The sequence below is a fragment of the Diadema antillarum genome, unplaced genomic scaffold (assembly GCF_040938485.1).
Source record: "Diadema antillarum isolate AM-2024a unplaced genomic scaffold, OU_Dant_1.0 seq00000106_RagTag, whole genome shotgun sequence".
Classification (NCBI taxonomy): Eukaryota; Metazoa; Echinodermata; class Echinoidea; order Diadematoida; family Diadematidae; genus Diadema; species Diadema antillarum.
Genome location: NW_027271192.1, coordinates 94,130 through 158,029, shown reverse-complemented (window position 1 = coordinate 158,029; position 63,900 = coordinate 94,130). Strand labels below are relative to the sequence as shown.

The 63,900-nt window shown below is 39.7% G+C and overlaps 1 protein-coding gene across 1 annotated transcript; it reads right to left on the bottom strand.

The window, feature by feature from the left end:
- Positions 1–5,655: 5,655 nt before the first annotated feature.
- On the bottom strand, positions 5,656–19,983 carry LOC139726959 (monocarboxylate transporter 13-like). Its single transcript, XM_071637946.1, has 7 exons — positions 19,731–19,983; positions 17,010–17,306; positions 12,499–12,619; positions 10,029–10,284; positions 9,111–9,336; positions 7,117–7,260; positions 5,656–5,936 (listed from the first exon to the last, which is right to left on the bottom strand). The coding sequence occupies exons 1-7, from the start codon at positions 19,981–19,983 to the stop codon at positions 5,656–5,658; spliced, it is 1,578 nt and encodes a 525-aa protein (XP_071494047.1).
- Between the last annotated feature and the right edge of the window lie 43,917 nt (positions 19,984–63,900).

The following is a 63,900-nucleotide window of genomic DNA, read 5'->3' as shown; positions in this document are numbered from 1 at the left end:
GGGGCTGGTGAGCACAGTATCATAGATCTACTCGTGTTTACGACCCCACCAAACGGCGTTTGCGCGCTGTTACCACATTGGTGGGGCTGATATCCACCGTGCATCTTTTATATAACCCTAAACCTAACCTATCAATATGTCGCGATTTCCTTAACCCTCGGCCTTGAATCAGTCTCCTACATGTATATCAGGATTTCCCCAACCCTACCTAGGCCGTGAGTCTGCCTCCTTATCGCGATCTTCCTAACCCTAGGCCGTGAATCTGTCTCTTATATCGCGATGATCGATTCAAGTAATGGGGCCGGAAACACGATTTTGCCTCTCTAACGTTAGAATCTAGAAATATTACCTAACGCTAGATCTAGATTTTACACAAAATAATGAATGGGGCTGTGCGAGTGACGTGACAATGTAGGACTTAAGTTCGAAGCCGATATCGACCCTACCCGTGATCCGATCTCGCTCAAAATTTGGAAGACTGACTTGATGTTTGAGAACATTTCCTGCGAGTGTAACTTATTTAGATCTAGATCTAACCACTAGTGTTAGGTCTATCTAGAGTCGAGCCTCTAAATGTTAGGTCTAGAAATTTCGTGAAATTCTACTCGGGAGAACATATATTATGAGCATGGATACGAAACTACATTAGCGCCCAAACTAACATCTAGATCTAGGGTCTATACATATCTATACATATCTATATTCTATAATATTAAAATTATAGACCAGATCTAACTTTAGTCTCAGACTAGATTATAGTCTAGGTCTATCTAACTACTTACTAACTTAGATCTAGAGTTTCTAGATCGAGGTCCAGCAAATCTAAATTGTAAGTAATCCTATGAGAATCATGCTGCTAATTCTACAAAAAAAAAAAAAAACCAACAGCAATTAAAATAGTGTTAACATAAAGTCGTCTAACTTAATTAGATCGGCATTATCGTGAAATAAGTCCCCAGTCCATTCACTGCCGTTTATTTCGTCAGTGCTGTTGCCCGTTACCCTCTCCCATCGACTTTGTATACGGAGCGAGCGCACGAGCGAGGTGAGTGGTGGCTGATTTCACGATTTGGCCCTTAGATCGATCTAGATCTACTAAGGTTTATCCTTACCATTTTTCCGATTCGTCTGAACTCTGACGTTCGTCGTCGATCACGGGTAGATCTACGGAGTATGAGATAGTTGACGTCCTTCAATTCAGCAGTCCAATGCAATTAATGATATCATATTGAAGTCAATTTTAATACCGGTAGACTCTGCGTACTAACCGTACCCATTATGCATACTGTACATGTACATGGCATATTGAGCATGCAGCCGATGCGCTAGCTCATCTCAGGCGGCGCGCGCGCGCGCGTCAGTACAGTTAGAACGACGATAACGCCTTTTCACTTGTCAGGACGCATTGCAAGCGAAATTACGAGAAAGCGTTATGTGGTTGTGCATGAACGATAACCCCTTTATGCTTCTCGTACCATGCTTTAGGCAAGAGAAGCGAAAGAGCGCATTCACGTTAACCCCTTTTTGCTACCACAAAGACGTGCATACGGCACGTTATCGCCTTTTTCTTTTGGGATTTTTTACAAAATTAGATCGAATTTGACATATCTGTTGATATGAAAATGTAGCTCATGCCATCTGCTTTCGAATGACAAATTTTTATTTTCTTGGAAAATTTGAGCCCGAAGGTGCGCTAACCCCTTTTTCCATTGAGCCGACGAAATGCTGAAAGAAATTATTCAGAGGGGTGAAGGTTCAGGTGCACGCAAGTTTCTTCACTTCACAGTTGCGAGTGTCGCTGACGGGAAAGCAGTAGATGACAAGTTCGAGTCCCATTGGTTCCTCTTTTCCGACATGTTAGTTAATTGTTACAGATCAGCAGTTGCGATCTTAACAAATTTAATTTGTAGAGGGAGACAAAGTGAAGAAACTCGCACCATGCAGAATCAAATGCTTTTTCAAAATAATAATAATAATAATGATAATAACAATAATAATAATAATAATAATAATAATTATTATTATTATTATTATTATCATTATTATTATTTTTATTGTTATTACTGTTGTTATCATAATTACTATTATTATTATTATTAATATTGTTATTATTCTAAATGTTATTATGTGAATGATGATGATTATTATTAGTAGAAGTATGTATATCGCGTCAAATCCACTCTGTAAAAGAGCCTAAAGCGCATAATTATACAATCTTTAATCGACATGCCAATTTTACCACCCTGCTCTATATCAATGTAATTGCTATGCATGCTTTTTGGATATGGATACTATACCCCTCCCCCCATCGTATGCCTGGTTTGATGTCTTCACTAAAAATATCCCCCAAATTGACCAAAAAGTGCTATAAAACTTCACTTCGTATTGAAATCCATTATTCCCCGGAGATTTATCACATTACTCTGTAACGTTCATCTTTTTAATTTCTTTTCCTTTACAAAAAAAATTCTTTCTTCAACTGATACAAAAAAATTACATAAAGAAGGATTTTTATCTAACGCACATCATAATCCCAAAAATATTTTTCCATGAAATCATCTAATGTTTTGATATCGTCTTTGTATCTGTATGCCGATTCCTTACTTTCAGTTATTCTTCTTAACACCACTTTGCTCTCGGTAGTTTTCAACAACTGTTCAAATGAATATTTTCCTTCCTCAAACCATTTCGCTCTTGACCCGACTCTCTTGACGAGAATAACTATGTTAACTGTTCGACGTTACTTTTATTTTCTTCAATTTCATCCAACATGGATTTTGATATGAATTCAGCAGCCAAGACTCTGATGAAAAAATACCAATTCTTCACACAGCAACACACGCTCACATAACCTCACATCGATTTATGATTCAGTAATCTTTTTACTCCAGTCAAATTATAGAACAAACAAAACATGTAACGCTGCTTGAACTGACAGCGTATTCTCCAAAGTTCTTATGCTAATCACAAAACTGGAAAGGAAAGTTACGTCGTGCGACGTTTCGCCAAATCAGCTTCTTCTGGCATCCTTCCAGTGGGAGGATGACCCTAATACATGAGGGAAGCAGGAATGCAAGAATTTCACGCACTGATGCGCCCACGAGTGCGTGAAAGACGGTTCGGTATCTCTTGTATCGCCAGGTCCCATTATGTCCCATGCAAGTATCGTATAGTCTTTTTCTTACGAAATGCAGTCATTTCGTCGACGAAATGGCCGTTTCGTAACAAAATGACCACTTCGTTGACGAAATGGCCATTACGTAACGAAATTAAGTCATTTTAGTACTCCACGAAATGACCACACAACACTTAGCAGGTTGAAACGGAATCCCCCCCCCCCCCCTTGACTATTGACTATGGAGGCTGGATTTCTCCACTCGTTTTCAAATCCATTTTTTTTTTCAGCAAGTCCAGTGGAAGGACCCTAGAAGAAGCTGATTGATAATCGGCAAAACGTCGCACAACGTTAATTTCAATTCCAGTTTTTGTGATTCATAAGAATTTTGGAGTCCAATTACACGTCGGCTGGATGAATAGTAATCTACATGAGAGCATATTGTTAGTAATCAAACGTGAATTGCTTTATTTCAACACAATTGTTCCACTGCAAATTGCACGAAGAACATCCCCATTTATTGCAAATAGGAATTACAAAACTTTTTTTTTAGAGACTCTCTTTGTCATTACAATTTCAATGTGTATGCGTTATACATGTATAGAAACACTGCATTTTATACCTTAATTGATGCGCATAACTTTTTAGACCTGATAATATGTATAAAAGTATGTATCTATCACTACTACCTTTATTGCGATAATGATAATAAAGTTATAGGAATACGGCAGAACGAAGTAGATTCACACTGCCATTACTCCCTACCCGTCACCTCACTTGTATAAAATCAATAGAAATCTCAAGACACGTGTTATGTTCCATTTTAGCAACCTTCTTCCATTCTCTCTCTCTCTCTCTCTCTCTCACACACACACACACACACACACACACACACACACACACACATATGTACATATACAAAATATATATATACTCTCTATATGCATCTATCTTTCTTGACAGTGGAAATCCCTTATTCATATTTCAAAGGAAGGATATTAGTCATTACTAAGGTAATCATGAGTGCCCGTCACTGTCAAGAATGGATGAATAGAAAAATCTTGCCAAAGACCTTCACCTGAGGTTCATCTCGCTGTCATTCACATGTAAACATCACATAGGATTCAAACCACGAGACCCTCGAATACAGTATACAGCAAGCACTACTGACGATAATAGAGCATGTCCGTAGTTGACTTAAAATAATTATGAAAATACGTAAAATTCCGAATTCGATCGTATTTTATATAGACTAACATTGGTTGCTCAGGAGTACCCTCTTTTTTATAATCAATATTATTAAGCTATAGTTGCATGTGCGAGGAGTTACAGCTGTTACTGTAACTAATATAGAGAAGCAATGAAAACTCTTGATCCAAGAGAGAAATATTGAGATGAGCCATGGTCAAGTATACCTCAACTTTCTCGTAACACGCAGCACGTCACGTAACCATGGTAATCATACACAAGCACATAGATCTTTTTGATAAGACCGTCATCTATGGCAGAATTTTTTTTTTAACTTTCTATCATGTTCTACGGCCATCTTGAACTATATTTGGCGTTCTTAACAATATGTGTATTTGTATGGCCCATATCTATCGCCAAAGTGTCATTCGCATGTTGATGAGAAAATCGGGGAATACTGTCCGCATTCACTGTTGATACTGTACGTAAAACTCGTAGGGTTCCCGTACTACCGACACACTTCTACTTAGAGGTGTTACCATAAAGAAGTAGATTTGCAATATCGTACCCATAGTAACACATTCTAAACACTTTCATGAATGTAGATTATCACTGAATTCACCACCGACCTTTTTGCTTAATTCTATGATGAAACTAGAGAAGCACTCTGAGAGCGCAGACCTCCGCCAAGCACGCAAATCATTTTCACCACTGATCTTGTTCTTCCATAGAGATATCAGTGATTTCCACCCATACGGACAATACTTATAGCATTGTGTGCTGAAAGTTGCCTGATTTCCCAATATAGAAGCCTTTGTTACGTCATAAACCCTCAGCTGCACGGCGCGCCTCACCCCGGCAGAAACTAGAGCACGTACCAAAGACGCTCTACTATCTTTGGCACGTACGCAAGCACTTGAGTGCGCGCAGGCAAACCTCAAATACAGTACGCGCAGCCTGAACTCCCAAGTTCATTGACCCTACCTGCCAAAATATCAAAAATCCTTCATAAATTCCCCCAAAATTCTCGGATCAATACCAAAAGTTAATCGTTTGTTACTTGTGTCATTCTCAACCTTTCCTGCAAGTTTCATCCCAATTCGTTTACTACTTTTTGAGGTATTTCGCACACGGACAAACTAACAAAATATAACTAACGAACGAACGAACGAACGAACACACAAACCAATGGTAACGAAAACATAACCTCTACATCTAAACGATATTCAGAAGCAAAGAATTGAGATTGTTTGAAGCATTATTTGGCATGTTTGGCACGTGTTTGGATTTTGTCTAGTTTTTGTGAACATTTATTTTTGTCGGCGTCCTAGTATGTCAAACTTTCAACATTCTCAAACAGTTGTCAGCCAATCTGTCACTAGTAACACTTCCTTAGTCGACGCGTCGTTTTCATCGTCAACGCCAACCGTGTTCGCGGTGGTACGGAGGTCTTGTTTGGTCAGCGACTTCGTCTCTACGTCCTCGTTGTTTAGTGACCCTCTTCCATCAACCCGTCTAGTGCTCCGCCGATGAACGAGGAACGTAATGCCGTAGAAGACCGCAGAGCAGCCCCAGAAGATGGCACAGGTGAGCACAGATACTCTATAGGAGCCAGTGGTGTCGTACGTGATCCCTAGAACAGAGTATAAAGAGGAATTTGTTTTCCGTTTGCTGTACAGTGCGTTCTCGTTATAGCGAACAGTCTCCGAACACGGTTATAACGAAACTTCGGTTACAACGAAGTAAAAATTACGGCCGCAACGTTTTCCTCTCTATGTATTTTTTTTTTTTTTTTGGTTCGGTTATAACGAAATTTCGATATAAAGAAAGAAAATGGCCGGTCCAGAGGACTTCGTTATGACGGGAGTTCACTGTACTTGTAAGTTATCCTTTAAAGGGGTGGTATAGTTTTGGTTGAGATAAAGATTCAGGTTTTAGCTTTTTGCAAGATACAGGTGTACTTAAAAACCACTTATATGGCATTTCAAAGAGCGTACAATTTTAAAAGGGATCCAGAGTTGCAACTGATTGACAAATTGCCCTACATCAACGTAAATAAGCACTATGATCAGTTTTTTAGTAGAAGCCATGATAAAAAATCATGGGCGTATACTCGAGCAGGATTCGAACCTACGACCTCCTGATCACCGGACAGGCGTCATCTCCACTAGACCACCGAGCTTTCGCCCGACAGCAAGTGTTGGTTCTAATCCTTATAGCATGCAGCGGGTACTGCTTAATTATTCAAATTCATGAAATTCTTCCGTCGAGATGTTTTCATTGCAACTGATTCGACAAATTGCCCTACATCGACGTAAATAAGCACTGAATTGATCAGTGTTTTAGTAGTAGCCATGATAAAAAACCATGGGCGTATACCCGTTTGTTCATGCTGTAAGGAATAGAACCAACATTTGCTGTCGGGCGAAAGTTCGGTGGTCTAGTGGAGATGACGCCTGTCCGGTGATCAGGAAGTCATAGGTTCGAATCCTGCTCGAGTATACGCCCATGATTTTTTATCATGGCTACTACTAAAACACTGATCAATTCAGTGCTTATTTACGTCGATGTAGGGCAATTTGTCAATCAGTTGCAATGAAAACGTCTCGACGGAAGAAATCCATGAATTTGAATCCATGAATTTGAATCCAAAGTTTATTTGATGAAAATTGGTTTTTGAATGGCAGTGACAACTACAGAAACAAAGAGATCGCGATAAAAGATGGGACCCACCTTTTTAATTGGACCACTTTGTTCTGCTTTATCTACCTTTTTGTTTTCTCTCAACTGACTTGCCGTATATAGTCACATACCTGGGATTATTGCTGCCAAAATGCTTGCAATGCCCCATGTACAGAAGACTCCGTTGTAAGCTTCCGCCGCAAAGTCTCTTCCAAAGAGTTCAACAGCCATACCCATGGCAAGAGAGAGGAACAAGGCCCTGAGAAATCCCACAGCTGAAAAAAAGAAGAAAATAATGATGATAAAATAGATAAAAAACATAAGCGAGACAACATGAACGGAGGGAGCACTATATAATCACCGTGGTCAATAACTGGATGCTGACTATAATGTGAATAATATGAGCTAATTATCTAGTTGTATGTAAAATCATTAGTCTCTATACTTTTTTTTCCGCATTTTCTGTACCCTGTCGTTCAAGCTGCTCACTCTCATCATAACGTTATACCCGAGAGTCAGACTATTGTGTAACAGCTGAACGAGATTTTCAGGCAATAGAATTGAGAGGATTAAATGGTACCTCCCTTTGGTCCAGGACATGGATGTTTAGACCGGACAACGCCAAGGAAGATGACTGGCAGGAACATCTACAATCTAAGCTACCTCCCCACCCCCATCCCTCCCACGTTTGCCACATCTGATAATATTATACATGGACCCTTCTTGAGGAAGGGGCCATGGTTATAATAATGATCATGATGTTAACTATCGACTCCGGAGGCCTCTTCAGTGTTAACACTGCTCTACCCAGAGGGCCCTGCCATTATTATCACCCCAGCATCGCCAGGTACCAATTTATACATCTTGGTCAAGAGGGACACTATAGGTAAAACATCTTGCCCAGAAGGAGGAACGCGCCGGGCAGGATTCGAACCCAAACCGTTCTTTGTCTACATGTAGAAGTTATTGGCCATGTCCACTAGGCGTATAGACCATAAATTATACACGATACTCCCACAGACATCGACATTAGGGTACAACTACCGGGTGATGATCAAGGTTCGTTAACATCCGAAAATGAACTAAGGCTCGGTACTCCGAAGGTTCGTTATTTCGAAACACACAAGTTCCCTTTACCAAGAGGTACGTTAATCCGAAAATGAAAAAGGGTTCGTTATAATCAATTATTATCCCAACATTCACGACGTTATTCTGAATGTTCGTTATTCTGAAGGTTCGTTAATTTGAAATTGAATAAGATTTGTTAATCCGAAAATCTAAAGACGGTGCGTAGTAGTGAACTTTAGGGATTGGAAACCTTATTTCATTTTCGGATTAACGAACCCTCGATATAACGAACCTTCGGAATAACGAACCTTATTTCATTTTCGGATTAACGAACCTTCGGAATAATGAACTGGCTCAGAAAACAACTACCAACTCGTGCAAGACTCCCAGGAAAAGGGTCTAATTGACTGACGCTAATGACGCTTTCTTGTCGACTGAACTGCTAATCAAAACGATGGCTTCGCTTCATGTCAAACTTGAATGTTTTCAACAAGAAATACCAAAAGGAACCACGAAAGCTTCATCATAGTCGAGTAACAAAAAGAGGAAAAGCATTACATTCAATAAATTTTAAAACAAGTTTTCGGTGACGATGGTCATTTTTAAATGTATGCAATTCAAATGAAGTGATGATTGCTGAATCATAACAATGCTTAAAAATTTGAAGCCAAATATCTCACTAACTAGCAAACTAACTAACTGAATAAATAAATTACTGCATTCTCCTATAATTGCATATTACTAGCTCGATCATGACGACGTCCCTGTTCAAGTATCAAGCTGTACTTACAACATAGATTTTTGTCTATGCATTAAGAAATGATAACGTATACATGCAGCTGATTGAAGCTGTTCAGAATTCAAGCCCTGGCCTTATATAGAGCTTTAGGAGGAATAGGATATCATTCTGTCAAATACAACAACTACAAGGAAGGTGAGGGGAAAATGGAAGATATGATTTTTTATTTATTCATCAAACTAGAAAACTGACATGGGAGTAGGTGGTTATTCATTTCATACATTTTCTTAAAGCATACGTAGCCTGATGCACAATCACCTGTAGCGTAGAGGTAGAGAACGCCGTGGACTGCCGTGACGAGTATGAGTACAGTGAGGATACAGTTGGCCATGGCGATGAACGGGTAAAGACTGGTGATGGGAACGGGGAGCTTGTGGGTAAAGAGCATGACACTGGCACGGCCCACCAGCGCTCCGCCCGCCAGAAAGGAGTGCAGTGTCGCTGTCAGCTGGCTCGAGATGCCGATCGACTTGAGGTAGCTTCCCTGAGGAGGGCATGACGTCATTGGAACCGACAGATAAAGTAACGTCATCGGAACGGGTAGATAAAGTTGGTAGTTTTACAGACATTAATTATGACACTTGACAACGAGCAGTGATAATAAGATTTACTTTCAAAAGAAGGTATAGAGACAGACCTAGGTCCACTTCCTTTGATATCATTGATACTTCAAGGTATGTACGATTTGATACACATTTTTATTCTAATTACCAAAGAATACTTAATACCGACTACGTTTAACGATTTGAAAGGCTGTTCAATTTGCTAATCATCACTTCAGTTCAGTTCACATTTATATTTCATCGTTTATCTATTCATTATCATTACATCACCAACTAAAAGCCTTTATCCTTAATGTTCGATTTGTATTTCGGAACTAAGGTAATTAAAGGGTGTGAGTATAGCAACAAAAATATGTCCAGTATGTTTGCAGATCAGACTGAAGCCCCGTTTTGACAGACCTTACTACGACAACGTCACGACAACGTCAGCAGAACAAACTTCCTCAAGTTGCCCGGACGTTGTCGTGGTAACAGGGCTCTGTTAAAATGGGGCTTTAGAATTTAAGGACCATATTTTCTAAAGAATATGAATGGAAGAGGAGTAAATGGAACACACGCACAAGTGATTAAGAAGTACAATGCACTTATAGTAAGTATGATTTGATATACGTACGAGATTGATGTGGTTGAAAGACAGAGCGGTGAAAGACACGAGACTTGCAACTTGTAGGAACCAGAAGGCAGGTATTGATAAGATTCGGGCACAGCGCTGACAGATGCTTATCGTCGTTTTCTCCAATTCGTCATCGACGTCACCTTTTTCATCCAATAGGCGAGGTTCGACGTCAGAGTCAACGACGGGCGGCTTGCATTTTCCTTCTTCCGATGCCCGGTGAGCTATCCTCCTAGTTAGGTCCCGGGGCGGGGGCCTGCGAGCAGTTGACAGGCAAAAAGGAGAAAAGGGTAACAGTGGATCAAGAGCGGGGAAGTGACTAGATACGGGGCGGGGGCCTGGGAGTAGTTTACTAGCAAAAGGGGAAGAAGGATGACAGTAAGTGAATCAAGAGCACGGGAAGTGACTAAATTTGGACCCCCTATACTCTCGATAATAGTCAATGTTTCTTCATCGATGCTTCTCCTTTTGCCAAGGCGGCGAGAGGACTTTAAGACGAGAGCAAAGAGAGCCATGAAAAAACCAAAGACACACACACACACACACACACAAAGGATGTAAAGAGTAAGAACATGAACAAGAATAGAATCAGCAAAAGTAGGCTTATAGAGGTATGATAGCAGAAGTTGTAATAATGTAAATTTTCAGTTTTTGGAGTATTACAATAGTGGGAAAGAGAACATGAGAGGTAACATATCAATTATAAAGTGGTAGAAAATTAGCACAAAGCATTTCAATGGGAAATTGCCCATTTTGTATACATATAATTATATTTGTATGTTTCTTATTTCCTTTTTTTTTGAGATTCTGAGGCTGCCATCACTATCAAGCATGTGCTTAAAGACGGCATGCTCCTGCATATTTTTTCCTCCTCTTTATTCTGAAACAAGTGTATCCTCGATTCCTTTGATCTCATTGTTATGTTTATACCTTAAAGATTGTGATTATGACACTATGAATGTAATGTTTTTTTTTCCTATTCTGTTGTCAGATACACGTGTTGTCATTTTTCGGTCAATATTTGATTTCCTTAAAGAAAAAATGCAGAAATAAAATCGAACTGAACTGAAAGTATCACAGTTATATAGCAGCAGATATGACGAGAGTAATGAAAGTAGTAGGAGTAGTAGAAAAGTTGCAGTAATGAGTAAATGTGTATGTTGTTGAAAGAGCAAAAGCATTAGTAAGTAAGCAATGATAGTGGTGATGGTACACTGTTGTAGAAGTGTAAAAAAAAATGTAGAAATGCTATAGCACACTTAATTAGCTGTAGCATTAATAGGAACGCAAAATAAAGTCAGTGACAGTATAAGAACAAGATAAGAAAGTGTGGTAGCGAAGGAGGAGTTGCAATGGGAAATATACTTGTGTAGGAACGATAGATTTACCAGCAGTGCTCACAGTGGGTATACTTGCAGTGATATATATTCATATGCTTTGTAACACACGTGACGATGAGTTCACTATAAAAGTGCTATCATCAGTAGCGTTGCGAGGAGGATTCTTCCATTAGGGAAACAGAACTAGCCATTATCATGATAACGTAAGTTTTCCGGGCATTCTTGTTATACGTAGGAATATCATCAGTCGATTTCGTTTTCGTTGTACTTGGTAAGATTACCTAGAGTTGCAACAGATTTCACGTTTACTTATTTTAGTTCACTAGTAAATATGCGCGTACAATTTCGTTTGTTGATCATAAATCTAGTAACTGGGAAACATGAGACCAGTTCAAAATACCAGATGTCTGGAGATTTACAGGCAATGAACAAGCAGTATAATTCCCATACCAAGGAAACACCAGACACATATGATTCATATAAAGTTAGTTGAAATTGTTTTCAGTGTTTTGGCAACTTGCCGTACCTAAGCGGATGTTTTGTTCGCACTGTCAATAATGGAAGAGAGATCGAAGGAGGGGGGGGGGGGAGGGGCCGGGAGGGAGGGAGAGGGTGAGCGGAGGGAGAGACGGGTACTAATTGAAGGAGGAGATAATGATTGAACATTATAGCCATCAGGTACTTCCGAAGTCATGCCCTATAGTAGAACATAGAGGGGCTATAGTTGGGAAGGCAAATGATTGGAAACACGCAGAAAGATACATGTGCTGAAGGAAAGAAAGGGGGAGAGATATAAAGAATTGAGAAATATATATATATATATATATATATATATATATATATATATATGAATATAGTGGGAGAGAGAGAGAGAGGGGGAGGAGAAATTATGGAAATAGGGAGGAATAAAGTGAAGCATAAATAGCATCATACCATGGCCTAATATGCTTCTGTGAAAAGCGAAGAAAGGAGCATATTATGGCAAAAATTGAATAAATCACATCGACAGCCAGCGTGACGATAACCCAAACACAAGATATACGCATATGATAACATTGATAATAATCCATACAAAAAGCAAACAGATAAAACTAATAGCTTTTTCCAATCATCGCATGGGATAAAGATACCTGATAAAAAACACAAGAAGCGTGGCCGCGGTGAGGGTAAACGTGGAGAGTAGGCGGACGGTCCATCGCCACCCCCACGTTTCGGCGGTGATCTGGATCACCGGACTGAAGACCAAGATAGCTGGACAGTAAGATTGTTAAGTGGAATAGATTTAACTTTAAGGAGACTTTAACCCTTACTCTATGACCTCGTATACTCATACACAAAGTAATGAAATAAAATTGCATTAAAACTTCAGAGGAAATAACATGCGAAACAATTATCAATTATTAAGTTACATGGAACACACTGCGCGTTTAGATGGGAAGTCATTAACAAAATTTCCGACAGGGCGGCACTCATTTTTCAGATTCCCGAGGCAAGGAAATCTTTCACACCTTCAATAGAAAATGTGTTATTCCCATAGAGGCTTGTGTTTTCATAGTAGCAGACATACACCATGGAAACGGTGAACATTAATTGAAACCTGGCTGAGTATTATCGGAAAACAAAAGCAAAAAAAAAAAAAAAAAAACCCAAAACAAAACAAACGAGATATGAAACTCGTCTCACTGAAGACGATTTAGGTGATCCGCTGGGGGTCATCAGATATCGGTCACGGGTGATCGACAACGAAAATAATGTTAAAAAGCGACTTGAAGTAATATTGAGAAACATTCGTGAAGTCCGTGGTCATATGCTTTTGTGATATGCAATAAAAACATAGGGTTGTTGCACATTTTCAGGAGCTATGACAAAATAAACAAAGACATGTTTTTTTCACTATATTTGCGGAATTTTAACTTTGACGCCAGTGCATTCCTTTGTTATAGGTTAAAATCGATCGAAAATCAATGGATATTGCTACTTAATGTATCAGGAATCCAAATCAGTCGAAAAAGTGCAGTTTCATGTTGCTTACGCGCTGTGTGCGCGAAAACGTGCGGACGGACGCGCACGCGCGGATTTTTTTGAAACGCTTAAAATTGTCTGAAACTTCGAGAAAACCGGTCGGGAAGTCGTTTTGAGCATTTAAAATTTTTGATGTTCATGATGACCTGGGTAATTAGCATAGTACAGGACGATCAGGCGGGACTTGAACTTTATGTCTACCGAAAATGGTAAAGAAATGGCACTTAGTTATGAAGTTATGATCGATCATTGATAATCAAAAAATGGCGCCTAGATGACGTCACAGATAAGTTATCGTCATGAAAATGTTGCTGTACTGAGATATTGTCATGAAATATGAACACTGAAAATTTCATGCGAATTGGTCAAGCCATTATTGAGATATTTTGTTCACAAAATTCGTCAGAAAGAAATGGGGATATCGAGCAAACACAATAGGTGATACGCCGTTAGCGTATCACCTTAAAACGGACTTAATCCAGGGGCGGATCCAGGAATTCCGTAAAGAGGGGGCGCGTTTAGAAAATTATAGGGGGCGCACGCACCCCTCCCCCATTTTTTTTTTTTTTCCGTATTTCTTTTGCTTCAACAAAAAAATAAAGGGGGGGGGGGGGCGTGCGCCGGTTGCGGTCCTCCCTGGATCCGCCACTGTAATCATGAGCCGGTTACGTAAACCAGTTGCTGTCGAGAAAGATTACCCGCTTGTCGGGTTGACAGTTCATAATTATCTTTGCCTGCTACACCACGTTTCGGTTGGCAACATTCATAGTGGGCGCAGTGGCAGAAAGAATATGCAAACAAAACATTTGTTTTAATCCTTTGGTCTATAGTGTTCCTCTGTCCATATCTGCGTCATTTCTTATCTTGTTGACCATAGCCAATAGCTAAATCGAATAAACAATGATTCTCTCGGAAAATCAGCCTTCAGTTGAACACATTTGAAGGTATCAGTTATAGGACCCCCCCCCCCCTCAAGAAAGAGAACAAAAAATATATTCGAAACAACCCTCATTGGGTTTTACATGTTTAGGGCCGCCACGGTAAACTCTTGTACAAGTTCTTACGTACAATACAGTGTACTCTCTTTATAAAGAACACAGCTATAACGACACTATTGTTAAAACAAAGTAACAATTCAGGTTCATTTTTTTTCCTATATATTTTTTCTATATTTTATTATTCGGCTGTAACGAAATTTGAATATAACGAAAGAAAACCTCCTGTCCCAAGGAATCGATTCTAACGGGAGTAGTTTGTAACACCTACACACTGTACATTATCTCCACAGAACATAATCATCATCCACCCCTTGGCTTGTTTCATCATTTTGTGCACTGCCTGTTACACGGTCTATGAATAGGTGGATGAAGCAAAATAATGTGACATAAAAACAAGCAAACCAAGAACAACCTTCTAGCACCTCAGTGACACATTTAGGAGGTTGTTAACTCGTGAGGATCTAACTATGTTTCATACATTTCAGAGCAAATAACAAAAAATGACAATATCAACAGAAAATCCTTGAAAATTGAATAACAGAGGCTCCATTTTGGCTTCTTGGAACAGCTGCATGTTCCCATTTTGATTAAACTAGTATAGTTTTGGTTGAGATGGGGATTTAGGTTTTAACTTTTTGCCAGATGATTACAAATCATTTATATGAAATATTAAAGAGCAATACAATTCTAAGAGGAATTAAATGTTTATTTGATGAAAATCAGTTTTGAAATGGCTAAGATATTCAGAACTAAAGTACAGAAAAGTGGTCCCAATAAAAGGTTGGACCAATTTTTTCGGACCTCTGTGTTTTTAGAATGTCTCAGCCATTTCAAAACTAATCTTCATCAAATCAACTTTGAATTCCTCTTAGAACTGTATGTTCTTTAAAATTTCATGTAAGTGAGTTCCAATCATCTCGCAAAATGTTACAACCTGCAGAATCATCATCTCAACCACAACTATATGACCCCTTCAGATTACAGTCCGTACACGAAGTCTCCTACCAGACTAAGCCAAAACATAATCTTTGCTCTTATTGGAAAAGGTAAATGAATGGAAAAATTTCCTGCGTATCGGGTTCCTGCCTGTGATACCAATGTTGAAGATAATGTCTGGTACTAGCAGTAGAATCTTATACTCATCGAATTATACATGATGCTTTGACCTCGTATAGTTACTTCGAATTGAGATACCCCATGTTACGATTATCAACTACGAAAACGTAAATATTCGCGATTTACTTAACTGACTGTACAACATGGACATTTCCCATAGTATTCCGACAATAAGAGTGCCTTTTCCCGCAATACAAATCTGCGTTCGAATTTTGTAGTGCATTGCACATTATACCCGTTGACTTGACTGTATTTTTATACCGAGGTTGGGATATTTCTTTCTAGGTCTTCCTAAGATTTATTAATGTTCACTGAGGTTTACTGCTCATATTACCTTTGTTAGAGAACAATCATACCCCTTCCTCCCATTTTCTAGAGTTATCCACATTACTTAAACAACCATGACAACCCTCAGGTAATAAACGTACGTAATCAATGTAAAATTTAATGGACTGGAATTAATACGCAAGGCATGGTGTGGGAAAAACGTTCAAAACATTTGTATATGCCTAAACATTTCAAAGATACATTGATTTTACAATCAGTGTTATGTAGATTTTTTGTTCAACTTCTAGCAGGTATACTGTAACAATGTAATGTAATCATATGTAAAATATGAAACTAATTGTATCGATGTTTTAATTCTCTATCATCGGAGCATAGTCTTGAAAGCTCTCTATAAATGCTTCATTGGACAGTCCCACATCAAATGTAAAGTAGATTCAGCGGCATTAAGGCAAAATGTACTTCTGTCAGAAAAGAATACGCCGGCTTATGTTGTGTTCATTTTTTGATGAAAAATTATGTAACCTTTTGGATAAGGAACATTCAAATGAAACAGTGTATAAAAGTCATGACGGCTAACATCCCAAAGCTTCATTTCCTGCGAAAAAATTGAAAGCTGAACGAGGGTAGAATTATAAGTTGCAGGAGTGTATTTTCACACTCCAGACCACTTTCTCATAATCAAATCATATATCACTTATGTATTCCTCTGGAAACAAGATTTGTTTTATTCTTTTCCATCTTAGCGCCTTTCAAGATATGTTTCTATTTGCCTGTCATCTTCACTGCCTTCGCTAATCGTCTTTAAGAGTGAGCGATAAATCCTGACAGGACAAAAAAAAAAATCGAGAGGAGATTAGGCTTGACGTGGTAGCACGATACCAGTGATAACATCGGAGTATGAGGTGCAATATTTGCACGTCATACGTAAGTGAGGATATCTCATGACGTTACATTTGCCGATGTCTCATTATGTAACATTTGCTGAGATAACATCGACTTATACAGCTGTTATTATCGATTTCCTCTTAATCAATATTCGGTTTATTTTCGACAACCATGAAAGTGTCCTTTGTTTTTCCCAATTGTACGGCTTCATGGTCGTTTGTTTCTTTTCTTGCTTTTTTTTTTTTTTTGCTTTTTGTTTATTTGTTTTTGCATGCTTGCCTTACTTGCATAATGTCATTGGCCGGTAGGTCATGGACATGTTTCATACTCACACGTCTCGAATGTGAAGCCCATGGAGGACACTGGCCCAGCACAATGTCCCTGGTCGAAATAGCACGTGACGTACACACAACCAGCTACAAAGTGGATCACGCTGCACCCGCCGAATATCACGCTGTAGGTGATGTACATTTGCCACACCTGGGTGCAAAAGCTGGTTGCTAGGAGACCGAGAGCCCCGAGTGCGCATGAGCCAGCTAACGTGGCGCGGTAACCAATTTTCCTCAACAGTACAGTGGAGAGTGGCGAGCATACGCTGAAGAGAATCCAGGGAATCGTTCCCATCCAATCTGTGTACCGGAAGTAGCCACAGAGAGGTGGAGTCATATAGTATAGTGAAGAAAAATCATATGGAAAAGGCAGTGAGATACATTTCTATAGATGATTCTCCTGACGATACCATAATAACGATGATGATGATTCAATTCAATCATAGTTTATTTCCAATCAACGAAAATCAAAAACATAGTACAATGTATACATGTCATTAAATGATATTGTTCAAACGCTTGCAAAAGATTCATGTAATATACGAGACAAATTATAGAACAACATATATGTACAATAATAAAGAGGAACACTGTACAAATACTACGTGGGCGAGCGGAAAATAAATTCGATCATGGAAAATAGTGATCCACTAAAAAGCAAAGCTTGTCGGACGTGGATCGCTAGATAAATAATGAGTGAATGATATACTATTCTATAACAATATACATGTAGTTATTTTGAGATACACAGGTCGGGAAAAAAATATAGAATACCAATGCTATAGTGCCCGGACACTGTTCATTGAACCACGTGTACCGGGGAAATATGACAAGGACAATACATTCGTACACACATTCAATTACCCACACGCATATACACTGTTGGACGCGAGACAGTACCGAGAGGAGAGAAGACGGTAACAATATACAAGTCTACGAAGAACAATAGACGGGAAAGGAAAAGGAGAGAAGAAAGAAGAGAGGTCTGCACACAGAACACGCCAAGTGCTGCGACATCAGGACAGGTGAAAGCTCAAACATAAATTATAGCAATTTAAATTATCTAAGATTATAAGTAGAAAGTAAATGTTTTCTGAGTTTATATTTAAATGTGACAAATTTGGGGGAATCTTTTAAACTATTATCTAAATTATTCCAAAGTCTGGGTCCGGTATAAAGAAATGTATTTTGGGCATGTGCGGTTCTCATTAACGGAAGATGGAATTCGTCGGATCGTCGCGTGGGATAGTTATGAACATGACTGTTTCGATGAAATAAATCGTGGAATATCTTAGGTAAAAAGGTACTATTGTAATTAAACATAAACTGACCAAGTTGAAACACATACAAATCATTTACTTTTAATATTTTATGGTCAGAAAACAAAGCATCTGTATGTTCTCGGGTATGTAAATTAAAAACAATTCTAAGCGCTTTCTTTTGCAATAAAAGAAGTTTATCAAGTAACATCTGATATGTATTACCCCAAGCAAGAATCCCGTAGTTTAAATAAGGGAGTATCAAACTAGAATAAAGAGTTAATAATGCAGATGAAGGAAGATAATATTTCAATCTATTCATTACGCCAATGTTACGTGAAATAATTTTACATATGTTATCAATATGATTCCTCCATGAAAGCTTGTTATCAACGCAAACACCAAGAAATTTAAAAGAAGAAACTTCTTCTAAGGGAGTAGTATCAAATGTTATATTGCCTGGGAGGCTATCTAAAGAATTACTAAAAAGCATAACTTTTGTTTTTTGAATATTTAATGACAATTTGTTTGCGTATATCCATTGTATAACCTTTATCAATTCTTCATTGACTGTTCTTATTAAGATATTTGGGTCAGGGTGGGGAAAAAAAAGATTAGAGTCATCCGCGAATAATATGAATGATAGTTTCTCCGAGGATCTATGAAAATCATTAATATAAATAATGAATAACAATGGGCCTAATAAACTCCCTTGTGGAACACCAAGCAGTGATGATAAGAATGATAAAATGAAAATACACACAAAATAATAATAATCATGATATTGATAATAATAATGATAATAATGACAATAAGAATAATGCTAATAATATTAATGATAATGATAATAATAGCTAATTTTTATATAGCGCATTTTACACTTGTTAAGTATTTCAATGACTATAACATAAGTGGATACATTACTTCCAGCCAACACTGATAGTGCTCACTCTCCACTCCCTGGGGAGCATTCCAGCCAGTCGCAGCCATTTTACAGGCGCTCACATAAGTATACTGATCGACTAACGTTAACTTTCTCATCCTATACCGGGTACCCATTTACAATCCTGGGAGGAGAGCAGCAATGTGGACAAGGTGCCTTGCTGAAGGGCGAACGTTTCGGGCTTTGCGTGGGCTCGAAAACCCACGGTGACGATGACATAGCATGAAAAAAAAAAACCCGACAAAGACTGAGCAGATGAAACGGGAGAAGAAGCAGATGGAAAGACTGGAGTACAGGATGATGATCATCACCATTACAATTAATCTAACTGTAATATTTCTTCCTTTCGAAATGAAATGCCGGGGAAATTTTATTCGGCAGATCACTAAAACTTAGCTGTCCATGAGAGGTTAGTAGAAATATCCAAAGAAGTCCAAAGTTGCTTTTGTCTGGTTTTGTTTTACTTTTAGATAAAATGAAAGGAAGAATTAAGTCGAATTATCAATGACGAAGAACACTTACTTAGTGCAAAGACACTTGCGTTTAGATCCTCCTCCAGGTAAATGAAAAGGAGAGAGAAATCGCCGACGACGCCAAAGGTGAAGGCACCACTTATGGCCCACATCGCCGTGGTGATCCACCGGAAGTATTGTGGGTTGTTCCAGAGGTCACTCGCGGTCGCTCTTTTCTTTCCCGCGTCCATTTTGTCTCTCCTCTCGTTTTGACAGGGTCGCAAGCGTTTCCAGGCGCTGCTCACAGTTTTGCAGTTCGTCATTTTTGAAGACTGTTGAAAATATACTGCCGTGCCCTAGATAGCTATAGTGTAGCTCAACCGAACCAATGTGAGACTAGGGGATAATAATTGAGGTATACCACAACAACAGTTCACGTCGCAGATATCTAAATTCACACCAGACTGTTGCGTTCATCAAGAAACGGAAGTATCAACTAACCCTCAATATTAACCTGTACATGATGATGCAAACCCACGCCAGTTCTCCGAAGGGTCTCGTCAAGTGCATTATTTTTTAACGAAGAAACCCGCTTGATAAGTTGATGTCACCTGATCACCATTGCCCCCGCCGAGGTTGATCAACTTTGCCAAGTTCCTGTCACATCACCACACCAAAAGCACACCCTCTTCTGCCTTTCCGCACCATCTGAATATTCGTCATCTGAATATCAAGGGAGAATACAGGAATGCCACAAATTTAATTGTGAAAGTTTACACTTCGTACTATGCCGTATAATTCAACATTCAACTCTCATTTAATTTTCAGCAAGCATTCGAAAGTACTACGGGATATTGTAATTGCATAATCGGACATTGTATGTGACATCACTATACAGAGAGGTATACAGGAAATAATATGCTATCTTACACAACATTCTTCTTTAGTTAAAAACAACACTGTTTAATTATACATTGTTGAAAAAATATGATAATGGTATAGAAAATAATATTTGTAAAATTTTGCTCCCTTTCAGAAACTAATTTCGTTGAAAGTTAAGGTCTTTGAATAAATTGAGCTGGCTGAGATATTTTGAGGCTTGCAAGGATTGTGTATAATCCAGAAATTATGAGGGTCTGTTCATCCTAAACTCACATCAGTTGGTTAACGTTATTTTGTTGCATTGTGGATAATGTAGAATGACTTAGAAAAACATACAATCACGGATGAAAACATAACTATAGACAATATGCAACGAGAGATACATATCATGTAAAAAAAAACATACAAGCAATCCAAAAAAAAAAAAAAAAAGAAGAAGAAGAAGAAGAAGAAATAGACCGGTTTTGTAAGGTATTCAGATTTTATGCGTGCTTTGTTCACACAAATTGCCCCAAACAACCAGAAAGCTTGCCGGAGGCTTGCCCTACCTATAGCCAGCTGATAGCAATGCCCGACTACATAGCTATATCACCGGCTTGATTCGCGTTATAAGAACATGACAATCTACTTGAATATTCAAGATTCAATCACAGCTATTGTCAGATCGTAGTGAAGCTGCAATTAAATCGCGGCTTCTTTGGAATGACACGTTGAATCTATAAGGACATATTGAGATCACCTAATATCATTGGTGTGCATACACTCAGAATGAATGAAACTGCCTTGTATTTTTCCTTCATTAAAAAACAGAAACAAATTGCTGGACGTCTATTAAGAATTCAATCACATAAGTTCATACTTCTATTATAGGAAAGCTGTAATTCAATGGCAAAGTTAAGAAACTCGCACTTTGGCCTTTTGAGTCTCTTTAACTCGACAATGGCAAAAGTTCGAGTTGCGTCTTTCTTGCCCAATATGGAATATTTTGATGTCAATATCAAGAGCAGGACAATCTATTCAAAATTCAATCAAAGCTGCAATTTAATATGAAGAGATGAAACTCGATATTTTGCCATTTTCGAGTAAAAAAAAATAACTCGAAAATAGCATAATATGGTGTTACATTTGTCTTCCCCAATTTCAAACATTTCTTCCCTGCCGATAGTAAGAGCAGAGCAATCTATTCACAATATAGTATAGCGTCTTCTTCGGAATGGTGTCTTGAATCTATGTCATATCAAGATGCACCGGCTTTGGACGTACTTACATGAGTGTACATACATCTGCACGAGATAATTTGATTACTCAAGGATAAATGGGTAGGCCTTCACGAAATAAACACATCTGACATATATAAGATTAAAATTCTTCAAAATATGATGTTCTGGATAAAGTTTTATATCACGCTTCATAATATAGCGACGTGATTTGAGCGAGATGCAATAAGCCAGCTCACAGGTAGCTCATGGGTACATAGGTACAAATGATCTTTCTCTTTTTTTTTCTCAACTGGTTAGGCACTTCACTTGTTTTTAAAGCAGCATGATGTATAAGCATGCCCTCAATTTATGGAATTCACGTTCAAACAAAGAATGAACTTGCACAGAGCAGGTGACAAGAATGGTCTGTCAATTGATACTTCAGCAGGCATTAATTTCATTGTTTTGTGTTGAATACATAAACAAACTTTTTCTACCAACAAAGCTAAATGCCAGGCTTGCTGTCGGGTGGATGTGATAGTAAGCACCGTTTGTAAGGGTTACATGAGTAATCATTACATCAGGGATGCTTATCTCAGTGAATTAAAGAACCAATGTGCCTGATCGTACCTTTTTCTGCTCATGCGCAAAGTGGAACTGTAAACTTGAATACAGATACAATGGACTCCCGTTATAACGAAGTCCTCGGGACCGGCAGTTTTCTGTTATATCGAAATCTTATCATATTTACAGAACAAATTAACAATAAAAATGCATAGAGTGGATAAGGTTGTGGCCTGAAGGTTTACTTCGCTGTAACCGGAATTTCGTTATAACCGTGTTCGGTATAACGGGAGCGCACTGTACATAGGTAATCTCGGACATTTTTCACTGCTTTTAGTCACATTTTTCATCAACATAACTTATAATGCTATAGCGTTGATAGCGCGATGCAGCTCCATTAGTTGTACCATCTTTTCTTCTTCTTTTTCGATCCTCTTCTTTTTCTTTCGCCCCCTGCCCCCCCCCCCCCCAAAAAAAAAAAAACCACAAAACAACAAATAATAACCGGGTACGCCCTAACACAGCCGTAAAGGTATGCAGCAATCGCCGACACTGCTGCACATAAGTCTGCTGAGGATTATAATTATGCACTCATAGATCTTTCTTTTTTTTCCACGCCTGTTTGATATGCTTCATTTTTCTCTCTATCATGTGGTTTTTTTTTTTTGTGCCTACAACACTATGTTGTAGAGTTTGATTGTGACACAAATGATTATCATACGATGTTTAAAGACAATGTGTGCACAATGTGAGGATTCTTTAAAATGCGTACGATGTATAGAAAGACAGGCCCCGTCTGCGGTGGACAATCACAGCATTGTCACAACTTTACAACATTCGACAACAAACGTCGACAATAGCATTTTTCCCCGTGAGAACATATACTGTTGGAACCTTCCTGTTGCAGTATACCTTTTTCTGTTTATAACTATTTTATAAAATGGGTTCAAGAATGTAGCCAATTGGAAGCGCTGAAATGAGTCACGTGTGCGTGCATTATTTTTCTTCAGGTAAGCACTAAGAAGAGTCTCTCTTCCACCTCCCTGGCCTGACGTACGTCACAATGTTTTACACTAGCAGTGCGCACTCAATCAGTTGTTACAAGTGCGTCACGCGCTACTATACGCGCTGTCAATCCTGTAAACAACTTCTAGTTCGGGCCGCGGGCTGCCACAACAGCCGGCGGCCTTTCTTGTGCATAACAGTACGTGGCGTACGTATACTCTTATACGTACGTACAGTACTTATAGTGTGCGGGATTTCCGAGTGCGACGTGCGTAAATGTTTGGGACGAACATCTTCGGACATCTTGACTTTTGAGCGAGTGCTACATGTAGCTGACTGGTATTGACCCACAAAGGTACGTGAATAATGCTGTTAGTTTTCGACCCATTTTATAAAACTAATGATGCACAGGATTATTTCGTGGCGTTAGTGAAGGTGCGGCTCACTCTCGAGTATTAACAACGGTTGCAAACATGCACTCGGCTGCGCCTCGTGCATGTCGCACCATTGTCAATACTCTCGAGCGCGCCGCACCTTCACTAACACACTCTATCCTGTGCATCATTAGTATTATATTAAACTTAGGTTGTGCTCTCCGATTGTATAAAAGTACGTAATGCACTGGTATCAGAGCATGTTTATAACAGTGTATTATTTCTGTCTGCATTCCAAGTACACTTGTTACGTAACTCAATCACAAATTTGATATGGAATTGCAGTAAAAGTGCAATTCAATGACAAAATAGCGCAGATTCCAACGCTATTGCTGTAATCAAGGCTTGAAGTATTTAATGACAAAGAAGGAGACACAGGCTCCCGATTTATCGATGGCTTTACAATTACCAATTAACGAAAATCTGCAACTGCAAATTTGAAATTGAGACTCCAAACTCGAAACTCGAAACTCGATACTCGAAACTCGAAACTCGATACTCGAAATTCGAAATTCGAAACTCGAAACTCGAAACTCGAAACTCGAAACTCGATACTCGAAACTCGGAACTCGAAACTCGAAACTCGAAACTCGAAACTCGAAACTCGAAACTCGAAACTCGAAACTCGAAACTCGAAACTCGAAACTCGAAATTAGCCGGACTCGACGATCTCGTTATAGCGGGATTCCTCTGTATCTTTGGAGCATCAGGTATACTCTTTACGCAATTCAATCACAAATTCATTACTTTGCCATGTTGCTGTACAGCTCCAATTTAATAACAAAGAAGATAGCGCAGACGTCCGAGTTATCACGGGCTTTATTAATTACGTATCATCCGCTGAGCTGGAAATCTAAAATTTGAATTCGAAACTCGAAATGTATAGGAACACACGCAGTACTAGCAGTTTTGGCAAAATAGTAGTAGTAGTAGTAGTAGTTATAGTATAGCAGTAGTATCGTATAGTGGCAACAGTAGTAGTAGCAGTAGTAGTATGTATACCGAGTAGTTGTAGTGTAATGTATGTATGTAGTAGTAAGTAGTAGTAGTAGTAGTAGTAGCATTAATAGTAGTAGTGGTAGTAGTAAGTAGTAGTAGTAATAATAATAGTAGTAGTAGTGGTAGCAGTAGCAGTAGTAGTACTACTACTAGAAGCAGCAGTAGTATAGTACTACTAGAAGCAGCAGTAGTAGTAGCAGTGGTTAAAGCAGCAGCAGCAGCAGCAGCAGCAGCAGTAGTAGTAGTAGTAGTAGTAGACCCTTCGTAGTACCAGCAACGGCAACAGCTAGTAACAACAGTATAATGATGGTATTGAAGGTTTTAATTGTCACGGCCCTACCGCGACGTGTTAGTGAAGTAACAGTGTTGTTAATAATGTCGCTAATTCTGAGATGGTGATTGCTACAATTACTAACTTTAATGGCAGCATTATAGCAGTTGTCTATAGAGATTGCATGGGTATGGGGGATAACGAATATGTAAATAATTAAAAGCGTCACAAATGCAACTTGGTTCAATTTTCAAGACTGAATGCCAAACGGGAAATCCTCCTAAAGTCAGCACGGAAAACATCTGATATAAGTACAACATTGAAAAAAGTTATTAACTACATCGTAACGGCGACGCGGCGTCGGCATTGCGCGCTCGCCCAATTTGGCCGCCGTATTATTGTGGCTGCAGTTCCGACGTTTCACCCGATCACGGTGGAAGGAAACACGATAATGTCCAATAAGGGAAGTATTAGAGAAGGAGAAGAAACAATAAAAAATCACTCCTTTGTCATTTGTACTCGTGTTCCGTATATCACGGAGAAGCTGTGCCCTCTGTCGCAGGTATCAATAAACTGCTTGGACGAAACACAGCATTTCTGTTCAAGTATAATATGCATCATTCCTCAATCACAATCAACCGAGCAAGCAGCAGTTTGCTGTCCCTTGCGATATTTTCGGCAGAAAACATGAAATGCAAACAAGAGTAAAAAAAAAACAAACAAACCCACAAACAAAAAAACAAACAAAAAAAAAACCTCTTTCAGTATAACTGCTATTAAACACGCATAAACACGCATTAGCCAATCACTTTATCCGAAAGACTTACCATTCTGGGAAACAAAAATGTGCGCAAGATGATCAGGTGTTAACTTTTTATGCGATACTATAGTGCGATAATGCGATGATAGTCCTCTTTTTTTTTCAGTCTTGGCCATTGATAACAAGAAGACCTGGAGAAGAACTGAAAAGATTTTCCCGTAAAATATCACCAAAAAGTTCCATAGAGGATAACAACGTTCCCTCTGGTATACAGCTCAAAGTGATTGTTAAAATCCAGAACCTCTTCTTTGGTCTCTATATCAACACTCTATGAAAGAGCGCCTTGGAGCATGGCATGTCAAAGCCGTGGAAATGCTAACCATTTTTCATGATTTGCACAAATTGCGAAGAGATCCGACTCCGTTTCTAATACCTCCGTGGTCTAATTAGCAAGTAAGTAGGGCCTATGTAAGTAGGTCCTCGCAACTGATCTGATTAAACCACCTGAGTATAGTAGCTGTCTGGTTTCTATTGACTCGTTGTAGTTGTCTTTTATTATTTTACGTCAAAGCACTACTTCCATTGTTTTCACAAGCTCGTTCGACTGCAATTCTTCTTGGACAGACACCGCCGCGACGCTGCGTCCATCTTGGTTGAAATGTCGGATGTCCTAGTAGAGCTACCTTTAACATAGTGCCCTTGTACTCCCAAAACATTTTAGCAATGGATAACAGTTTACTGTCAGACAATGAACCCTGGGGTCCATGGTCAGACAATGGGCAGCCAATAAAGACGTCAAGTGCGTCAAGGAAAGAAATCTTAACTCCTTCAGTGGGTCAAAATTTCAAAGTTCAATCCTCGGTCACAATAGAATGTACCTAACTATCTCTGTATAGCAGGCGAATTATTGATCTATTGGGGCACCTGGTTTGCTTGTTTGTGCATAGTGTATTTTTTCTAAAGGGGCTTCAGTTCATTGGAATATCGTTCGATAGGCTATGCTCCTCATTTTATGTGTTAGTTATTATGAGCACAAGGGAGCGATCCTCATAAACATAATATCCATAATACTCATTGGACACGCGTGCATAATGCCATAATGGCTTATATCTCTTATATGTTTGTGTCCATTGTTCATTTTTCCGTTCCGAGGATAAAAAAAGAAACACAAAAATAATGACACGGCCACTAGAATGTTACGGTCTGACGAGTCACAATACATGCAGACGGGAGCCCAGGAAACTTCGAGGTTAGAGCTTGTAGTTAGGGACCGTGAAGACGCACTCGTAGTTAGCAAACCTCGAGGTTTGCTCGATGTTTCGAGCCACGAGAAATCTTACGGTTAGCGCTCTCACCACGAGCCGCGGGGGGTCCCCACTCGTAGTTAAGCACCGTGTGGACACAAAAAACAACGAACTCGAAGTTAAGAGTGACCTCGCCGTGAACTCCAGCTAGCCCCCACAATTTCCCTCTGCTTCCGGGTCAACCTCCCAAACGTACACCACAAATACACTACACGTGCGCCCGAGGTGAAAAACCTATGACGCACATCACAACAACATCATCTTTTCTTCCCATGCGCTTGATCTCTGAAACTGAACACGTCGAACTCGCTACTGTATTCTATATTCTTCTCCGAAGCTAAAAAAATTGTTTTCGACGAATATCTTCATAAAGGCATAAAGTCATCTGTGCAGTGCTATCTCTGCATACCATGACAGAGGAAGCTGGTGCCGCCGGTGGGAAAAAGAGTACCGGTAAGCGAGTCCGACAGCTAGGTTGGACTAAAGAAGAAATGGACGCCTTGTTAGTAGTGTGGGCTGAAACTTCCGGTTTTGTGGTTTTAACATCGAGTGGGACCCACTCGTAATTACGGGGGCAGTCGCTTAACCTCGAGGTTTCGTAACCTCGAGGTTAAGATTCGCCGTGTGGACACACGTCGTAGTTAGGGGGCAAGAGCTAAACCTCGAGGTTAGGGCCTGCCGTCTGAACGTAACTATTGTGATCGTTACTTAATCGTGCTCATGGTCATTTGATTGTTTATCCATAGACTGCGATGGTATTCAGTGCAGAGAGCATTATCCCAGTAAGGATAGTTAAGGGCTTTTTACACTTGTGTTTCTTAACCCCGGACTTTCTCTGACCCAGGACTATCGTTAGTCCCGTACCAATTTTTTCAGCTTTTTACACTCGCCAATTAGTCCCGTACTATCTCTTGTCCGGGGCTAAGGAGAAAACTGACCTTTTTACACTCGTATTTCTTAGCCCCGGACTTTCGAAACCACATGAATATTCATAATTACGCTGTGTACTGTAGACGTACACGCATGCACCGGCAGCACTTGATTACCTCGTTTCTGATTGGTCAGTGAGGGTCGGACTTCGTCTCCATCGCTTTCATAGCCCAGGATTATTTTTTCGTTCTGTTTACACTCACTTGCTTGGCACCGCAATTGCGGTGCTAACCCCTGCTATTTTGCAGGGCCAGATAGTACCGTACTATCGGTGGGGCTGGCCCACTTTGGCAAAAACGAGTGTAAACAGAAAGTGGGCTAAGGATAGTCCCGTACCAACGGTGGGGCTAAGGCCCCCCCCCCCCCCCCTTAGCCCCACCGTTGGTCCGGGGCTAAGCAAAATTTTACTAGTGTAAAAAGCCCTTTAGGGAGTTAGGAGACGAAAGGTCACATTACAAATAGCTTTAGACGAAGCGTTTGATGCTTTGCAAAATTCTAAAATGAATGGTTGAAACAATCACGTGTGCCATTCGTTGCGATCCTACTTTTAGATAACGGACTTGATGAAAGAAAACTATAGAGAGACGGAATAGAAGGATTAACAAATAATGATAAAAAAGGATAAAAATAAATAATAAACCGTGTGCGGCAGCAGAGCATATCCTGGTTTATACCGCTTACACCTCACGCGAGGATGGATGAAAGCACAAAATAAATAATATCATCTGTACAGTGGGCTGTGGCAGAAAAGCAGGCAATGTTATAGATCGTGGTATCAAGCTCTATCGACCTAAACTGGAGATCCAATACAGCGTGTCGATCGACTTAACCCTCACCTTTCATATTTGCCACTTTGCATAGCACGACATCCAGGGTCTCTTCAACTTTCCAACACTGTCCTCCATCGAATAAATTTGTGCGAGTGTCTGTACGTGTGTGTGTTTTTGTGTTTGGAGAGGGTGATTGTATTCTATTCTATACACCATGGCAACAACTTGGAGGTCGTGTCCAGTCGAGTGTAAGATATAGTAAAATTGTGTACTCGCGTTTCCCTGTGTAACAACGTTTTTATAAGCACACATACGCACCGTGCATACAGGGAAGTAAAATCACTCGTGGCTGTACAATAAGTGCAGCATCAACGACAAAACCATATGAAGCTGTGTTTCGCACTATAACAGCCACATTGTTGCAGAATTTATAGTACATAGTATATATACATGTAGGTGTGTTTTTGTTTGCATAAATACTGTAGTGAATTTAATTTTTCCATTGCCCTGTTTTTTTTTTTTTTTTAGTCTTTTAATCGTATCGTTGGTTCATGTTACAGAATAATCACAGATGACAAACGGCTTTGGGGAACTGACAGTCGGCGATTAAGAAATGTCATTCATTCAACAATACAAGGAATATCATTCCACTTATTATCTTATACAGCTGCCGTTTTGATCGGCAACAATCAGTCCTCAATGAAAGCGTGAAATTCACTGTCTAGTTTTAGTGCCACGTATGACCGTGCCGCAAAAATGAATGTTGTAATATGTAACATGTTTTGCTTTCTTTTGTTTTTTAAATTAGTTGTCGAATATACAATTCATATTCACTCCAGTATTTCATGCTAGGAGAACAAAACCTTTTAGTCATATGATTTTTACTCATAAGGATATAGTAGTGAACACATTAAAAGCCGTGAAGAAAAAAAAATCATATGCCTTGCATGTCGAAGGCGCTTCAAATTATTATGCAGGAATCAGAAAAATAAGATAGACCTATTATACACACACATGATACACACAATATATGAATGGATAAATGAAAACCAAATGTGTGTGTGTGTGTGTATATGTATATATATATATATACATATATATATATATATATATATATATATATATAGAGAGAGAGAGAGAGAGAGAGAGAGAGAGAGAGAAAGAGAAAAAGATTATATAACTATAGGACAAGCTTTATTACCGTGGGAAGATATTGTATATTAATTCTGTAATTATCAGGGAGACAACGTTTTCAAGTATATCCTATTCATTGGTTCATATACGCCTGACATTGCTTATCTACACAATGTCTCCCTATAGCTGGACCCAGAGTTACGCACACACGCGCACACTCACTCACACACACACACACACACACACAAACACATATATATACATATATATATATATATATATATATATATATATATATATAATCTATGTATATAGATATATATATTATATCATATTCATGTATATAACTATACATATATATATATATATATATATATATATATATAATTGTATATATATATATACACACATGCATATTAGTACTGGAATTTGAATGTGGGGGAAAAAGTAAATGAGCGTCCAAAGACTTACCGAAGCCACTCGTCCTGTGCAAGAGATCTGTACAATGAAACAGAAAGAGGGACAAACATAGATATAAATATCTAGGAAATTTTGAAAAAAAAAAAGAAATTGGCCAATATGAAATATTGAGAAAAGACGTATTGCTTTACAGGGTTATCGTGTGCCAAGGTCGAGGAAGTCATCACATGAAGAGAGAATTTTCTCGAAATCACTCTTCAAACTTATATGTGTTGCAATAGTATGGACTGGATTCAATGACGAACAGAGGACACAGTAAACGTTGTTTAACGATAGATTTGTAACAACGTTAAAGGACAAGTTCACCTTCATAAACATAAGGATTGAGAGAATGCAACAATATTAGTAGAACACATCAGTGAAAGTTTGAGGAAAATTGGACAATCGATGCAAAAGTTATGAATTTGTAAAATTTCTGTTTTGGAACCGCTGGATGAGGAGACTACTACAGCTTGTGAGTCATATGCGTACAACAGTATAAAGAAAATATAAAGAAAATTCAACATATTTTCACTTTTTTCGCATAATAAAAGAGCACTTGACTTGCCTCTTTCTAAAGGCAGGGGGAATAATATTACCCATAACATTTGTCGGTAACGAATCGGGGGAATGTGTACTTTTTTCATAAGATGAAATTTTGTGAAATTCTCTTTATATTTTCCTTATATTGTTGTACGCATGTGACATCTAAGTTTTTCACACACTGCAGTAGTCTTCTCATCCAGCGGTTACTGCACAAAAACTTCAAAAATTCATAACTTTTGAACGGATTGTCCGATTTTCCTCAAACTTTCAATGATGTGTTCTACTAATATTGCTACATTCTCTCAATCCTTATGTTTATGAAGGTGAACTTGTCCTTTAATCCACCATTACAAACTAGCGTCATGGTAACGACTGCTGCTCTGACCGTATAGCTTCATAATAGAATACATGGAATAAGCATACACTTGTGATAAATGTAGTGCGCTCATATTACAACAATATACGTATGTAGGTCTATAAAGAGTTATATAGGTTTCACTTTATTAAAAGACATGTACTACCGTGGTACCCGGGATCGGCCCAAACAGAACTGTATCCAGGGGTACAGTTGGGTAAAACCAGTGATCACCTCCCTGACAAAACGTTCACTAAAGAGAGGGTTAACAATGGTTATGATGGAACGGTTGAATGATTTCCTTTGATGGAACGGTTGAATGATTTCCTTTGACTACATTCCATCCCGTTTTGAAATCTGACGGGAAGTCGAAATGCTTATACTAAATTGGATTTTGTCGCTGGTCATCCATTCCTCCCAGAGTCGACAAGTCTGTATTATACAGAACAATTATACTGCAGAGCGTACGAAACACATCCATCCTAAGCTTACACTGTATACCTATACTTATTATTGCGGTATTTGACATGCATGGATATAGCGCGTTTATGTAGTTCTGTGTATATGTGTATATGTGTGTATCAGCAGGGAAGTGAGACTCACTCATCTCCCTGGTATACCAGTAGATTATATGAGTAAGCGAGTCAAACAGCAAAAAAGAAAAAAAAAACAAAAAAAAAAACAAACAACAACAACCACTCGATGGCATGGTCTGAAAGAGGTTTACTAACGGCCATAGTGACAGTCGTATTGCCAATTTCCTATTGGTCCAACAAGGACAATAGGGCCTACATCTCATGAGGGAATCAATGAACCAGATCGCTGGTACCACGCTCAATGAATCAAGATATACATATTTCAAAATCGTGACATTACTATACAAAGGTGTATTACAAGGTCATCCAGGGGTTGCATAGATTGAGTTCGACGGCGCGGAGCTCTAAGGACTATGATAATTGTCTTTCCCCAAACCGTGGAGGTATACAACAAACACCTCCATGCCCAATCTATATATACGTCATTTTGGGTTCACTTTACAGGCCTACTTGTTAACTTGCATATTGACAGAGAGGCATGCAGATGAAACACGACAAACCTATCAGGGGCGGATCCAGGAATTCCATAAAGAGGGGGTGCGTTTACAAAATTAATGGGGGGGGGGGGCGCACGCACCCCTCCCTCATTTTTTTCTTTTTATTTCTTTTGTTTCAACAAAAAAATAAAGGGGGGGGGGCGTGCGCCAGTTGCGGTCCTCCCTGGATCCGCCCCTGCCTATGAAACTGGTGTATGGACATTGGACAGGGTGTAACGAAAGGCCACCGCACACTATGACTTTCAGTTGCACGACTAACATGCACTATATGACTTTCGGTAGCACAACTGACAGACTTTGATTTGAAATTAATCAGAATAGCCTACGAATAAACACGCTTGTTTATTTCAGATCCGAACATCCGAAGTCTGACAGTCGTGCGACTGACAGTCATATTGTAAACGAAAAGCGTGAAAACGGAGGATCGACTATGGTCCACTCAGTGCTTTATTTTGTAAACCAGAAATCCATGCTCTTTCCTTTAACTCAATTTGACATTTCTTTTTTACGCTGGATTGCCCGTGATTCTTTGAAGTAGTCTCTGCTATCTAATCAAGCAAGATTAATAAGACATCGAGGCAAGTAAATCCCGTAAGTTAATACAATATCTTTCGATGAACTGTATCACTGGATTTATTATCAGAATACGCAGTGTTTCCACCTCCGCTCTTTGTTCTTTCTTCTTTGTTCTTTCTTGCGTTTGGCAGCTGATTCTGTTTGGGAAGGTACTCCATGTACACATCCGCACACACAAACAAATACAGAATTGCTTATTTCGATTCCACTGCTAATGTAATACAATCTTGATCTTGTAGAATACGATACATACCCTTTGGGTTTGTGAATTTTGTTGGGCTCTTAGGCTTCTATATGGAAATACTGTGTAAGTGAATTGAAACGACTCTATTTATTCAAAGGTCCTTGTTTTGTTCTTGATGTTTGGCACATCCAGTAGGCATAATAACTTGCTTCATTTTCCGCCAGAAGAATTTTTGCGATGAGGAAAACCCTACAGCTGAATCGAACACTGTGATATATTCATTTCTATGCGAGCTACCTTTCCCCACCATTATTTGGCGTATGACGTGTGGGGGTTAATCAGCCAATGTCAATTTTGTTTTCATCCTCTATTCGTGGGGGGAAAAATTGATTGTGAATGAAGGCCCGGCTTCTAACACTTGATTTTCTATCGGCGGGGTAGAATTCAAAAAACGGCTGGTATTTTCTGATTTTAATGGTTACGTCAACTACCGCAGTGACATTTCATGCTAAGACAAAGATAAAGCAATTGTATTGGTCGTGGTTGAATTCCTCTTATCAGTTTCTCTTTATTTGATATGTTTAGCTTAAGGCAGCTTGTTACGTAAAAAAAAGACATGTTGTGCAATACGTATATAAGGATTGTAGATACTAGTATTTGCAGGGGGCACATACGTCGTAATTCAGTACTTGTTTGTACTCCCAGGTACATCATACATCACTGCAACGCTTCATGAATTCAACGACAAATCCGACCTTCATTCGACCGCCGATAGTGAAGGTCAATACACGTCCATTTCATGTTAGCTTCTTCTGATGTGAACATATCTACAAATCGTAATTTGAAAAAATAAAGGAAAATCGGAAAAAGCTGGCAGGACAGGATCACGTCAGGAGTATTAGAAACATGGACAATAATTTATAGGACAATCAGGATGACTTTTCGACAACCATTTCGCTATTCGGTCGGACAATGCGTGGAAATGATAAAGGGTATAAATTTGAGAGCAGCTTAAGTATATAATATATCTTGGATTCTACCACGTGCATGGACTTCGAATGTTATAATTATAAGAAGAATGGGTCTCAAATACGCCATCTGTAGATCCAACAAGATGGTTTGTAAAAACCTTCTTGTTGACTCTACAGATGAGTCAGAAGAGGGAACTTGACATCACATTTAGCAGCATACAATATGTATATACTGTATATATATATATATATATATATATATATATATACACTGTAAAAACATCGGTGTTAGATTTAACACCACTGGTGTTAAATCAAACACCGATCAAACTTCAATAGAGGACCACACCCACAGGTGTTGAAAATGCACTGTGATGGTGTTGAAAAGTGTTCACCTGACACTTCGTGGTGTTAATCTGACACTGTAGCTGGTGTTATTTTGACACTGTACTGGTGTTAATTAAAAAATGACACCACATGGTGTTGATTTGATATTTGTTGGTGTTAATATCAATGGTTTAACACCCGTCCAGCTTCAATAAGAGACCACACCAGCTGGTGTTACTGTGGTGTAAATTTATTTTCACATTTTTTCAAAAATCTAGTATTTTAATGTAAAATTCTTGATCGTCTTGTTTAAATTAAAAATCAACAAGAAGTGCAGTTACTAAGAAACTCTTCAAACAACAGTTTTATATTTGGAAATGACACCCGGAGGTGTTAATTTAACACCATAAATGAGCACCGAAAATTTAACACCAGCTCGGTGTTCACTTTTTAACACCGGACTTTTTGCAGTGTATATACTGTACATATATATGTATGCTGCTAAATGTGATGTCTAGTTCCCTCTTCTCCTCCTCCTCCCGTGGGTACAACACGGAACCGCCCATCCGGAGTTGGTTGCCGTGCATTGATTATGTCTCCGTATTGAGAGCAGACATGGCAGATATAATCCATTACAGTGATCAACTTTGCAAATGCATTAAATGAAAATATAAGTAAAGAGCGCCTGTTTACCCCCTCAAAAAAAAAAAAAAACCAAACAAACAAACAAACAAACAAACAAAAAAATAAACAAACAAACAAACAAACTAAAACAAAAATATGTCATTGAGAGAATGTAACTTGATAAAAAAAGACAACAACTTAGCAGGAGTTGAAGGGCTCTGCTTCCTCTTCTTTATGGAAACTAAGGATGAATAATTCTTCCTTGGACCCTGAATGATTTTGATATTGACATTCACCGGTTCGTCATTGGATGAAGATTATTTTCGGCTTCGGGGTAAGGACTGGCGTCGTATCTGAATTTATAGGCAAAATATATAGCATGTGTCCACAGGCTAATTTTTGAGTCGAACTTTTGGTCGCGATCAAAATTTGGACGCGGAAATTTGCCCTTCCTCGAAAGTGCAGAAGCGCCGGGCAGTGTTTCTGAAATGAAATAAAAAAAGACAGTGAATGGAATATTTGAAACATATGCAGGGAGATTTCTGAATGAATGTCAGCGCCCTAACTACTAGTGAATGCCATGCAGGTTTAACGGATTAAGCAGATTTCAAAGCGTATGGCGCTATTCGTCATTTTCTTTTCTTCCTTTCTTTTTTCTTAGGCCGTTAAGATGACTTCGCTGATGTATAACTGCAGTGAACATGGACTTGACTACATTTTTCGTTCACTAATGTCTTCACGAGAGCTGTTCCTACCAGGGAGGTGTTCGGGGGGGGGGGGGGGGGGGGTTCATGAAGGGTTTTGTCGTGACAATTTGGTCGGACAAATTTGCTCTCAGCCAATCAGATGCAAGAATTTCAGTAGCCTATAACAGTTTTTCAGAAAAATATCCGACCAAAACTATTCATGAAATGCCCCCAGATGGAGCGACAACTCTTCGTAATCCATGCAAACACATGTTTGGATTCTAAAGCATTACGATTGATGACTAACATTCGCCTTTGCTTTGAAGTCTTGTTCAGTGTCGCTTTAACTACAAGACGAAATTCGGAGACAAGGAAAGTTTTCACATTTCACATGGGATTACATGCTGTATTTCAAAATGGAAGTAAATACCAGCATTTAGGACAGTTTAATAAAGAATTCAGTATCATGTTAATTATGTTGTTCTGTATTTTTGTGCTCCTAGCAGCCTAGTAACGCGCAAATCAAAATGACATGAAAATTAGTTCCCTTTCTAAAGAAATGAGTATTTCTCCATGACACTCACATTTGCGTATGTATTTGCTATCCTGTAATTTGGCAGATTTGATCTTTTCATAGAGTACTCAATTGAAGAGTGGTCAAGGGTGTTTTTCTTTTGTTTTAATTTTTACTCCTAATGTGTATTTTTTTTTCTGTGCACATGAATTCGCTGCTCTTATTCAAAGTACACACATTTATTGCTGCCAGCATATTCAAAGATATATATATATATATATATATATATATATATATATATAGAGAGAGAGAGAGAGAAAGAGAGAGAGAGAGGGAGAGAGAGGAGAAAGCGAGAGAGGGGGGGGGGGGAGAGCAAGCTGCAACAGACATGACAGGTGAAGTTTTTTATGCTGCTATAAAGTGCTAGTCCTGATACTGATGCGCTCTTTCTTCAAAGTACCTGGGGATATACCACGTGTAGTTAAGTGCGTATATAACTTGTCAGCATGACTTCTAGGGAGAGCATTCGTTCTTTCTCCGTCTGTTTACATCTCCCTTGTGCTGCCGACTGCGCATACATAGGCAATTAATTGAATATACAAAGAAGCTATATAGTGCAATTCCTACCGTCAATGGAGAGTCGTAGATACACATGGCACAATCATGTCAGTAACTCTGGCCATTTCATTAATGCAAGAATATCTTATTTCATTTTTATTCAATTTCCTACAAAATAAAATGACAATAACACATTTACGGTTACAGTTCGTTATTCCGAAGGTTCGTACAGTCACGAGGTTCGTTATTCCGAAGATTCGTTGTTCCGAGGGTTCGTATTTCTAAAATGAAATTAAGATTGTAATTACGAAGGTTCGTTGATCCGAAAATGAAATCAGGCTCGTTAATCCGAAAATAAAATAAGGTTTGTTTTTCTGAAGGTGCGTCAATCCGAAGTGCAATAAGGATCGTAATCCCGAGAATGAAATAAACTTTATATAGTGACAAAATACAGGGTATATTATGCAATCACAATTGAATGAAAAAAATTACACATCACACACACCAACACAAACAACTTGTGTATAAACACACAAAAACAGACACAATACACAAAGGTCATACTCATTCACGAACTGGAATACAATCGTAATATGTAATTGTGTTAATGATAAAAAAAGTCTTTTTCATATTCCTCCTTACTGTACCCTTCCCCCTCTTCTACGTCCGCATCAAGATGAGCCACACCAAGGTCATTCAATTTTCGAAATAATGAAGTTTTATTCATTTCAGGTTTAACGAACCTTATTTCAGTTTCGGATTCAAAATCTCCGGAATCACGAACTTTATTTCATTTTCGGATAACGAACCTTCGGAATACGGCCACAAGACAATGTTGGAATTAACGAACCATTTTTTTTTCATGTTCGAATTAACAGACCTCTAAGTACAGGAAATTTGTATATTTCGGAACAGCAAACCTTCAGAATAACGAACCTTATTTCATTTTCTGATTAACGAACCCTCGGAATAACGAACCTTGGGAATACGGCGACAAATGTTGGGATTAACGATCCACTTTTCATTTTCGAATTAACAGACCTCTAAGTATAGGGAATTTGTGTCTTTCGAAATAACAAACCTTCGGAATAACAAACCTTATTTCATTTTCGGATTAACGAACCTTTTTCATAACGAACGTCATTCAACATTTATATGAACATAGTTATACAAAATCAGTATAACATTGTAATAGAAGGAAAATATTATAACCGGAAGTACATCTTCCGATATGCTGTGACTTCTATCTGACTTTAACAGAGCAAAGATGTTGGTAGTGAACGGAGCTGCTGAAAAGGAGGGCTTGTAGTTTTGCAGTCTCTATTGAACAGTAACAAATAACTGAACCAACAAGACTAAGGCAATCTGGTTAAAAAAGAAGCAAAAAAAAAAAAAACACACCACACAACAAAAACAAAAAAGAGACATACTCTCTTACGAAGAGGGACTTGATATCTTGCTGGATCGAGGCAAACTTTGAACTCTATATAACTCGTTCCACAAACATAGATGATCTGTCATCCAAGACAGAACCCAGGCCAGTGACCTGTTGTGCCCTACTCTATGCTTTGAGCACTTACTGAACAAAAATAGAAAATAAATAAATAAAAAAGCCACACACACCTTTAATTCTCATCATCATTAATTGCTTTCAGAAAAGGAAGCAAGTAGCAAATCGTTCAAATCTGTGTTACAATGGCTGTCAGAATCTAACAACCTGTTTCATTCAAAGTTCAGTTGTCTAGAATCGTCCTCAGAGATATATCCAATTGAATTAAGACGTTATATCATTGCACTGGGCGTCGATGTAAAGGGCAGACATATTTTCTCTTTATAATGAACATGATGGAAATGGCGTTTTAGTCTCTCCCTCCTTTTTGTCAGATTAGGATTTAGCCTTATTCAAGTATTTACCTTATTTCAGACTAGCTCCTGGTGGTTTTATAATTGTTCCTTTGAGATATGTCTGATTATGTTAGGCCTTGTTTAAGAACGTTGTAGCTTCATTATTTTTAGCAAAAGCATGTTAAAGTGACATTCCAGGCGTTATATAATGTTACATTATGCAGTACATGAATTGATATCGCAAAGTATACATTACATGGAATTTATTGCGGTCCTTGAATAGACAAATCAATACTCTGAAAAAAAAACCCCAAAACATATTAAACTGAACAAGGATGAAGAAATAGGAGGGTCATATATTTCTGTAAAGTAGCGATGTAATTCCATTACAATGTCATTTGCTTACAAGTTAAGTTCCCTTGTGAAGAATTTATGCATACTTTATTCTTTTCTTCTGCTTCCACGAGCACCCAATCATGAAATCCTATTATGTGAAGCTGCTATATGTCAGCATCCTTGCTCACTGTGATTTGTAATAAAGTTTGAAAACATTCTTATTCCTTATCCCAATCACTATATGGATTCTCCATGATAAACTCTGAACACAGTAGGCATATAACCAATTCATAGATGTTCAAATGCAAGAGTCTGAAAATCATTGGGAGGTCTCCTTTAAGTATGGAATGTATGATTGAGTAAGGTCAATCAACTGAAAAGGTCATGTGACGGCCGTGAAGATTTTTATTTTTTTGAATGGCCCTAAAAGTTTAAGTACAGGAACGTCAAATCTAACTTGACGCTGGGAGCAATAATCACATATCGTCCAGTGTATGCGCACTGGTTAATGAATGACCTGAAGGCACGTTTCCCCAATGTCAATGAATGTCATAGAGTTACAGCGACTTGGTCGAAGGTGCAATATCCGCCCTATGATTTCCCATTTGCCGAAGAAACTTGTAACCTTTTCAACTCTCTTATCGATGGTCAGCAAATTCTCACAACTTTGTTCTCCGTGGGATTTACGCAAGATACAGATAATCGACCTCGAAGCGCTATCTCGGTTAATAGTGGTGTTGATCCATCCACACATGCAAATCGACACAATCTTCCAAATTAGGTCTTGTCTATCTAATATCAGCTGTTCCTTCCTCATCCTTCATATTCCCAAGACTCGCAGTGACAGTTCTTTCCATCAGGGAATGTAGTCGCCATAATACACCAAAAGGCCCGGTCTCACATTTTGTGTGTCAATGTCAACACCTTTTAAGTGGAATTTTTTGAGTTCCACCAGTCCCCTTCATGCGCAAACACATCAAAAGGATTGTGTAGTTTTGGTTGAGAGCTAACTTCAGGTTTGTAACATTGGGTTTTTTTTTTGGGGGGGGGGGTTGAGATAGTGAGAATTTTTTTTTTTTTTTTGAAATATGAAAGTACATGTAAATCCAAGAAGGATTCAACGTTTATTTGATGAAAATTGGCTTAGAAATGGCCGAGATATCCAAAACAGAGTGATCTTATCAAAAATTATTACGATCACTTTGTTTTACTCTGTTTTTGGATGGTTCAGCCCATTTCCAAAACCGATTGTCATCAAATAAACTTTGAATTCCTCTTAATGGTATGGTTTGTACTATTTCACACGTGGTTTCTTGGTATCTCGCAAAAAAAAAGTTAATTTAAGCCCAATTCTCAACCAATACTATACCATCCCTTTAAACACACACACACACACACATACACACACACACACATATCGCAAAATTCAACTCTTCAATCACGTGGGTATACGTGCTTATGCTTTGAATACATTGTAAACAGGTAATACGTTGGAGGTGCTAAGAGGGTTAAGGAAGCCGGTGACCATCTTTGCTGCTGACATGCCCCAGTCACATATAAACACGGATGCTCAAGGATCTACACGGTGATCCGGGGAAATCCGGGGACGTCCGGGGAGATCCGGGGAGATCCGGGATTCTGGTATGACTGTTCACACGGTATCAACACGGCAGCTACACGGATAAGGCCGGAAGAGCGCGGCATCTACACGGACAAACACGGCATCTACACGGATCAACACGGCAGCTACACGGATCAACACGGCATCTACACGGCAGCCACACGGACCACCCCGGATTGCTCTGCCAGCACGGCAATCCCCGGATGACGCCGGATGTTTTTGACCTCCAAAAGTTGCCGTGTTGGCCTCCCGGCGTCAACACGGATCTCTCCCCGGATCAGATCCGGGGTGGTCCGGGGTGATCCGGGATGTCTATGTGACTGGGGCATTGCCCAAATTTCCCCAGTCACATAGACATCCCGGATCACCCCGGACCACTTTTGGCGGTCAAAAACATCCGGCGTCATCCGGGGAATGCCGTGTTGGCAGAGCAATCCGGGGTGGTCCGTGTGGCTGCCGTGTAGCTGCCGTGTTGATCCGTGTAGATGCCGTGTTTGTCCGTGTAGACGCCGCGCTCTTCCGGCCTTATCCGTGTAGCTGCAGTGTTGATACCGTGTGTACAGTCATACCAAAATCCCGGATCTCCCCGGACGTCCCCGGATCTCCCGGATCACCGTGTAAATCCTTGAGCATCCGTGTTTATATGTGACTGGGGCATTAAATCTTAATTATGCTCTTAAATCCGTATCATTTTTTTTAATATATATTTTAAACCATTGATAAGTAACTCTAATACTCAGTATCCTGGATGTCTGTGGGATTAGACAAGGGGCCTTTTTTCATAAAGACTCCATTTACGATTTATCTCACGGTTGACAAGTAAAGGCTCCCTCACACCTGAGCGAATTGCCTGAAATATGACTTGCGATGGCTGGCGAAAGGCATTTTTGGAAAAATCGTTTTCAATGGTAATTGATAGTAAGTCATATTTACCCTTCGTGTTTGGGTTCGTACACCTTCTGAACTAACAGTTGCGATTATTCAAAATCGCACGGGATTTTTGAACATGTTTAAAATTTCCCGACGAATTGAAAAATCGTCTGTCATTTGCATCTCTTATTTAGTCTGCGGTAATCGTTCGTTTATCGTTCGTTTATCGTTCGTGTGCTATTGTTGTTGTTGTTGTTGTTGGGCGGTGAGTTGTTTGGCGGTGAGTTGGGCGGTGAGTTGGCGGTGAGTTGGCTCAGTCGGTAGCGCGTCTGCCTCACGATCACGCGGCCCGGGTTCGAACCCGAGTCTGGACTGAGCAATGTTGTGTGCAAACATACCGTCCCCTCTAGCAAGAGGCAAAACACTCTGTCCCTCGGATAGGACATAAAATGGAGGTCCCGTGTATGAGAGAGTCACAGCTCATGCACGTAAAAGATCCCGCTTCATTCATTCATCGCAAAGAGCAGGGTGTCTAACCCGGTGAAGTGGTCCCACCCCACATCCAACTGGACCCCATGGAAGACCAGCTTAGTGTAGCTGAATATGGGCTATCCAGCCATCTTCACAGATGGAAAATGAACAACAACAACAACAACAACAACAACAACAAAAGATTGACTTTTACTAAATTTGAAAGGCGATGCATACAAGAAGGCAAGTCTAAGAGATACTATGACAAACTATGGATTGCGAGGTGATACGAATACGAGCGAATGACCTGACGAAAAAAATTGGCAAATGCTGAGCTGCTCTCTGTGACCAGCCACTCACCACGCTACTCATATATAAACATTCCACCCGAAAGTTTCAAAGTTTCTTCAGGAAAATGGAAGATGCAGCCCGCCTCAGAGTCCAGTATTTACTCGCAATGGCTCAGAATGAAGTTATACATCAGCAGCTGAACCTACACCAGTTCATCAGAGGCCGCTTCAGATGGAGACGAGGCTTCAAACAACGTCGTATCTGGAGAAGGACGTGGCTGAACCCTGCCAGCTGAAGAAGGGCTTTTGGAATCTACGACCAGCTGTTGGTTGAGCTCCGAAGAGAAGACCCTTCGACTTTCAAGAAATTTCTCTGCATGCCCCCTGAACTCTATACGATGAAATCCTGGAGAGGGTCAGAGGAAGACTCAGGAGGCAGTACACCTGGTACAGGGAGCCGCTGGAAGAAGGTCTCAAGTTGGCAGCTACTCTCCGTCATCTTGTGTCTGGCACCAAGTACTCCGACATGCAGTATGGGTGGAGGGTGCCTGAAAACACCCTATCTGTAGTGGTCAGGGAAGTGTGTCAGGCCATATGTAACGAGTATGCAGATGAAGTCATGACAGCCCCCTTCAACCCCTGATGGAAACAGCTTGCTGGTGGATTCTACAAGCGGTGGAATTTTCCCCACTGTGTGGCAGCTATTGATGGCAAGCATATTATAGCCATCAGAAAGCCTCCTCTGTCTGGCTCGCCATACTACAACTACAAGGGCCTTTTTTAGTATAATCCTGTTGGCTATAGTGGACAGTGACTACAAATTTGTCTGGTGCGATGTTGGTGGTAGGTATGATACAATAGGGGAAAGGGGGTAGGTCGAGTCAATTTAGGGGTACGTCAGATTTGTTATCACCTCACCTCCATTGTTACTGTTTCAATATTTTTTTTTTTTGCTGAAATGATAGCAATTGGGGCAATTCATCTCAGTTTTTGCTTGATACCCTTTTTCTTCTCCAAAAACGTGCTTTAATAATAATTAATAACGTTGGATATTTATTTCATACAAATAATCTTTTGTGTAGAAGCAAAAATCTGAAATTGATTGATTTGTTTCATTATAATGCCTTTGCCTCTTCCTTTCATGTTGCGTGGATGATTCTGGCCGCACTGAAATCTGGACGGACCTGGTCGCTTTTATACTCCCCGAGGAGCGCACACACACGTACGAGAACGCCTGATCTATTCTTTCGTCTTCGTTTCCAATCGCACGCCATATCAAACCATTGCTCATTGTTCGTTCGTCTTATCGGGTCATAGCAACCCTTCGCTCGCCTTCGGCCGCAATTTACTCCAAGAAGTGAACCGAAAAATCGTTACCCTTCGCATGTCATATTTATCCGTCGCTTACCGTTCGTTAATCATATTTGACTTTAGTTTATAATCGGATGATTTGAAGGCAATCTTATTTGAAATCGTTGAATTCGCGCGCATTTCGTGCGTTTTTCCCATTCTTCCCCCTTCGTCCCCCTACATTCGCTCAGGTGTGAGGGGGCTTTAAAGCGTAAGATCAACCGTATACTCTTTACAGTGAAACAGGCCCCATCCCATTTACAAGAGGTCCAGCAGAAACGCAGAGACTCGAACTCTCCCGTTTTCAACGGGAGATCTCCCGCCGCAAACCCATTTTTGCAAAATCTCCCGTTTTCCCGTTTGAGATTTAATTTCTCCCGCCCTGGCTCTGTGTCTCCCGTTGGAAAGGATTTCTTACTTATTGCTATTGTATGTTGACAAAATAAGCCTTAGATAGCACCAGAGAGCATCTAGAACCCTAGGAACTTGGCGCTTCGCACACATCAACTTGGAGTCTCCCTTTTGCTAGGGGTTTCAGGCGGGAGAATCTCCAGATCAGAGGGTGCTTTTTGTTGGAGTCTCTGGAAACGAACCGATGTGATTTACCTTAATCCATAAAAGCCGTTTGATACTATACTCAGCGAGGTGTTAAAATCAAGATCCGTTAGAATTCGTAGTCCATAATGCATCTGAAGCCCATTTGAATCATGATAATCCTTGTCGTTGTTTCCTTCACTGTATCAAATTTGCATCATTTGACTTCTCTTAGTCTTATCTGGTAACATTACAGTATGTTTGTTTGTGTGTGGGTTATCTTTTTTTTGACATTTCGTTTCCGCAATTTAAGGTCTAAATAGGTATACGTGCTCCATATTTTCACAAACCTAATTATATTCTCGGTCCAAGGTTTATACGGCTGAACAAGCTTACTTTTATGTGGGCCTTATCATTTTCTCTTGCTTTGTAAGATTATAGTCCGGAACTATACTGTACACAGACTACGTGTATTAGGTTTATCTTAAGCTGAACGTTAGGTGAAGGTTTCACCTAGTATGTGCTTTGAAGATTTGCTTTGCATAATTGTATTTATTTTTTATTTTTTTTAATATCGAGACAGCTGAATATTAAGGTGAAGGTTTCTCCTATATGTTTTGGAAGTTTTTGGCATGATTGCATTTTTTTTTTTTTGCTATGAAATATTTCATTGATTTGAAATTGACCCCCCAAAAATGAAACTGAAACTACTTCAGAGTCATTCACATATCAAAAGAGGGCTGTGCAGCCTGGTGTACAAGATATTAAGTAACCATGTAGAGTATACTTTTCTCCTGCAGTGATACAGAGTCATGCAGTGGCACTGGCAAAATCGCAGTACAATATGCAGTTCTAAGATGGATTTGTCTGTTCAAACAGGGGCATCGACCGATCCTGGGAGGGGGGCATAATTTCCGAGATAAGAAGATTTTCTTGTTTTTTTGATGGAAAACTGTCCAAATATTTCACCCAAAGTGTGCATCAGATTGCTGAATGTCGATTCTGAAAACGCAAAAACTCTCTAGCGTGGGAGGGGAATACTCCCCCCCCCCCACCCTCCCCGTTCGGTTCTTTTCCCGTAGACTTTGTATAGTCTTAGATTGACAGATTTCCTAATGTTTCATCAGGAGTGTGCACCAGATCTATCACTTCACTTCACAAAAAAAAGATCAAAAGTTTTGTCGCGTGGCAGGGGCCGTGATCTCCTTTCAAGTAAACCTTTCCCCGATTGGTTTCCCCTCATAAAGTTATTGCACTAAAAGTCTGGAGCTTCCCAATTCGATCAAAAATGTATTCACGAGCTATTTTAATTTGAATTCTAAAAATACTAAAGCTTTCTTGTCATTTTGTCCCCCAGTAATTTCTGAAATGAGGTTTGTTTTTTTTTTTTATTATAGAAAACTGTCTACATAGTTCACACATTGTGCAACAAATCAGAAAGTGCAAAATCTCCCACAAGTGGGAGGGGGATACCCCTCCCACACCTTCGCCCATTAGGTCCCATTCCGTACACTTAGTACACTTTGGGGGATTCACAAAATTCAGAATATTTCATGGAAAAGTGTGCATCAAATCTGTCACTTCATTTCAAATATATTTAAAAGTTTCCTCATCCTTTTTAAATTACCTTTCTCCTGCTCGGTTCCTTTCCATAGATTTAGACTCGGCGCACTTCGGGGACTGACAATTTTCCGAATATTTCACACAAGTGTGCATCAGAGCGTTCTATTTTAATTCTAAAAATTAAAAAGCTCCGTCGTGTGGGAGGGGGCTCCCCCCCCCCCACCCTGTCAACTTCCATGTGTCACTACGGATACCATACGCTTACACATACAGATGTCGCACACACGGAACAAGAGCTGAGGATACTGCGATTTAGTCAGTCAGTTATCTGTGAATATTTATTATTCCTAGTTTTTTATTTAAAAAAAACCCAAAAATGTCATCAAAAGTGTGCACCAGATCGCTTAATTTCAGGTCTGATAATGCAAAATCTCCCTGGTGTGGGAGGGGGGATACACACCCTCTCCCCGCTCGGTCGCTCCGCTCCGTCACACAGATATTCCAGTTCCAAGTTTTGCCCCCATCCCCTGCCGCCCGCCCCCTCCCCCAATCGTGAAAACGGATCGACGCCACTCTGTTCAGTTGCAACCTACCACCGACATTATTATATCAGTCAAATATTCATTAATCAACATGTTTTATTTCATATCATATATGTTTAGCTATTATGAAACAACCCTCACTTAGAATCATTTGGCAGACAGTAGAGTCATTACAATGCTATATAGCTTGACTACGACGTTTCTCATATGGTGTTCCTCATAAAAGTTGATTTTTGCTGAAAGCAGACAAATGAAAAGAAATAATACGCAGATACCAGTGGAATGACGTTGAAAAGAATTCAATGAAAAGTTCATTCTTACCTTCAAATCAAGTTAGTCAAGGGCAAAACGATCGAGTGTCATCGCGGATCGTTCCGAAACAGTTTGCTACGGGCTCACTATCTCATTCTGTTATGATGATGAATAGTTGTGACTGTCATCTCCTTCACGAGATTTGTTTGCCTGCCTGTCTGGAAACAGGCAAAATGCCAGAGATCCTCTTGTGGCGCAAAATCAAGAGGTTTACAGCTATTTTTTTTCTCTCTCAGTCATTGCACGGACCTATAAGGTCCATAGTCACTGCGATAAGAGATCAGATCAGATCAGATTACATCGAATTATTTTACGACATTGCAATCTATATTTTATGGCATTTAAATACGACAACAAGGTTAGCAGATTTGGCAAAGGAATTATCTATTTCTATTATAAATTGTTGTTGTTCTTTTAGATTTCTGGAGCTCTCTGCCGGGTGGGCATTTTGCTCCAAAATATATGTTTATTTAAATATTCACTTAAATTCAATCATAAAACCTACACTACTTCTAATTGTTTACAGAAATCTTATTATATTTAGTATTCACAAATCAGATAATCACAGAAACAGAAAGGGGATAGGTTTTTAGGAAAAGATGTCGCCTGCCTATACTCCTGCACCGAAATGCTGGGTTACGCCATTCCTGTCGGCGGGCGGGTTGAGGACACATGTACCTGCCAGCGAAGTCTCGGCCTTTCCCGGGGGCAGGCGCCTCTATATTTGATTATATATTGTTGTTGTTGTTGTTGTTGTTCGTGCTTATTGGCGCTTTTGCAATCAGTCTGATTATCTGCGCCACGTCTTCTCCATAGGAGTCCATGAAACATTCTGTAGCACACATTGAAACAATATAACGCAAAGCCACACAAACAGATGCCGGATAGCTCCGGTTCTGTGGAGACTTTTATTGGAAGCTAACTCCATGCCTCGATGACTATACAGCAGGCGTGTCGTGTTTGTTAATACAGTCTCTATAGACGCAAGTAGACGACAGGCATTCTACTTCTCCATCCATCCCTAACGCACACACTTTAACCAGATTCAGCCGGTTTTCTTCTAGTTCTGTATATGAGATTACGGTAATGCACCGTTACATTCCCTTACTTTATACACACCCATTATCTAAAGAGGTATGTATACCTACCAAATGAAGACAATGGGTTACATTTGAAGAGTTTTATCGCAAAACCAGCATTCTTGTTATGAGATATTTGTGATTAAAGCTGCTAAAAACAAAGAAAATAATGAGAAAATAGAGGATTTTTTTTAAAATCATAACTTCTAGAATGTGCCTTGTTGTGTCACAAGTGAGGTATCACCGGAAAAGTCTAGTTTTGCTCTATCTGATGACGGTCTTACTTTGCATGTTTTAACATGGCGCTAAGCTCATTTTGCAATAAAATTCTTCATTTCTTCCTTCTGGAAATAATTTCTTCCTATACTTTGTTTTTTCTCTCGCCTGTGACTCAATATTGATGGTCATGATCGAAGGTGTTTGTGTGTGACTTTTTTTTTTTAAGTTGAGCCATGGACTTGAATAATTGTAGTCGTTATAATATATATCTAATTCCAGATCAGTACATCCTTTTGGCACATGGAATTTGAAGTTAAGATTATAAAGGTCAGAGAAAAAAAATGTGACGAGTGTTTGTTTATTTGTTTTTCCATAGATTTACGAGCCCGTCCGATTTTATTTGATATGTAATAATATTCGTTTTATGAGAGCTTTGTTAATATCTTTGTTGCATCTTCCACACTGTTCTTCTTCCAATTTGGTATTCCCCTGATGAAATTAAAGTAGGCCTACATAAGTACATCTGAAATATATGAAATGACTCGGCTAATATTGAAATCCTAGGTCATGGAAAGCTTGTAATTTCTTACTTAAACAAGAAAAGAAATTTAAAGAAAAACCGACAGCAACAACCGATAATAATGCAAAATATTTCGATTGGCTTTATCATAGCTTGTATCATAGATTGCATCTCTTGCGAGAACCCCAGAACATGAAGGATACTACGAGGACGGAGACAGGCTTCTCCACAGCTGCACCTGCACCCTAAATGGGAAACGCAGTATTTGCACAGAGGACAATCTAGGGCTCTGTTAAACCAGCGGACGTTCTTTTCGCCCATAAACCATACAGACAGCTGACAGAAGACTCGCCATATCTAATTGATTTGCCCCATGGCGCCGTGATATTTTAGCACATTTCATTCAACTGTAATTAGCATATCAATTGCAACTGCATGTTTCCGATAGGCCTACCACATGATTAGGCTTACTTTGTTTCATGCTGAAATTTCCTCGACCCAGCATCAACCGATTTATGAGAAGCGTAATAGGGACTGCAAAGCTCATCAATCGACATATCACTGACCCTTTATATGAGGATACACCAGTCATTGAATAAAATATCGACTAAACGAACATTAACTTTAAGCTCCCGCTACCAGCGTTCTTAGGGTGAAAATTTGAAAAGTCTACTGGCCAGTCATCAGTCAACATGGTCAATACAACAGACATGAATCTTTAGCAGACAGCATCACATGCACATGGGTGATATGCCCTTACCTGTTTCGATGCCTTGCTATCTCCCTAAGATTACGTGAAATGTGTGCATCCCAGGTCCAGGGGATAATGTGTGCAGGCGATCATCGCTCCAGAGTTAACTGCGACCTAGCGATATGGGTACGCTCAGCATGAGATCAGAGAGCTGCGCCCATCACTGAAGCAGCGAACTGTGACAACGCTCGCAGAAAGCAGCTTGATTGCAGTCACAGAACTCTATACACACAGAGTTCTGTGTTTGCAGTACGACTGGAGGCAGAACAGGCGCTGTTCAGAGCAGGCGCTGTTGTTGCTGAGTTGATGAGATCATTGACTGCTGATCACAAAGTCACTGCCTACGTAGGGATGCCAAGTTAAAAAAAAAAATCATGAGTGATATTTTCGTGACTCGGCATCTCGGCGAGCGAATGTGTGCGCGGGCGAGGGTGGGAGGTTTTTTTTTTTTACCCCTCCCATGGTATCACGGTAGGCAGCTTTTTCATTTTTTAGCGATCAGGTGCGATCAGGTGCATACTTAAGTGACTATTTATACTTATTTTGAAAGACAAAAGGGAAATATACCTTCAATTGCAACTATCAATTTAATCCTTTGGGCTATGCTCATTATTACAGGCCCAAGTTGCATACTTCCCCCTATGCGTGAGAAAAATGGGTGCCATGCGTGAGATCGTGAGATGGCCCCTAAATGCTCGAGTCTCACTCAGAATGCTCTGCCTACGTTGGAGCATGGGGTAGCTCCATGGCAGGGAGGTCACCAGCTTTTTCTTGCTCCACGTGTGCAACATCAATGTGTAGGCATGGAAGTTGACAGGGAGAGGGGGTACCCCCTCCCACAAGGTGGAGATTTTGCATTTTTAGAATTGATATAGAACGATTTAATGCACACTTCTGTGGAATATTCTGAAGAATCGTCAGTCTCTGCTAGTCCAAATGTGTCGAGTCTTAATCTGTGGGTAGAAGCGAGTGGGGGAACTTAAATTACCCGGTAAAGAGGATGAGGGAACTTTTGAATATAGGCCTATTTTCATTGAAGTAACATATATCAATCATGCTTTTTGATGAAATATTTTAAAATTGTCAATCCCCCGAGTTTTCTAAGTGTATGGATGGAGACCTAACGGGGGAAGGTGTGGGAGGGGGTATCCCCCTCCCATGAGACGTAGATTTTGCATTTTCAGAGTTGAAATTCAACAATCCGTTGCACAATGAGTGAAATATTTGGACAATTTTCTATTAAGAAAGGAAGAAAATTTTCCTCAGTTCGAGAAGAATAGGTGGGCCAAATGACATGTTTGCTCCCTTGTCCTCCGATATTGATGCCCCTACATACAGGGAAGCTTTTGCTCAAAATAAAAAAAAAAAAGCTCATAAAGACATTTTGGAGTTTGGGAAGCTCTCAATCCCCAAACCTTTTAGTGTACTAATGATATGAAGGGAAACCAAGCGGGGAAAGGGTTAACTGAAAGGAGATGAATGTCCCCTCCCATCCGACGGAACTTTTGCATTTTCTTTTTAAAATGAAGTAACAGATCTGGTGCACACTTTTGAGGAAACATTTGTAAATTTGTGGTGTGTTAGGTCCATGGAAAATAAACCGAACGGGGAAGGCGGTGTGAGAAGGGGTATCCCCTCCCAAACTAGAGAGATTTTGCGTTTTTAGAATTGAAATTCATCAACCTGGCGCACACTTTGGATGAAATATTTGGAGAGGTTTCTATTTAAAAAATCAAGAAAATCTTCTCATCTCTTTTTCACACTTTTTTTTTTTTTGGGGGGGGGGGGGTCCCATGAAAAGGACAATTTTATCCAAAAAGGAGAAAAATTTGTAGTAATGTCGCTCCCCGCAGCGTTAATGCCGTTGATATGTAGTTGGTGCTGTTCAATTAGTTACAATCTCTCGCTCGACAGCGTGACGAAATTGCACCCATCAGTACTGTATGTAATTTTCCCTTTAATAGTACAGGGACATCTTTGTAATTGACATGTAGATGGCACTGTTCATCCTGTCGGTCTCGTGAGCCTTCTGTGCCTATCTAGTGTCGGTCTCGTGAGCCTTCTTTGCTTAGTGTTGGTCTCCGGAGCCTATTTTGCGTACTGTCGGTCTCGTGGGCTTTCTTTGCTTAGTGTCGGTCTCTTGAAACTTTTGTGCGTAGTGTCGGTGTCTCTTGAGCCTTTTGTGCGTATAGTATCTAAGACATGGGCTGTATGACTCGTGAGCCGTATATCTCATGGGCTGTATGACTCGTGAGCCGTATAACTCATGAGCTATACGACTCATGGACCTATTTTTGCTGTCGGTCTCGTGGACAGTATGACTCGTGGCTGTCGGTCTCGTGGGATGACCCCCAATAATACTTGCCCCTCCAATATCTTTATGGGGGCAACTTTTTTTCTGTCAAAAAAAGCAAGAAAATCGTCTCATCTTGGTATTTTTTTTTGGGGGGGGGGGTGGGGGAGGGGGGGGGGGGAAATAATATACTTGACACTCCAAAATGTTCATGGGAGTGCCAGGTTGCCCCCCCCCCCCCCCCGATCGACGCCCCAGCATGTTATAGATAAGTAACATACGCGATGACAGGACTAGTATAAGAGTCCCGCACGAGAGGGCCTGGCAGTAACAGGAAGGGTTTCTTACGTTTGTGAGTTGTTGTTGTTGTTGTTGGGTTTTTTTTATTTTGAGGGGACTGCAATAAACACTTTTAGCAATCCCCTTCATTTCCAGCAGCAAATGATTGGCTACACTGTTAATAAACTTTTACATGACTTTCTTTCACGTTTGTTACCTTATCATATAACAATTTGTGAAATTGAAAAGGAAGCAACAACATTGTGTTCACACAATTATGCTGCGTTTATGATTGTGCTTGTTTTTGTCGAAAATGGAATAGCAAAATTGAATGAATAGGAGTGATAGGCCTATTAGCGTTAAAGGGTGCATTGATTTGTTAATATGTCGAAATTATTCTATTTTGTAAACTAAACCCCCTCAGCGGCGTCGATCCATTTTCATGATTGTGTGTGTGTGTGGGGGGGGGGGGAGGGGCAAATTTGGAGTTTCAAGATCTGTGTGAGTGAACAAAGGGACCTTTTAAATTCAGCGATTTGGTGAGAATTTTTTGATCGTTTTCTTATAAAATACTCACAGAAAATCATAATGTGACTGACTAAATCGCGGTATCTCAATCAGCTCTTGTTCCGCAAGCGTGTCATCATTGTGTAAGAAGTTAACGGGGGAGAGAAGATGTAGGAAGGTGCTACCCCTCTCTCACGACGGAGCTTTTGCATTTTGGTGGAATATTCGGAAATTTTGTCAATCCCTAAAGTGTGCCGAGTCCAGATGTATAGATAGGAACCTAGCTGGGAAAGGGTAAATCAAAAGGGGAAGTGGAAACTATTTGATTGATGAGAATTGAGGTGACAGATCTGATGCATATTTTTTTGATGAGATGCATCGGAAATTTGTCAATTTCCCATGCGTACTAAGTATGTGGAAGGGGACCTGACCGGGTTGGGGGGGGGGGGGGTTGCATGGAGGGGTATCTCCTCAAACGCGAGGGAGATATTGCATTTTCGGAGTTTCGATCAAAGTCAACGACCTGGTGCACAATAAAGGCGAATTTCTATCAAAAAAATCCTCATCTTGGGAATTATCTGGTGGCAAAATGGCATGTAACTGCCCCATCCTGTCCTCCAGGATCGACGCCCCTCCCATGCAAGGGAGCTTTTGAAAATTTAGATATTTAAATGAAACTATTTCGTAGAAATATTTTTGATTCATTATACACTTCAGGGGCGGATCCAGGAATTCTGTAAAGGGGGGGGGGGCGCAACTAATATTTCTGGTGCCACTTTCGGGTTTCATTTCATTTTTTTTTCTTTTCATTTCTTTTGTGGATCCGCCATTGCATTTTGACCAAGAAAGCCTTCTGCGAAATTACTAATTAACATTTGTTTTATTTTTTCATTCTTTTTTTTTCAAATTCAAGGATAACTTATAATAAAGAATTGTCATCTACATACTTCAAAATTGTATCAGTGAAGGTTTTCGATTTCGCCAGGATAAGATTAACTTACAAATGATTTGAAATCACTTGTTATCATTAAAACTGCATTGAACAACCTACTAGTATATCAAGAGATTCTTAACTAGTATGGAGTGAAAATGAATACAACTTGAAATATAGCCTACATATAGTCACAAAAAAAATAATAATCACTCTGATATATCTTGATATTCATATGAAAGAAAAAAAAAGCGAAAATCAATAGATCAAGTCATGAGGTATGGGTGTGCTGAGAAACATAAAAAAAGAGAAATAAATGAACTGAAAAAGAGGTAATTAAACTTGCTATATCTTGCCTTGTTTATAGCTTCATACAATGTTAGTATTGAGCAGATGGAAGAGTGCTTTTCCTGTATCGCTCCGTTTTACAGCAGACTTCTGAGTAAGAGTAACCTTTACGTACGTAAAGATCGAAAAGTTATGGCGGTTCGAATACTAGCATATTAAGAGGGAGCGAAGGGATACCCGAGTGCCTAACTGGCGCACAATACTCTACCACAGGCAATATGACTGGCCGTATGCGAGCAATAGACCGACAACAGGTCACGCAGGGGATGGTTGAATCCCTTGAGAATTCGAAGCATGCGCAGCCTTATGCTTGCCCGCTTGACGATGACATCTTTAATGACAATTCCACTTGAGGTCATTCTGATGGATCAAAACTCCAAGTACTTTTACGACTAATAAAACTGATAACAACATTCAAAACATTCATTTACTAGTCTTGATTTTGCGTATTGCTATGAACTAATATCATGGTCATGGGCAAAATCAACAAAATTCACTGCCACCTTTTGGCGACCATGGCAACATCGAGTAGGCCTACTTTGTGTCTCGCGGCACAAGCGATCCATGCAAGCAGTGCGCGGGAAAGACACCCATCCAGCAGACGGGCATGATGATTAATGGTACTGTGTAGTATACATTATAGGCCTAACAATAAATATTAGTCAATAAACTCTTCTGGCTGCACATTGCCAATTGATTCATTTGGACAGAAAAAAAGGTCTATCCATAGATATCTCTTTTTGCCTAAACAATTACATGTACATTACCAACTGATAAATTTTGCAGAATGGCGTATCCTTGCTGCAGGGCTTGATTTCAGCAAGTGAAGCGCATACAAGATTCCACAAAGACGCCATCAAGGGAAAGAATAACGTCAGTGAATCCGTCACAAGTCTGGAAACATACGCATCGTAAAGAAAGAGAACCAGCTGTATATGAATCACAAAGGTATCCCACCTTTCAATTGCCGATACATTTATATCACCGTGTTTGCCTTTCGCGAAACAATGCCAATTCTTGTTGGCGGAGCCAGTTCCAACAGGCATGCCTTTTTGTTCTAATTCATTGAGACATGCATCTGTGATAAAAATAACTGCTCATTTAATGGTACTTATCAGCGCATCCATCTGACAAAGTGTATTAACACAATCAAAGCGAAATACAGTACTCTCCGCATAATCGGGTAGGCTCGGGCAGAGCCTTTCTTACCCGATTAAGCGGAGTACCCGATTAACAGAAGAAACCGGCTCATTCGCAATGGACAAACACAATGTGTATGTACATGTACATGCATTGTACACTGCACTAAACACCTGTCTGTCTATGCAATTGTGAGTGCCAGCTACATGTGTAATGTTCATTTATGTGTGACAAGTCGGTACGTGTACATGTGCTTTCATGTTAAATCACTCCCCATTAATGATCGGTCTGCTTTGCAAATTAAGCAGAGAATGGGATTAGCCATGGAAAATTTGATATTCATAATTTCTTAAAGTGTTATATATGCAATGACATGTGGGTAGAAATGAGATAAGAATAAAATCATTTACCCATTTATGCGGAGAGGCAACCCGATTATCAGGTAATTTCAATGTGCATTGGAACTGATTCTGACATTACTACCCAATTAAACGGAGTACCCGTTTAAGCGATACCCGATTACGCGGAGAGTACTGTAATTATAGACTGAATGCTTCCTCACAATGTTAATTGACCGACCGTTCCTATCACCTGGTCTACGCACGTCCATTCTTTGTTTGAAGATTATTGATAAATTGTATAAATCAGGTTACGTCGGGCAATTAAGCTTATATGCATTGTCCCTTTGAACACGAGTGAAATTCCGAACCAATAATGATGAGAGAGAGAGAGAGAAAAAAAAAAGGACATTGTATTACTGCGCATAATTATGAGTTAACTCCGAACTGATTTATGCCGGGTTATCGCCCACTCCATTGTGATATCTATTTTGTGCATACTTTGTAAACGAATGCTTATCTTGCTACTGAGCCTTGCATAATACGTTACCGGTTCTGTCTCCTTTCTCTGGCACACGTACCTCCCCCCCCCCCCTTTTTTTTTGTCTTTTTTTTTTTTTAGATTCTTTGTATAGACCGCGTGACACAGAGCGTATCGAGCGAGCGAATGCGCAACGAATTCGAAAATTTGAAGATAATACGTAATGTTCACATAGGCATTCGCTAGCTTATGCGCTATAGTGTAGCCTTTATACTAGAATACTTGTTTGATGTTCTTTGCATCCACTATGTATTCGTTGGGGTTCGCAGAGATACGCTGGAGCCGGTTTGTCTTTTGTTTTTTGAGTGTTTTTTTTAACAGATTCGAAATATCAAACAGCGTATCTCTGCAGATTCGTACAAATAGCGAATGAATACCAGGGGCGGATCTAGCTTTTTTCCAAGGGGGGGGGGGGGTTTGAGGGGCTGAGCTGGGTAGTGCGAGGGAGCGTAGCGACCAAGCCCGAGCGAGCGAAGCGAGCGAGGGGGGGGGGGGAGGGTGTGGGAGGGGGGTATCCCCCTCCCACAGTATATAGGGAGATTTTTCATTTTTAGGGTTGCCAGCTTGCGATTTTAAGCATACTTGCATGCTCTATTTTTTATCTTTTTTGCCGACCCTGGCTCCGCGGTCCCTGGGTTTGTGATGTCCCAATGGCGATGCAGAGCATCGTCCACAAGGCGATGTCTGTGAGCCGCGTGGAGCCACTTGGCGTCGCGCCAATTTTTTTTTTTTTTTTAGCTATTTGAACCCCGTAAGTGATGTTTTCCTGGCATCTACTAACGTAATGGAGAACATAAAAAGCAGTCCATGATATTACGTCTTATTAGAATAAGATCAAATAACAGTTTAAAACAGGCGCGCCGGAAGCAGTTTTGGATTGGGGGGGGGGGGGGGCAAACATTGGAGGGGGCTCAAGATTAGACCATGCATATGTTACACAATATACACATACACACACACACACACACACACGCACACGCACACACATCTATTATATATATATATATATATATATATATATATATATAGTTAACGAATCAGTAGAAGAAGAACGCCGTAAAAAAATAATAAATCCTAGATCTTGAAGATCTTAAAAACGGAGCATAGCTCTCAAATACTGAAAGTCAAGGTCACACTCTTCATCAGTGCCCATGGTGTGACAAAAGATCTTAATCAAACCCGTTTCTGGAACAGACATGAAAACACGTCTGATCATGGGCAGACGGATTTTGAAACTCACCTTTCAAAGAAGTCACCGTTGGCGATGAGGCCCTTTTCAGATTCACTGTTTTGGAGCCGGAGATTTGCCATGTCATCTTGCAGTCATGACTACGCGTCATTGGATGCGTCACTATGGACACTGTGCGCTACCTCCATCTGTTTAGCACGGTGACTTCTTTGAAAGGTGAGTTTCAAAATCCGTCTGCCCATGATCAGACGTGTTTTCATGTCTGTTTCAGAAACGGGTTTGATTAAGATCTTTTGTCACACCATGGGCACTGATGAAGAGTGTGACCTTGCCTTTCAGTATTTGAGAGCTATATTGCTCCGTTTTTAAGATCTTCAAGATCTAGGATCTATTATTTTTTTACGGCGTTCTTCTTCTACTGATTCGTTAACTTATTATCATCAAGATGCCGAGCAGACCAATTTTCTTATTACGTTTCTATATATATATATATATATATATATATATATATATATGTAAAGTGTGCGTGGTCGAAACATGGGGGGAACCATAAAGTAATTTTGACGGTCTGTATGCTTGTGCGTGTGTGCGTGAGCAATAATGGGACTACAATACATTACGGAATGTGATACATTCAACAACGCGGTCATTGAGGAACATTGTAAGTTTTCCTTACATGGATTATGGAATGACGGTGTGAAACGATCGACAAATTATATACTGTCAGCAACATAAGGTGAATGGCATAACAATAAAATGCGAGCGAAATTAAGGGGGGGGGCATCGGGCGCAACTGCTGGCAATTACTGGCAGTAACGTTAGGAGAGTGGCATAACGATTCAATGCGAGCGAGCGAAGCGAGCGAGCTTAAAAATTTTGACATGTTACAGTCCAAAAACTCCCGTTTGTAGCTATATCTTTCGCTTTGGAAATAAAGGGGGGGGGGGGCATCGGGCGCAACTGCTGGCAATTACTGGCAGCAACGTTAGGAGAGTGGCATAACGATTCAATGCAAGCGAGCGAGCTTGAAAATTTTGACATGTTACAGTCCCAAAACTCCCGTTTGTAACTATACCTTTCGCTTTGGAAATTAAGGGGGGCATCGGGCGCAACTGCTGGCAATTACTGGCAGCAACATTAGGAGAGTGGCATAACGATTCAATGCGAGCGAGCGAAGCGAGCGAGCTTGAAAATTTTGACATTTTACAGTCCCAAAACTCCCGTTTGTAGCTATATCTTATCTTTCGCTTTGGAAATTAAGGGGTGGGGGCATCGTGCGCAACTACTGGCAATTACTGTCAGCAACATTAGGAGAATGGCATAACGATTCAATGCGAGCGAGCTTGAAAATTTTGACATTCTAGAGTCCAACAACTGCCGTCGTAGCTGTGTTTTTCGCTTTAGAAATTAAGGGGGAGGCGCACCGGGCTCAACGGCTGGATGCGAGCGAGCGAAGCGAGCGAGCTTGAAAATTTTGACATTTTACAGTCCAAAAGCTGCCGTTTGTAGCCATATTTTTTCCCTTTTATTCATATATATACATATTATTTATTTTATTTTATTTGTTTATTCATTTATTTTTATTATTATTATTATTATTATTTTTTTTTTTTTTTTTGGGGGGGGGGCTTTTTTGGGGGGCAAAAATGCGTTTTGCCCCCCCCCACTTTTTGGATTGGGGGGGGGGGGGGCCGCCCCCCCCCCCCCCCACTTCCGGCGCCTATGGTTTAAAACACAGTTATATCCAGAGTTATCATGTGTTTGGTTGTCAATTACCAGATGAGTTGAATATTATTATATCTTCACACAGTATTTGCACTTGAATTGTTTTCTCTCTAGTGTGCGTTCTTTCTTTTTGGTCTAACTCTAACAACATGAGATACAAATGAAAAGTAACTGGGAAAGATACGTGACAAAAAGGTAGATTTAAGACAGTGTAACATATGTTGAATTGTATAGTACCACAACTCTTAAATTAAAGTAAACTCTGCGATATTGATTATACTGCAGTTCAGGCCAATGAAGTAGAAATGAAAATTAAGTAGAACTAAATGTTGCTTATTCAGCCAATTGAAGGTTGTGCATAAAATTTGAGACTCAAATAAACAAACTTTTCACAGGTGTTATGCTACAATCATACAATTTATTTCGATCTTCGATCTTCACATAAAATCAAGTAAACTATATGCAAGGATTCTACTGTGAAAAAATTGTGGTCAGATGTGAACTCATTAGGTAAGAATTATCATCAGTATACTTGCGACAGTTGTGTACGTTTTTATGGGATCTCTTTGTGTCATTGAATGACACTTACTCAATGTTGTTGGTACACTGTTGGTCATGAAGGTGGAATATTTTTGTTAGTTTCAATCCTTCCACTTAAATCATTGTAATTTGAATACTTTCAGAGCATTAAAGATGATATTTGGACACAATGTTATTTAATAGTTTTTTTGGGGACGTGAATTTCCATGATTAATCACAAAGTTGATGAGCCGGTTGATGAGCAAGGGTCCCGGGAACATACGCTTGTCGATAGCGCTAGGCCGGCGTGTATGTAATGTGCAAATACGTACACTGCATCAATACAATACGCGCGCGCACTGCATGCATCCGATGCAATACCGCGCACCGTCATCAGTGCTACATGCTTGCGCCGCGCACTGCATCATAAATAGCCGGGTTCACACGTACAAATTAGCGGGATGACGATCGCGATGCTCATCCCGAGTTTTTTTGCGAGCGTCCACACGTACCAAATTAGCGAGATAGCGATCGCGATCGGTATCCCGCTAATTTGGCGAGCGTCCACACGTACCGAATTATCCCGCTAATTGCCGATAGAGATAACAGCAAAGCCTGCAAACTGGGTCACACAGCGCCCTTCTCTATCACTGCCTGCGCGCACTTACCTTTGTCCATTGTCTTTTACGCGTCAGTGGTGTGGTTCGCGCGCTGTTGTTGTTGTACTCCAAAGAGGTGAAGGACCTCTTCGCAGAGGCCTCGCTGTTGTGATGTGCGCATTGCATGATGGGATGTAAAAACTCGAGATTGTAATCCCGACCGTTCACACGTACCAGCGTGGGGCCAATTATCCCGCTAATTGGCGAACCAGCGCAAGATTTCTTGGGATTAGCATCGCGATGCTAATCCCGCTAATTTTTGGGTTTTTTCTGTCCACACGTGCAAAAAACTCGGGATGACGATCGCGATGCAAATCTCGAGATTTGTATCCCGCTAATTGGTGTACGTGTGAACCCGGCTAATAAATGGGTCTAGACACGTGATGCTTGTTTTCTGTGCGCATCACAGTGATGTGCATAGAAAAATTAACACATGTTCACTTGGTAGTGGGGGGGGGGGGGGGTTAAAACCTATTGCCCGAGGCTGAGCCTGAGACAGAGTGCTACAGGAACATATTGTATGCGTCTGGACATTATGGTGGCGTTTTCCTATGCACATTATATTTTTTACTTGGCAGCCCAAGGGGGGGGGGGGGGGGTTTAAACCCCCTAAACCCCCCCCCCCGTAGATCCGCCACTGAATACAACGAAAGTAAAACTATACTTTAGCAACGGATGCGAACGTGCCTTAAGCTGCCCCTTAAATCAAAATGCATGTTGATTTGTGTTTACCCTCAACATCACTTTTGCGGTAAAACGACCAGCTAGAAACATTCCATATATATTTAAGGATTTTTCTTCTTTTTTTCTTCAGATTACTTGGGAACCCCTGCAAAAAATCCTTCCAAGGCAATATTCCTCTTGTGACATTATTTGTCAATCATTGCTGGATTGCTGGATTTCGTTTGAAATCGAATCTAGAGCAGGTTTGTTCTTTCGCTGTTAACGTTCTTATCCTTGGAGACTTAAATTGCACCATGTTTGCAAAAAGTTCTTTGTCAAACAAGGTCAACGAATTGTGTTCAGTGTTCAACCTTACGCAGCTTATCAAGGAGCCAACTAGAACAACTCCCTATAGCTCCACATTAATCGATGTTGGTGGAGATCACAAAGAAATCTGGGACAGATTCTGTTGGATTTAGTGACCACTCCCTTGTACAATTCTCAGGTGTATAAAGACCATCAAAATCCCAGCCTGAATGTTTTTCATTCAGATCGTTCAGATACTTTGTCGAAGAAGATTTTCTTAATGACCTTTCTCATGTTCAATAGGATCGTCTTGTTACTGTGAGTGACGATGTAGAAAGGAGCTTTGCAAAATTTAAAGAAACCTTTTCTGCTATATCACACAAACATGCTCCCTTTGTCTCTAGGTGCTCCATGAATCACTAATGACTATCTAGCAATAGCTAGAGACCGTGATTACCATAAGAGAAAGTTCACTGAACTGAAAAGAAAATCGTCTGAGAAAGGTCAAACACCATGTCAAGAGGATGTAAGTCATCTTAACGTAATCTGGGACAAATACAAACATCTTAGAAATAATTTGAATAAGAAACTTAAGAAGGAATATTTTTATACCAGGTTACGACAATGCGACAGCAATATGCAGAACTCGTGGAAAGTGCTGAAAGATTTATTGCCAAGGAAAAAAAGCTAATCAATTCGAATATCAAAATAGGCAATGGCATTATTTCAGAAAAGTGTAAAATCGCTGAAGCGTTTAATCAGATGTTCGTTAATGTCGGAAATGGCTTCACTCGATTCAAAAAGTGTTTTAACTCCCTGAATACATCGTCACAAGGTTAAATCAACTTTCAAATTCAAAAAAATGAAATGGAGTTTGTCGAAAAAGAATTACTAAAAATAGACGTAAAAAAAGCTGCCGGTTTAGATGACTTACATCCAAGGCTATTGAAATCCGCAGCTCCGTACATCGCGGAACCTCTTACATATCTTAAACAAATCTTTAAACTCTGGGTAATTCCCGTATGATTTTAAAAAGGCTAAGATTGTTCTTGTACCCAAAGGTGGGGATACAAGTGAATTGGACAACTTTCGTCCGATATCTCTATTATCTCGTGTGTCAACGATTCATGAAAGGGCGGTCCACATACAACTTTTCGAATACTTGCAAGAAAACAAATTGCTATCGCAGAGGCAGTCAGGTTTTCGTCCAAAACATTCAACGGTCACATATTTTATTGAAATTACTGATTTTTTTTTATATTGAATAACCTTGATTCTGGCGTTATAACAGGAGCAATTTTTTAGACCTAAAAAAGGGCCTTTGATATCATATCGCACGAAATCGTTTTATCAAAAATGCCTTACTATGGCATAAAAACTACCGAACAACAATGCTTTTCATCTTATCTTTATAACAGACAGCAATGTGTTTCTTTTCAAGGTGCCCAGAGTGCTTTTGAGAAGGTTACTTCTGGTGTCCCACAAGGCTCCATTCTGGGGCCCTTACTTTTCTGTCTATGTCAATGATATTTGTAATTTATCTTTTGAAAATCAAACTAAAATCACATTTTACGCCGTCGACACGGCATTGTTTTGCAAGGGGAAAATATTCGAAGTATATGACTCTGCAAAAGGAATATGATTCATTGCGTGAATGGTTCAGAATTAATCAAAGGAAAATCAATGCCACAAAACCAAAAGTTATGGTTTTTGGAACCAAACGTAAGATTAGAAATCAGATCCTAAGAATTACTCACTAAGAAGATTACCTTGAAAATGTTACAAATATTAAGTATCTTGGTGTAATTCTGATCAGAGTTTAAACTGGCCATTACATGTATCTAATGTAATTAGAAAAGTTAATCGAGCAATGGCATGTATCAGGAGGATAAAGTCTTTTCTAACAGAAACAATTCTGGCACAACTGTATTACTCATTTAACCTACCTCACATGGATTATTGCTCGGTGGTTTGGGGAAAGTGTAACAAAACATACCTTGTCAAATTACAACGAACTCAGAACAGATATGCAAGACTGGTTACTCAACTACCAAAGAAACTCTTTTGAATAGACTTGGGTGGCAAAGTGTCGACAGTAGAATCAACTATCGGTATTGTATTTCTGTTTTCAAGATACTTAATGACTTAGCACCGTATTACCTGAATGATCTTGACACAAAACGTCCTATCTGTTATGTCACCCGTCATTCTACTCTAAATCCACTGTTCATTCCAAAGCCCAACACCGAATTTAAAAAAACGATCATTTTCTTTTATAGCTCCCAGTATTTACAACACACTCCCAACCCGTATTCGAACGGCAACAACACTCATCTCTTTTAAGACCCAAATACAATCAATAATTAACTTCTAAGTGCAGATTTAACTCAAATTCTGGTTTATTCTTCTATAGTTTTGCGCACCAACTGAAGCTATAACTGTTATGTGGCACGTTCGTTACCCTGTCTTGTTTTGTAGTATCTTGTTCTGTTATGAGCTTAGTTTGATTGTTTCTGTTTATTTGTTTGTTCGTTTGTTTTTCTTGGTTAGTTGTTATTGTGTTACATTTCGGTTTTGTCGTAATATCTTTTTGTTTACACTATTTATGCAAATGTAATATGTTCCGATATGTAATTGTATATTTATGTTAACGGGGATCTTTTTGAAAGCTGGCCTTTTGGCTCTGAAAAGACTACCCTGTTTTTAAAGAAGACTGAATAAATAAACAAATAAATAAATTGCTGAAGTACTGAAATGTTTAACAAAGTACAATGGAATCCACCTTCCCCTCGACTCAACATAATTTGCATGTTCCCTCACCATGTCTTTTATTAGTCACATTGATATCACAGAAACATGCAAGTTATCTGAATTCGAAAACTTGAAGATGATTATGTTCGCATCCGTTGCTAATACGCTAGGCATTCGCTATAGCTTTAGTGTAGCCTTTACACTAGAATACTTCGTAACATTTTTGATGTTCTTTGCAGCCATTATGTATTCGTAGGGGTTCGCAGAGATACGCCGGAGTCGATTTTTTTTAAACAGATCCAAAATATTGAACAGTGTATCTCTGCAGATTCGTACAAATTGCCAATGAATATAATGAAAGTAAAACAGTTTTCGTTCGCTCTAGTGTGAAGGGGCCTTTGATTTTAAAATTCATACGCCCGGTAACCTAAACCTATTATGTAAGGGATGTAGTAGAATGATAAACAAATACATTGATCATTTAAGTAAAACACACAACTTACCCACGAACTCATGAACAAACAAGTAACCGCGCATTAGGTGACCCGATGGGATTCAAGTTCAAGTTGATTTATTTGATTTCCTACAAACAAAATGATTAGG

Excerpts from the sequence above, each read along its gene's own strand:
- LOC139726959 (XM_071637946.1), bottom strand. The coding sequence starts at position 19,983 with ATGACGAACTGCAAAACTGTGAGCAGCGCCTGGAAACGCTTGCGACCC. Across the intron at positions 7,261-9,110 it reads TCTCTACCTCTACGCTACAG|CTGTGGGATTTCTCAGGGCC; the intron begins GTGATTGTGCAT and ends TCTTTTTTTCAG. Across the intron at positions 5,937-7,116 it reads TTTGGCAGCAATAATCCCAG|GGATCACGTACGACACCACT; the intron begins GTATGTGACTAT and ends ACTCTGTTCTAG.